The 72,089-nt window shown below is 44.8% G+C and overlaps 1 protein-coding gene across 1 annotated transcript; it reads right to left on the reverse strand.

Moving 5' to 3' along the window:
- Positions 1 to 1,383: 1,383 nt before the first annotated feature.
- On the reverse strand, positions 1,384 to 36,679 carry JAG1 (jagged canonical Notch ligand 1). The gene is made up of 26 exons (XM_019734916.2): positions 36,123 to 36,679; positions 35,409 to 35,714; positions 26,861 to 26,912; positions 21,486 to 21,740; positions 19,599 to 19,659; positions 15,709 to 15,839; positions 15,150 to 15,269; positions 14,602 to 14,715; positions 13,281 to 13,394; positions 12,566 to 12,679; positions 12,128 to 12,174; positions 11,510 to 11,683; positions 10,872 to 11,022; positions 9,880 to 10,044; positions 9,313 to 9,426; positions 8,690 to 8,803; positions 8,475 to 8,588; positions 8,245 to 8,361; positions 7,726 to 7,753; positions 7,175 to 7,260; positions 5,899 to 6,012; positions 5,162 to 5,271; positions 4,835 to 5,068; positions 4,502 to 4,633; positions 4,160 to 4,310; positions 1,384 to 3,358 (listed from the first exon to the last, which is right to left on the reverse strand). Exons 1-26 carry the CDS (start codon positions 36,201 to 36,203, stop codon positions 2,901 to 2,903), a joined length of 3,657 nt encoding a protein of 1,218 aa, XP_019590475.1. The 5' UTR covers positions 36,204 to 36,679; the 3' UTR covers positions 1,384 to 2,900.
- Between the last annotated feature and the right edge of the window lie 35,410 nt (positions 36,680 to 72,089).

Raw genomic sequence — 72,089 nt, forward strand, 5'->3', positions numbered from 1 at the left:
TGGCAACTACCCAAGAAATTCTGGGGTCCTGCATAATCCAAGTTTACAAATCACCAGAGTAAGGTATTGCTTCAGGATGGTTTGAATTCAGCACTGTTAAACCAGACCTTGTTTCCAGCTCCTTGGGTCTGTACCAGCGCACATCTGTCTCTCTTATGCCACTTTGCAGAAACCAGCTGTTCAGCAGATTAGTGACAAAGTATTGCTACATTAGGGCAGGCAGATGTCATGGGAATCCCGACTCACCATCCTTTGGGCGGCCTCCCCAACAAGCTAAAACGCAGTCATGGACTCTGACTCCCTTGATGGCTTTTTCATGCACAAGGCCAGGGATACTTACAGCCCATCATCCACTCTTAAATAAGATGCTCATCAGAGAACACAATTCTTAGCCTGGCAGAACAAGAAAAGAGTTTCCCAAGAATGAAAAACATCCCCCATCAGCTTTTCCTCCAAAGTTTGTTGCTCCAGTTGGAGTTATGCTATGGAAATTGGAGGTGGGTGGTGGGTGGCCTGAACGTTGCAGCACTAGGGGACAGCTCTGAGGAGGGTAAGCTTTGGCTTATTAACCAGAAGCAGGGAACTCCTGTCAACTCCAAGCAGCTGCTGGAAGCTGTCCATGGGCATGTCCCCTCCGCTCATCCCTCACTGCAGAGGTGCCAGAGGCAAAGCTTCTCCAACCCCACCTCATGATGTGGGGGCAGGGCCCAGCAGCCCTGAGTGAGAGAACCACAGTCCTCCTGCCCTTAACAGGTGGGAACTTCCGTAAGGTTCCAGATACCTGGCACCCCAAGGCTGCATGTCGAGGCCAACAGAACATTCACTTCCTGGGAACGTGATAAGTAGATAGATGGGCCCAGCATCTCGTAACTACTACCTGCTATGCGGTGAGGAAAACCAGCCTGGGGGTGTAAGTGTGCACAAAAACCATGAGAATGTGTTCTATAATGATGTAAGGACATTAATATTAATCCAAGTAACCAGGAAAAGAGAAAAAGCATTCAATCTCCCTCTTCATCCCTCAGCAGCAATTCCAAGCTATTTAAAGCCCTTTTAGTGCAGTGGGCATTTCCCGTGAGTGCTCACAAACAATTCACCTCCACACTGCAGGCCATTGATCCAGTGGTGTTTATTCAAGCAATATTCACACTTGCTGTTGAATGACAGGGGAATCAAGGCCCCAAAGATGGGGCGCTCACAGCTCCAGCTTCACAGCAGCTGATGAATTTGGTGGTTGAAAAGGTTCAGTTCTTGGTCTGTGCCCCTGTCAAGTAGGGCCTATTTATCAGACCCCGATTACCAGAACAGACCCGGCCAAGTGGCAGAGGCACATGGCAGAGCCGAGGAGAACTACAGAAGCTCAGAAGAGGCCACACTGTTCCATGTTTTTATACAAAAAAATTTAATAAATATTACTTTTCAAAATTTATTGCCAGGAACAACACATCGAAGATGCATTTTTATGTTCATATAACACTAATAGGACAATACAAAGTATCTGCACGGTCTCAACAGTGAACCAATGAAATTACTGTTTTTATAAGCCTTTTGGATCTTAAACTTCGAAATAGCGTTTTGATTTCCTCGCTTAAGGCAGGCAGTGTACTCTATGGCAAATCTAAACAGTGATCTTACTGGGCATTTTACGGTTCAAGTATTCAACTAGCTTATTAGAATACTCCCTAAATGCAGTAGATAACAACAAAAATCAAACCTACAAGTGGTTCAGTATTACATACGCATGGTGAAAAGAAATCAGAATTTACAAAATAAGATTGGTGTGCTTCCCACTTCACACAATTAATTTGATATTTTTAATGATATTCAACCACTCACATTTTGGCTACGTTAAAAGTCATAGCTCAACTTGTTCCCTTAAACTGCTGTGTAGCAGATCACCTGCCTGTCTCTTTTCAAGTCTAAAGCAGAAAAAAAAGGAAACTGTTCTAGACTAATTCTGAAACTGCCTCAGTCAGTCCTTAAAACGTGTTTTAAAGTGATGCTATTGAAGGTGTTTTAAACATCTGACATCGTACAAAAAAGAACTCCACTAGTACTCCAGGCACAGAAGCCCATCCTATTGTCTTAAAAATAAACCATTTTCAAACACCTTAATTTTGGCTTATAGGCAACACGTAGTAAGAAAATACGTTCAAAAAAATAAAGCCATACGCTTACAATGCTATCAAAAACCTTCAGTTCTAAACACATACATATAAATAAAAAGGAATGATGTTTTAAGGCTCTTGATTATTAAGTTAATAAATCAAATATACACAGTGATTAATAAAAAAGAATTATTTACATAACTATACAAAATTCTACTTTTGACACATTTTTCCTCTTTAAATTCTTCATTTTACCAGCAACTGCTGACATCAAAGTCCCCCCGCCCCCAACAACAAAATACAATAAAAAAAATAAATAATAAACTCATTTGTGATAGTTGCTGTGGTTCTGAGCTGCAAAGGCACTTTTCAAATACAGAACTACTTGTACGTCATCATAAAACCAATATACAAAAACAACTCAAGAGTCAATAAATATAAATAAAACTATGATCCTAAGACTGCATCACCATCGGGACATCTGGCAGAAGTGGAAGCTCGAGGCCTAGGGGCCGGGCCGGCTCCGGGGAGCCTGACCCGGGACGTGTCGGCGGCAGGGACCGTGCACCAGGGCACTCGGGACTGGTTTTTGCATAGCTGTGAGATGCAGCCCTTGATTTCCCAGCCAACCACAGAAACTACCATTGCCAGTGTAAGCCCGCTTGTCAAAACTTAAATTAACACAGGGATTCTAAGTCAACAACAGCCTCGGACTGGACTAGGACAGTTACAGAACTACAGCCCCGCGTGCCCTCAGACCCTACCTAGCGGCGGAGGTGGCACCGCCGTCTGCTATACGATGTACTCCATGCGGTTTAAGCTTTGGGCGCTCTCCAGGTCTCTGTTGTCCTGTTTGTTTGTCCAGTGTGGGTGTTTGGCGGGCGTGCCGTGGGGGGGCTTCTCCTCTCTGTCTACCAGCGTGTAGGCCGGCTGCTTGGCGAAGCGGGCTTTCTGCTGGTGCTTATCCATGTCGTCCTCCTCCACCTCCGAGTTGTGTGTCCTTATTTTCGACATTTTGGAGTTTTTGTTTTCGTAATCCTTGATGGGGACCGTGTTGGCCCCGTGCTTCTCGATGGGGTTTTTGATCTGGTTCAGCTGCTCCCGCACGTTGTTGGTGGTGTTGTCCTCGGAGGCCGTGCGGGCGTGGCTGCTGGGCTTCCGCCGCTTCCGCACGCACCAGTAGAAAGCCGTCACCAAGCAACAGATCCACGCCACGGTGAGGACCGAGCTGAGCAGCGGGACCAGGAAATCTGCAAGGCAGGCCCCACACCAATGAACCCTCCGAACAAAGGAACACCAACAGTGGCTCTCCTGTCCTTAGTCCCTAAAAGGGACACCATGGGGACAAGTGCCTTTTCACAACTGCACGATGTCAACTCAGTTGGATCAGCAGTGCTCGGACCAGGGCCCTCGGAGACCCTGACCCTACTGTCCCCAGAGAGACTGGGCAGAGCAGCAGCTTCTACAGGCTCCCCATCTTTGTGTGGGGAGAGTGGCGTCCGGCTCCGTCAGGGGGAGTCTGGCTACTTAGGCAGCTCATTATAGGGTCTGGTTTTCAGAATTATCAGAATCCCATACTGAGCACAGAGAGCTCCAAAGCCCTATCTGGTTAGGAACCCAACTTCTCGCCTCTCTAGAACAATGATGCTCGAGATCATGTAAAGGGGAATCTGGACATGCTGCAGGGCCATCAACACACTTATCAAACCAGTGTCTCACAGTGCTTAGGACAACGGAACACCAAGGCAGGGTTTGCACACCCAGTACACAGGGGACAGCAGTGCCTGCCTGCACAGGGCTTTGTGCGGGATCTAGACAGGGCATGTTCCATAGGGGTGCCTGCCTGCAAGAACACAGCTTGCTGGCAGGGAAAAGGCTGCCTATCGCCATAGGACCTTGCTTGCTATTGTCAGCTGTCCTCAGTTTTCTCACCAATTAAATGGGGCAGCCGGGTTCTGAGGGGGACCTCCCCACATGGTGGTTTACTGGACGGTGTGATGAGATTCATTTGGCAGTCATCACAAAAAGGGACCATTCCCACCAATGCCTACCTGTTCTGTTCTTCAGAGGACGCCTCTGAACTCTCACTTCTGCAACGGCAGCGATGAGAGAGCTGTTCCCATCACGCTTACTAACAAGGTCTATAATTTTGTCAGTGATTTCCTTGATAGGGTTTCCATCATCCCGTATGTCTTCAGCAGACTGGAAAAAGAAGAACTGTCAAACTGGAGGGTCAGGGAACACCCACCAGTAGCTTTCATTCAAAATTACTTGACAATACAGGTCCATCAAGCACTCTTTCAATGTATTTGCTCCGTTCTGATACTGGCTAACTGAAGTTTGCTAGCTACTCTGCAATCAAATAATTAAGTGTGAATAGATCTTATACTTACAATGGCCACATGTATTTCATTGTTCGCAGAAGGGGAAGGCTCACAAGCTATGTAGATTGAATATTCGGCAGAAACATTCTTCAAAATATTCAAATTCCTCAATTCACTGCAAACATGCTCCGTGGTAAGACCCTAGAACGATATTTAAAAGTCCACACATGTGTAAGATACTGGAAGGAAAAAAAGGCTGATGTTCCTTGGAAGTTAGGTTACACTGAAGTCACTCTTTGCTGTAAGATAGGAACTAGGCTCCAAAGAACTAGCTTGAGATGCTCCTGCCTTAGCAAAAGCAGCCACACACCATTCCAAATTGAAAAAGAAGTTGTTCCGTACCGGGGACATCATCTCTTTGTTGAAGGTGAACGTGATGTTTGCACAGTTATCCTGGTAATAGGGGTCAGAAGCACATTTGGTCTTCACCGGCTGGAGACTAGAAGAGCGACACTCGCCCACACCAGTGCAGGGGCGGACGAAACACTGGTCATCCAAGATGGGGATGCAGCTCTGTCCGCTGGGGCATTCACTGTGCCCTTTGTGGAGCAGGCAAGGTCGAGGACCACACCAGACCTAGAGAGAGAGAGACCCGAGTGGGCAGCTCAGGAACAACTCCCATCAGCGATTCCAGAACTCGGGTGACGTGCAGCAGCCCTCACATCCTACCTTTGAGCAGGCAATCCTTCCGTTTAGGCACTGGCAGGTATTGCAGTCATCGTCCCACTTGGCCCCATCTGGTATCACACCCCCCATGGTGATGCAAGGTCTCCCTGAAACTGAAAGGCGGGAAATGTGTGAGTGGAAGGACTTTCCTTTTCTCTTGATTTTTCACTCCCTTCCTGTTAGGAAATGATTACACCCGTGCCCTTTGCCACATGACAACAGTTCCTTTCACGAGAGACTAGTGTACTTCCCTGCCCTGCTGACGTTGCACATGGCCATGTGACCTGCTTTGGCCAAAGCAAAGCTAGGAGATATGATGTAAGCAGTCTCACAGTTGAACTTAGCCTCTTGCAAGCCTGCCATTGGCCAGGAAAAGAACACACCCCAGGTGCAGCTAGTCCAGGGAGAGTGAGGAATGACAGAGAACAGACCTGCGCCCAACCCACAGCACTTCCCACTCTGCCCGCTTTGCATGCCGGTGAGTACAAATCAATGCCTGTTGTAAGCCACCAAGTTTTGGGATTGTTTGTTACACAACATAATTGCGGCAAAGCTAACTAAACACAACGGCCTGTTTTGAGGGGACCTCTCAGTTTCCCCTTCCCTGTGGTCCCCACTATGTCCCCTCCGTGTTTTCTCCCTGCGCACAATGCCTAGTCATGGTCAAAATGGTGACTGTAGTGACGAGAGTACCCACTCACCCCAAGGCCACATGGACAGATGGGGCCGAGCCCACATACCTTCCTGGCATTTGGCACCGCTGTGCCCCGGGGGACAGACACACCGGTAGCCATTGATCTCATCCACACAGGTTGCCCCAAAGGCACAAGGTGAAGACTGGCATTCATTGATGTCTAGGAGAAATGGAGTTCAAGTTTAGGCTCTGAGACGAGGCAGAAATGATTTTCCTAAGTTTTTATTGGCATCACATACAAATAGAAAAGCACACGAGATATAAGCATAAGCTGGATGAATTTTTATCATGTAACCAGCACCCAAATAAACAACAGCTCATCAGCACTCCAAAAGTCTCCACCAGTCACTGCCCCCTGAAATCACTACGAGCTTGACTTTTCAAAGCTGAGAATCATTTCAGGAGGCAGCAATTTTAAATTAAGTTCGTTTTTCTCTGATAGTACAACTGACAGGGAGGGCCAGCAAAGTTCTTTAAAAGGGTGAGATATGAAGAATTTTAGGCTTTGCAGGCCATGTGTCTCTGCAATAACTACTTAACTCTGTTCTCATAGCTTGAAAGTAGCCCTACACAGTATGTAAATGAATGAGCATGGCTATGTGTCAATAAAACTTTATTTACAAAACCAGGCAGTGGGCAAGATTTGGCTCCCAGGCTGACCTACGTCAACACCTGATTTAGAAACAGGAAATAAAAACAATGCTTTCCCATCTAGTGCTGAAGTCCAGTCAGTCCCAGTCTAGGGAATCTCAAGCACCAGTAAAATTTCAAATAATTTGGGGACAAGAACAAAAATCCATAACTATTCTATCACTTTTATAAAAGAAAAGGCATAGAAAAGAGTAGGGAAAAGGCTCAAAATAAAGAATAAACTTTTAATTTCCTGAAAAACTGCATCGCTTGCCCCCATTTTGTTTTAATCATTGCACCAGGGCCTGATTAAGCCTTGGGAAACCACGGTCCAAAGTCCCTTCCATTGGTGTTAACTCTGCTCCACCAGCGTAGCTGTGGTTAACGTCCACTTGACCCTAATTTCATGTTAGTCACGGGGAAAGGCACAGTCTCTCCTTAAGGCCTGAGAGTAGCTTAAGCTTCACATTCTGTGGCTGGCGCCCTCTCCCCTAGAACAAGGAGAATCCAGGGAAGGGCCAGCAGGTACCTGGAAGGATCCAGCCAGCTGGAGGTTTAAGAGATCACAGAGCCCTGACAGGCAAGTAAAGGGGACCGTGGCCTTAATTGTTTTAAAGATGAAAAGTCTCAGCCTGAGAGGTGGCCTGGGGGGAATAAGGCCACTGAGAAAACCAGCTAGGGGCAGTACTTACTTATTCTGCAGTCAGGACCAGCAAAACCAGGGGCGCACTCACACCGGTACCAATTGTCTCCGTCCACGCACGTGCCACTGTTGTAACTAAGAAGAGAGCAAAGACCACCATGGTTACCAACCTCCCTCCCGATCCGCGGCTCCACCGCCAGTCAATCACAGGGAGCCACGCCAGTTGCCATCAGCAGCTCACACCCCTGGCCACACTCACCACTGCCTGGGGAGCTTTGAAAATACTGACAGGTCCCACCCCTCAGAGTCATTTGACAGTTCTGGGCTGCAGCCCAGGCACTGGGACTTATAAAAGCTCCCAGGTGATTCTCATGGGCAGCCAAGATGGAGAATTACTGCTCTAAATCAAGACACAACCTGGCTAATTAAAGTGGTCCACGGACCCGCAGCATCAGCATCACCTGGAATTTATTAGCAAGGCAGGGTCTGCAGCCCCACCCAACCTCCTGAATCAGAACCTGCATTTTAAACCAGATCCCCAGGTGAGGCCCCTGCACAGCACAGCCAACAAGTGCTGGCTTGAAAGGTGGTCATACTTACCAGGGATGAGGGCTGCAGTCATTGGTATCTGCAAAGGAAAAACAGAACTCAACAGGGAGGCCTTCAACAGGCAACGAGGTCTTAGCCCTCAGAAAAAACACGACTGATTTCCAGGGTACTCAAATGATAAAGGCGTCGTTAACACCAGCAAAAGGCACTTCAGACCTCTGCTCAATTGGAACCAGGCCTGCACCACACTTTGTTTCATTCAGTGTGGGACACATGTACACAGGAAGAGGCCCGGGTAAGGGTGGAAAAGGGGTGTGAGAATGGAAGGAGACAGGCTACTGCTCAGACCAGAGCTGGGAACGAGACGCCATCTGTCTCCACTTATCTCTTTGGCGACTTTCTCATGCCCAGGTCAGGGCTGCATCCCATCAAGTCATTAGAACAGGCCCAGGTGATGCAGAAGCAGACATCAAACAGCTCTGCTTCTGCTTTTCACTGTAGGTCCCTGAGGGTGTCAGGATGTGCTCCCACAGCCCTTGGAGAAGTTCCAGGGGAATGGGGGACACTCACTCTGAGTACAGATGGGCCCCTCCCAGCCTTCTTTGCAGACACACGTGAAGGACTCGCCGTTGACCACACAGGTGCCCCCATTATTGCAGGGGTTGGGTAGGCAGCTGCTATTTCGGGCTGTAAGATAAGAACAGACAAGACCACCCTCCCTGAGGATCAAGATAGTCTGAAGGGGCAACAGCCAGACCTAGGAAAACACTCACAGGTGATCACGTGGACCAGAAAGTTACCTATGTTGCAGGTTGTTCCTTCCCAGCCTCCAGGGCACATACATTTGAAAGCATCCCCTTCGTCATAGCAGGTGCCACCATTGTTGCATGTGGCCTCGTCGCACTGGCTGTCACCTGGAGGAGGAAGATCTCAGTGTGAGCCCCTAGCCAGAGCCCTCACAGAAGACACAGAAGCAGGGGTCCTTGAGTCAGAATCCCAGCCGGCTACCACTTACGCGAGTGGCACGTCTTTCCTTTCCACCCATTTTTACAGTCACAGTAGAAGTCATTGACCAGGTCGCGACACGAACCCCCATTGTGGCAGGGGTTCTGGCTGCAGTCGTTAATGTCTAGAACCAAAAAGGAGACACTCAGCTGAAAACAGGACACTTCACAATCCACGAGAACCACGCCTTTCCTACGGCCACCTCCATCCCTGCTCTCCACCCAGGACTTAAACACCATCACCCTTTTCTAGGAGTAAAAGAGCCCCCAACTGGGTTACTTTTAATGCCACAAGTTAGGCATGTCAGGGGCAGGCCTCTGTCACTCCCATAAAATTAAAATCAAGATGGGCAGAAATTAGCACCAAAACAGAGATGACTCCTTTCTTTGCAAGTGGGATATTCATCATCCTAACTACACAGTCTGATCCCATAGCTCCTCAGCAGAAGTGCCTTCCCACTGGCTGTCACCGCATTAAGAAACGCAAACAGGACCAGGCAATGCTGTCCCATTATAGGAACAGTTGGGGTCTTACTTTCAGAGATTCCCATTAAAATGCAAGTCTTTTCATGTTGATTCACTCCCCCACCCACAATCCCAGAGTTGTCTGTCCCCCAAAAGACCACAGACTCACTGGTTTCACAGTAGGCCCCCTCCCAGCCATCACTACAGATACACTTGTAGGAGTTGACACCATCGATGCAAGTGCCACCATTTTTACAGGGGTTGCTCTCACAGTCATTAATATCTGTGAAAGGAAGAAAAAGAAAAAAACAGGTAAATAAAGGACGAGTAATGCCATAGCCAGGCACTGTTCTATAGGCCACCTCCTGAGAAAATGCACTTGGCACCTCAAAATTCTCAACTCCATCAGGACAGTTTCTCGAATTCAATAGGCAGCTCCCCAAGCAGGGGAGGCATTTCCAAAAAATGCCTCATACATTTTATTTAACACCCTCACATGCTAAGCTGCTCGGTGGGCATGGGAAAGACACTCCTACAGAAAGGAGGACCTCCCAAACTATTAAGATTCCAGAACATTTTAAAATAAATGTGAAGGCTCAGAGGCGTCAGTGATCTCATAAATTAAACACACCTCAGTCTTAGATCCTAGACGCAATGGGAAACCTGCACTAGTCTCGACTGAAACAATGCAGACTCCTCTCCCTGAGCCGGGCAGGGGCAGGGTGAGGGGTCTTACTTTCATGGCAGTATGTTCCAGTGAAGCCTTTGTTACAGTCACAGGTGAATTTGCCTCCCGACTGACTCTTGCACTTTCCGTGGGGACCACAAACGTTCGAGGAAATATACCGCACCCCTTCAGGTGTGTCGTTGGAAGCCATCGCCACTGTGCAGCTGTCAATCACTAGAAGACAGACTCAGAATCAGATCACAGCCACTGACCCATCAGACATGACTTTCCTAAGCCAAGGACATACGCCAAGCCTGCTTTCCTAGAGACAGGCACCTTTGGCTAATTAGGGTAAGAAATCAAGAGGCATCTCCAGGGCTAAGACTCTGGCAACATGCCATTTTACGCTGTGACAACACTGAGATTCCAGGTGGAGAGAAGTTTTATGTTTTTTAAAGGCATTTTCTCCCTAAATGACTAAAAAGTCTACATGTCTGCGGGCCCCTTTCAGTCTACCTTTGACATCTACCCAATTCGGCAGAAGTTTGCTAAAGGAAGGACCTACCTCATCGTACTTAAGCAAGGCTGAAGGACACTTAACCTGCAAATACAGCAGCCACACGTGGCTAAATTTCAATGATTTGAAATTCAGTCAAATAAGCGTTTCTCATTGCACTAGTTACATTCTAAGTGCTCCACTGGCCACACACAGCCTATGAGTACCACACGTGAAAGCACAGGTACCTGACAGCACAGATACCGGACATTTCAAATCCTGACAGTGCTGCTCTGAGGAATTTGTCTCAGCATTGCAAGTCAGCCCACCCCAGACTAGGAATGCAGTATGAATTTCACATTCTCTCCCCTGGGCTACTTAGAGACATGGTTCTCGCACTGGTGGGCCTGAACAGATTGCTTCCATGTGTCCTGACTTCCCTCAGCAGTCAGGTTAGAGGGTTTGGATCTCTTCACCTACACTGCTTCTCAGTATCAAGGCAGTGGTAAGTGGGGAAAGAGGAGCAGCCTTGGAGATAAGCCAGAAGCCCGGGGGAGGGAGGTACCTTCACAGGGGGTCGTTCGGCAGTGGTCTTTCAGGTGGGAGCAATTCTTGCCTTCGTAGTCTTCAGTGCACTTGCAGAAATAGTCACTGGCACGGTTGTAACACTGGGCACCGTTCTGGCAAGGATTGGGCTCACAATAATCTATGTCCAGCTGCAAGGACCAGGAGCGGGGTGGGGGAAGAGGAAACAAAGTAAAACAAAGGTGTGATTATAATGTCTCTGGGGCAGCAGACTCTGGAATCTGACCCCTTTATCTGCTTCTGTTAGGAGAACACCCTGCATAATACAGTTATGTCCTAGAGACTGTCCAGGTATGCGCTGGAAAAAACAGGGCAGAGTGAGAGAGAGCTGAGTGGCGGGGGCGGGAGGGGGGGGAGGGACAGGGCAATGAAATGGACAGGCTACTGATACAACCAAGAAAATCACTCATCAATCTCTTTCCACCAGCATTTGTCTAGCAGAGATCCCTAGTCAATGGGAGGTTAACAGATTTCACAGATACTCCAGCCACAGCATTAAGAGTGGAAGAGGGAGGGGGCGGGGGAAGTACGGATGAGGGAGGGAAGGGAGGGGGAAGGAGTGGGGGGAGGAGCAGGAGGAGACTCCTGTTGTAGAACTTGGCCAGAGGTTCTGCTCACCTGACAGAGGTTTCCAGAGAAACCAGTGGGACACAGACACTGGAATCTGTTGATTTCATTCTGACAGTGACCCCCATTCAAACAGGGGTTGCTGGCACATTCATCGATGTCTCTCTCACAGTGATCACCTGCATAGCCAGGTGGACAGATACAGCGATAACCATTAACCAAATCCTGGAAGAGGAGAAGGGGGGAGAAACACATGCTTTTTTCCTATGTATTCACAAACACAGGGCTTCAGTGGTTTATCATGACTGTTGTGGTTCAGCTGATTCACTGAAATAGCCAAATGCCAAATCTCTCGAATGTGTGGAATTCCTACTGTTTCCCCAAAAATAAGACCTAGCCAGACAATTAGCTCTAATGCGTCTTTTGGAGCAAAAATTAATATAAGACCCGGCCTTATATTACATTATATAAGAACGGGTCTTATATTAATGCCTTCAAGATGAATCCGGGGGGGGTGGGGTGGTTAACATGAGTCCAAGTGGAACTCCCAGAGACTCACTTTTCACCTGCATTTTTAAATCTCACAGGGACAGAGCTGTCCCAGAGCCACACAAATCTTAAATTTGTTGTCCATCATTAAGGTTTGGATTTAAGCAAAGATCTACATACCCGACAGGCGGCGTCATTCTGACATTGGCCAAGGCAGTCATTAATATCTAAAAAATAAACAAGTTATCATATTAAAGAGGCAATTTACATTGAAATTGGGCTTAATTGAAAAGCCTTCTCAGCTCAGGACAGATAAAGCCTTCAAATCAGATTTCCTGTGTGCTTCCGGTGAGATAAGGTTATTGCACTGGGTGGGAACCCTCCCTAATTCTTACAGACTGAGCTTGTGAAACTTCACATCATTGTTTTAGCCACCTTATCAGAACGTGGCCCTTTTACTGGCTAATGAGCCCGATAAAGTGTATGTTTTCATTTCTGCACTGATCACTCCAAAAACATTCCCTCTGTAAGATTTTCCTTTTACCATTCTAGTCTTCTACAGATTGGCAAATACCTTCAACAACCAAATTTCATGAAAATCAAAACAAAGTCACTCACTTATTTCACAATTCTGACCCATCCAGCCGGGGAGGCAATCACAGTAGTAGCTGGCAATTAGATTCTTACAGGACTTGGCATTGACACAAGGTTTGGCCTCGCATTCATTTGCATCTGAAAGAAAATGAGGATGAGCAGTGAGGAAGGGGAGTTTTAACCCCCCATTTCCCCTCGCTCCCCCCAAAACACTGTACCAATAGTTTGTCTGAAATAGAGGACATTTTAATAAGCTAGCTAAATAACAGACACTTGGTTCCCTCTATTTTGAACATCTGATCTCTCCGTAGACATCATCCAATAAGGAATGCTAATTGATAACTTTCTGTCTGCTGGTTAACAACGGCCCCCATCAGAACAGCAAAGCCACCAGGCATTTCTGTGCAAAACCCGACACAGCCTAGTTGCTGGGATTTAAATGTAGCAAAAAGAATGCAGACAGCTCATTCCTCATGAGATCATCCCGGTTTGGAGCCCAGCTGAACAGTCCTTGGACAGACGATTGACATGGTTCAAGGAGTTCCACGACTTTCCCACAGGGCCTAAAAGAGCTAGTCCATTTGCATTCCAGTGACTTCTCCCAAGCCCGCTGGCTGGACTATTGATCATAAATTACTTCTTAGTATGATGGCATGCAAACTCACACAGCTGGCTACAAGTTCGTCTTCCTTAACAGCTCTGATTATCAAAGTCAACCTTGGGGCAGGAACTCTCTTACCTAACTGGCACGTTTTGCCAGTCCACTGGGGCGGGCACACGCACTTAAATCCATTAACCAAGTCCTGGCAGGTGCCCCCATGGGAACAGTTATTTGGAGAACAGTCATCAATGTCTGTTTGACAAAAATGAAAGAGGGTTGGCAATTTAATCTCAATCTGTTTGACAATTAGATAATTTAATACCACCCCTCACATGAGGGGCCTTCACTGAAGAGCCAGACACCTGCTACAAGTGACTGCTCCAATGACAGTAAGGCCTGGTTTTAGCTTTAAATCCTCCACTGCCCCAGATCATTTAATCCCCCACCTAAGTAGGCAGGGAGAGTCAGTTGGATCCCCAGAGCACCAACCCTCTGGTCACATGGGACATCTACCTCTGCTACTCTTTATTTTGAAAGAAAAGTTTCATCATGGCTCAAAAGGTCGGTAAGAAAAGGAAAAATAACTTTTTTACTGGTGGAAAACCTTGTTCTTCCTATTTCTCAGAGTTGTCTCAAAATAACACACCTGGGGTCCCCAACTCCCCACTTCTGTACTGGAGTATAGCTGTCTCTTAAGAATTCATCTACTGTCCACTTAGTAGGTGCCAGGCTCTCTCTGTAAATTAATTCATTGAGTCTTCCCAACCCTTGGAGATGGGAATTGCCACTATCCCATTTAAACAGAGCATGGGGAGAGTATGTGGCCAGAGTCTGACGGTGGTGTGTGGAAGCTATGGTGCCAGCCTAGGCCATCCGACCCAAAACCCCATCCTAAACCACGCTGAGCGCTGCTCTCAAGGATGCTGATGATGGTGGTTCTCAGACCTGGCTGCACCTCAAACCCAGGAACTTGTTAAAGAATATAGACTCTCCAGTTCCAAAGGGAAACTGTGTGGAACCCAGAGAACTGTACTGTCAAGCACCCAGGCGGTTCTGATGGGCAGCCAAGTCTGGTAGCCATGGTGACTCTACAACCACCTGCCCCCATGACAAAATTCAGTAGTGACAACCCCCCCTGTAGACAGACTCTCCATGATTCAATTTGGAGGAGGCAGAGCTTCAGGAGCACATGCAAAGTTAGGAGCTATGCCGTGACGAAGTTCTTCCAGTAGCAGCCACATATCTGCTAACTTAGCAGATAGTATGGGGGTCCTTCCAAGTGCAAAGGGCAGAACCTCATGCCAGACTCCCCAACAGACTGACTGCATTCACCCCCTCCCATCAAGAAAGATACATCACCCAGACCTCACACTGGACCATGTGCCCAGGTATCTGCCCCAACCCCGTAGCTCAACACAATGACCCTCTAGAAAGGACACAGGCCAAGGCCCAGACTTACTTGTGGAGCAGGTGGGGCCAGTCCAGCCCGGAGAACATTCACACTCAAAGCCCAGGGAAGTCTCCTTGCAGCTGCCTCTGTTGTGGCAGGGATCAGAGAGGCAGGCGTGCTCCGCTGCAAAACCCAGATGGCAGTCAGCAAGGGACGCTGCTTTTTGCTACTCACACCCTCTCCCCACAACCAGATCCCACACCTGGGCCACCAGCTTAAGCTTGTTTCAAAAAATAACAGCAAGCGTATGATATCACCCTGCTGTGTCTACGGAAGAAAGGAAGTCCTCTTTCTCGCTAAGCTGTCTCCAGCCACCTTTCAAGGTATCTCGGAGCCAGGGTCATCGCATCACAAACACACTGCCTCCCATGCTAGTCAGCATTACCCAAAACACTGGAGTGACTTAAAAGCAGTCGCAAAGACCCACAGCACTGCTGGATCACAAGTCTTAACTTTAAAGGATATGTTCCTGTTTCTATGAATCCTTAAGTATATTTTGAAAGCCTAGTGTGCAAAAAAATTCAACACAGAGATCTCATTCCTCCTGGACCACTTACCAATTTCACAGTTGGGTCCTGAATACCCGTCAGGGCAGGAACACTGATATTTGTCAGGACCCGTGTTACTACACGTCCCCCGATTGAGACACGGCTGGTGAGTCCCGCAGTAATTGAGATCTGCCAAGAAGACCCCGAAGAAGTCAGTCGCTCAAAGATGCAAACACTGCTAACCTGCTGTGTTTCTACCCCGTTCCTCTTTTAAAAGCCACAAGTTATTAAATAAGTCATAGGTATGAGGAGTATAGTTAATAATATTGTATTAACTCGGTAAGGTGACAGATGGTAACCAGTCATTGTGGTGACCACTTTGCAACGTAAATAAATGTCAAATCATGTTCTACTCTTAAAACTAATATACTGCATGTCAATTATACTTCAATGAAAAGAAAAAAAATCCAAACCATAACATTAAAAGCAAATTTAAACAGATTTATAATAAAAGCCTCTGCAAATAAAAATAAAGAAATTAAAAAACCAAATTGCCATCCCACCCCTAAGACCTCGGGCTCCTCCTGAGGTCCCCGTCCCACCCGGATCCCATCCCTGAGGGCCATACCTTTGTCGCAGAGCTGACCGCCCCAGTTGGTCTCACAGAGGCACTGCCAGGGCTCGTTACAGGTGCCATGGACGCACCCCGGGTGCGGGATACATTTGTCACAGTACAGGCCCTGCCAGCCGTACTGGCACCTGGAAACAGACAGTACACCCTACTTTAGTCTCTAGAACATTCAGGAAGATCTGTGCCATTAAGACAAGGCTGCCAAGTCCAGGGTTTTTCTGTTTTGTTTCATTTTGGGTAACAGGATGGTAGCCTCTCAAAGGTTTGTCTAGGGGCTCCTTCTAAACAAACATTTTCATAGTTGGGCCAAGGTCTCCTCCCAGGCGACACATGACAAAGGGAGGGCTGTTTGGGGAGAGGCCGGTGTGGGGCTGCCCTTCACAAAGCCACTCTTCTCAGGCTTACAGGAATGAGCCGAGGGTGGAATAAATCAATCCCCAGGCAGACTATAGAGGGAAAGGAAGGACTCTCGAGTGACAACAATAGCCATGTGAAAGTCTCCGCAAATGCGGCACTTCGGGCAATTTTTACACAGCAGCTTGGCTCAGCTCTTTGTCTAAACAGCAAGTCACGACCCCAGTGCACAAAAATGCAACAAGACACCAAGTGCGGCAGGAAACTGCTTTAGGATGAAGTTTTATGAAATCAAACAAGGAGGGAAAGGGGGCACCTTCTTTGGCAAAGACGAGGGTAGGAACCCTGAACCCATTTCTGCAGGGAGGGTGAGGGAAGCAACAGCTCTCAGAACCAATTCCATAGATGATTTATGACCCACTACTGTGGCTGCTTATGCTTATTTTATAGTTATTTCTCACTTTGGGCGGGGGGGGGGGGGAAGGTCAACTCAGTTTATCTAGTATTGGGGAAGGGAGTCGAGTTTCCTTTATAAGTGCCTCATTAATCGGACTCTTTCGAGGCCAAATGGTGCCTTTGATCCCCAAACAAAAACACAAACATAAACCTTCACCTGGGGTGGGAGAGAGGGCAGGATCTCAACCACTCACCCCTCAAGTTTCAAGCCCTCTGAAACTTTAACTGCCTTCTCAAAAATCAAGCTTTCACAAATAGGAGGGGGGGTTGGGGGAAGGCCTGATGGTGGAAAGAAGGTGGTGTGAGTGAGGAACAGGGAGAGGCAAATATTTCCATAATGGGACCTGGGAAAAGCCATGGTCAGAACCAACGCCCCCTTTAGCCTCTCTGCTGTAACTGAAAAACAAGCAACCCCCAAGAAGGAAAGGCTTTCGGTTTCCAGAGATCTGGAGGCAGGCGAACAAATCCTTGTCATGGGAAAATTATGGGGATCCAGCTAATAGCTAATCACTCTCAGCTGAGAACCAGCTCAACCCCTGAGAATACGGATTGTTTCCTAACTTCTATCAACAAGCTATCCACACCCCAATACAGAGAACCACCAGAATGTGTGGTTTAAAATTAATCTGACAGAATTCTGCTTCATGTAAAACAGAACATGAGTCTAAATGACAAGTGACTATTTAAAGGAGCGAAATAAGAAAATAAATCTAGTAGAAATTTTTAAAAACTGGACACTCAAGTCATTGGGAGGTGGGGGGGCAATTCAATTAAAGATTGCTACTCATATTCTTAGCTTGAAAGATAGGAAGAAGAAACTGATTTGGAAACAGCAATATGTTTTATCATATTCTCTTATTCCCTTCAAAATTAAGGATCCCTACACCTCTTCAATTTGTCTAATAAAAAAAAAGGCAGCTGACGACCCAACCTCACCTCCTAATTAATGAGAGAAGGATTGCCAAGCATAAAAAAGGAACCATAAGAAGCCACAGATGACTTCAAAAGAAAACAAAAATACTGACCCTAAAAGAGGTATCACAAAGTTATCCCCAGGTTTAATAGCATATGATTAAGGTTCTCATGAGAAATTGAAGTGACTTTCCTCATATGATGACTCATAATTAAGTTTGATATTATTGGCCCGTTTGCAATAAAGCAAGCATGTGTGCCCAGAAAAAGGACTCTAAGTCTACTTGGGAACAACAAAACCAGGAAAGTTTTCTCAAGTGGGGGGAAAAAAAAAAAAAAACACCTCTGTAATACATAATCCAAAAGACAACTGACAGGTAACTTGCCATTCAACTATTTCTGGAGCAGGACAGAACCTGAACTTCCTCAGCAGGAAGGTTCTGTTTTGATTTTCTTTCAAGGGAGGGAGAAGAAGGGTTGAGAGACTATGCAAATGACGTGTGGGAAAGTCGCACCTTAAGTAAATAAGGGCACTGGTGCGAGTCTGGGCAGGGAGTGGGAGGTGAGACTTCGAAAGAGAAAGGGCTAAATTCTGGAAACAAAGCCTGTTGTTCTGGCTGGGAGGGCGCAGCAGTGAGTTTATTCTGATGACAGTAGCAGAAATCGTGGTTGGCCTCCGCTGATATTCATCTGAGAGCAGAGCAGCACCGGAGTGGCTAATAGCACTGCTGATCTGACTTTCTCCAGAACACCCTTAATTACACAGTTAGAGGTGGACGCCTGCTCAACGTTTGACAGCAATGCTGTTAAATACTAGTCAGCCGCCACCGATGGGAGTTACTATGCAAACCCCCTCAGCCTTCCAGAAAATAATCTTATCTTTCTGAAGTTGAGGAAGAGACTATTTTCAGGTCAATTTGTTTTTTTATACATCCAACTGTCTTCATTCCCACTTCAGCTTCAAGCCTCAGAGCCCAGTGCTCCCGCTGCATGGGAGGGGAACAGATGCGGTGGGGGGGGTGCTAAAAGCCACAGACGGTCCTGTCAAATGTGACTGGCTTGTCAGAATGCAGATTTCCGGGCCAAACCCAGAAACTGAGATTCATGGGTGTGGGGTGGTGCCGAGGAATCTGCATTGACAGTTCCCTAGTAATTTGGGGAACTAACTTGGGAGTACCAAAGTCTGGGGACAGTGATTCCCAAAGTATGGCCCCATCTGCAACTGCACCATTGCTCAGGAGCTTGTTAGAAATGCAGAGACTCAGACCTACAGACTCAGCATCTGCACTGTGACAAGTGCCCTATGTAACATTAGCTTCAGATGCACTGGTTTAAACTGTGTTATAAGCTTTCCTTGGCTTAAACCAGGGTAGCTTTGGGGGCAAACATGGCAGGCCCCAAAGGACCCAGTTAGCGTCACATTAAATCTAATCCGTAATATATGAGAGGAAGAAGAGTAAATTGTGAGATTGTGTCAAAATGCCACAGCACGAACAGTATTTCCTGAAGCAAGCCTTTCCCAAATTGGTATCATGTACATTTCAAGAAGTTCCCAAAACTGTAATCAGGAAGCAGTCGGGGTAGGTCTCATTTGGCTTCTGCATTGTCTGGGATCATAAAAGAACAGACTTCAAAGGCCAGCAGCAAAGTCTACATCCATCAGGCTCAACTGACAAGATTCCAGCGCAACCATTAACCTCTCAGCACAGGCCTGTCTCCCGCCTGCAAAGGGGCCAGGAGATTGTACTAATCCCATTCTAAAGAATGCTCCACTTTCCCCTATTGATGGGAAAAGTGGGGGAGGGCTGGGAGATGGAAACCGGGGCAGGGGCGGAGACAGACGCAAAGAAACATGCCCACATCCCTCCATCTAGTCCATTAGCACGTTATGGGGAAGATTACAAAAACGTGTTATCAATTTACAGAACAGTTACTACATGAAGTCACTGACTATGCCCATAAGAGTTTCCTTTTTTCCTACGAGAGAAGTGTGTGCATTCCACTGGACAGCTGGTATAATTTAATAAGCTTTGGATGTGCCTATTTGAATTTTTTTTTAAAGCTTTCTTTTCTTCCAAAGAAACGTATTCACAATAAAGTCAGTCCTCAGTTTGCATTCAGAAAAAAAGTATTAAAACGAAAAACAAGACAATTTAGTCATTTACCTGCAGTCACCTGGGAGTTTGCAAGACCCGTGCTTGGGACTACAGCCCTGTCGGCAAATAGCTGTAAAAAACAGAAGGATGCATCAGCACACGGCCCGTTTCTTGTACCGCCAGTGCCATGAAAATGGCCTACTGCATTAAGCCTACAAAATCCACAATTTTAAGAGATCTTGTATCAAGTCCATTGTGAGGAGAGGAAGATGGGAAGTGCCCAAATAACAAATCCAGCTTTAAACTTCAAGGTCATGCTAGCAGATCCTCAAAACATGATACTATTTAGGGACAAAAAATGTAGGCAAGTTGATGGGGGGAGGGGGTCTTCATCCAGTCTCTCCAAACAATAGCTACTCTGCTCCCTTGTCAATTCCCACCTCACCAAAGGGAAAAGGAGGTAAAATTCTCCCTCAGCTCACCCACTCTGCCCCATCCGGGCACATTCAGATGACCCCCCCTCCCCCAGCCTCCTTAACCTCCCTCCCACCCCCAAATGCCTGGGTCTCAAAAATCCCATGGGACTGACAAAGCCAATATTACATTATATAAAACCCAGTCTTATAGTAAAATAAGTAATATATGGTCTTATATTAATTTTTGCTCCAAAAGACGCATTAGAGCTGATGGTCCGGCTAGGTTTTATTTTCAGGGAAACACGATATTACTGATGTTTAGAATACCAACTACTTAAAATATATTTATCAATTCTTTCACATGGAGCCCGGAAACATCATCCTTTTAAAACTCTTGTCTCCAATTCTTTAAGAAAGCAGTATTACCCAGTATTACTGCAAATTCCTCTCCACCCTGCCCTTCAGTCACAGTTCAAAAATGTTTTTAATTCATGTTTATCTTGAAAGAATTTATCAAATTATGTGAAATAGGCAGAGTACATTAATGTTCGTGAGGGCCTATTATACTTTACTAGAACTACCCATCAATTTGCTAAGACTCAAGAGCTTTGTAAAAGTAAAGAACACAGACAATTCTGTGAATATCTGTGAATGTGATAATTCACTGAATTCTAGAAAGGGCTGGGACAGTCGATAGCACATCTGAAAGCTCATACAGGCATATCTCATTCTATTGTGCTTCTCTTTATTGTGCTTCACCGATTTTTTTTTGTTTTAATTGAAGGCAAGACCCTCCATCAACAAAGATTACGACAACTGGAATTATTGCAATACCCGCTTTACTGTGCTGGGCTGGAACCGAACCACAGCTCTGAGGGATGCCTGTGCCACTGCGGATGGGTTCAATTCTACACCAGTATGAAAGCTCAGGCTCACCACTTGCCACGGCCCCAAAAGATGCCCAGTGAAACCTTGCCCTAAGGCCACCTCGAGCTCAGGGGCTGTCATTTCCTACAGGATTATCTGTTCAGACATTGACTAGGCTGACACAGTCCCACTTGGCATGTTTTAGGTCAGGTCGCGTAGAAGCAGAGCCTGAGAAGGGGATTCGGGTACAGGAGAAAGAGGTGGAAGGTACCAGATAGGGCAGAGGTAGGAGCTGGGCAAGGACGTGGTCTCAGTGGGAGTCTGGCTTCATCCTGATCCCAGGGGAAGCTCTGGAGTGTGAACCGTCGCACAGTTAAGGCAAAGGGGGCTGGCCTTTGTACCCCAGGTGATTCACAGACTGTGCGATGGATGGATGGGACATGCAGTGACTCCGCTGTGACCAAGGACAGTGCTCCCTCAGAGCCGCTGGTGGATGGGGCACCAATAGCCCGCCGCCTTCTAAGCTCAACATCTGCGTGCTTCAGGCATAGAAAAAAGCCAAAGTCTCACCCCACCTGAGACAGCCACCTAAATGCAGGGAGAGGGTAAGAACTGACACCAGAAGCGACAGACACACAGAGCTGGTTGACCCACTCGGCACACGCCCACATACCTTTGTTACATTCGGGGCCCATCCAGCCTTCCATACAAGTTTTGTTGCCATTCTGGTCACAGGCATAGTGTCCAAAGAAGTCGTCTCTGGGTCGGCAGAACTTATTGCAGCCGAAGCCATAGTAATAGTCATCGCAGGTCACGCGAATCTGATACTCAAAGTGGGCAACCCCTGTGTTCTGCTTTAGTGTCTGCCACTGACGGCTGGGGTTTATCATGCCCGAGTGAGAAGCCTTTTCAATAATGCTGTCAGGTTCTAGAGGCAAAGGGGAAAACAAAGATGAACTGCATTAACATTCACATCAGAGCCTTCTTCCCTGACCATTTTGGCTATTTTTAATAATAAATGCACATGGTACAAAATTCAAACAGTACAAAAGGGCAGAAAATGCAAAGTTCATCCCTGTGCCCAGAGGCAACCACCCTTACCAGTTATTTACCCTTTTCCTGGGTGCATAGTATTTCACTGTCTGGAAGTACAAGGAAATAATTTACCTAGTTCCAGTTTAGGTTGTTCTGGCCTTTGGCTATTAAGGAAAGCTACAACAAACATTCTTGAACATATGTGCCCATGCCTCTGAGAGAAAGAAATAACCTAGAAATGGAAGTGCTGACTCAAAGAGGACATGCACAACCAATCCCCGTCTGTCCACAGACAACCCCAAACTACCTCGAATGAAGGCCTGTCATTTGTCCTCTCACCAGCACAGGAAACTGTTTCCCAACAAGGTACTATCAAACTTTCTGATCTTTGCCTGATAGATAAAGAAGTATCTCTTGTTGTAATTAGCATTTAATTAAGTGATGGTGTGCACCCTTTCACACGTTTACAAAACCATTTGTAGTATTTGTTCCTGTGAACTGTCACGTGCTTCTTCCCTTTATCAAGTTTTCTACTGCACTGGTGGTGACTGATTTGCAAAAACTCTACATATTGTAGAAAGTAGCCTGTTGTGGAATGTAGAGAAATTTCATCATTTCAGGTCAAGGTTAGCAATCTTTCTCTTCTGGTTTTAGAGTTTTGTATCTTGCTTTAGAAAGACTTTCAAACTCTTCACTGGAAGCCAAGGAGTTATGTTTTTAAAAATTACAAATTTCACCACCTTTTAAGCTGGTGAAATTTATAATAGCAATTTTAAATAGCAATTTAAATAGCAATTACTACAAGCTTGATGCATTTCATCTTTCACATTTGCCCAGAAGACAGATGTGAAAGGAATTCACCCCAGTTTAGAGAACGGTAGATTGAGGGGCTTTTTGACCCACCTCACGCTCCTTAAAGGGTGCCTCCTGAGGAAAATAAACACACCCAGAGCTCAAGCAGCTCTCAGGAAGAAGTGGTCCCTGCCCTGAGGCCACTTATAATCTAATCTGAGAAAAGACAGGTATTAAAATAGCTCCAAACACCAGGTGCCAAGAGTTCAGGGGAGGGATGTGAAAAGAAAGCACGGCAGTAAGTCAGCACCCAGCCTGGTCTTGTGTTTGTTTTCTTAAACCTGCCAGCACCAACCCTTCACCACCTTGTCAAATTCAAGGCCACCTTGGAGAGACCGTGTTAGTACCTACTTGCAATGTCTTTGTGATTCTTACCCACCCACACTCGTTTTTCTAGGCCCGGGGCCTGTGCTCATTTATAAGGCTATGCAAACCCTACAGGTGACCAGGAGAGAAGGAACACCTAAGCTGCTTCATCCACACTCCACTTCCAGCATGGCCCTGATGTTCACCCTCTGGATTTCTTCAACTGTCTTGCGGGCAAGACAAGCCTTGAACAAGCCCACATACCTGCAGACTTACACCCCAGCACACACAGAACCACTTGCAGAAAACACTTTACTATCTTAAGTTTTGCAAATAAACACAGGCAAAAGAATGACAAAAATGTCCCTCCATTAACTGTGTGTTTGCTCTGCTGGTTCAATTAAAAAGTATACTGAGCTATCACCATGTGACTATGAGATCTTAATAAAGGAATTACTTAAACACACTTGCCATGGCCCAAAGGCTTTTAGCTTCTCTCCAGCAGGTATCAACAACAAACAATTCGTACCAGAGTCCAGGCCAGTCCTACACGCACAGGCCGACACTGTCATTTTCAATAGCTTAGTATGCTCCCTACTCATTTCCAGGAAGAAATGCTGCGAAGTGATCCTTTCAGAACCCTCGATGGGGCTAACAGATATGTATAACTAACTTCACACCTGCCTGACAGACTTTTCTTAACAGCCAAGCGGCAGAGAGTCCAGTGCGTCTGTCTGTGACACGGTTTCTGGCATTTGGGTTAGAGAGAGCAAGTTTGCTGCCTGTTTCTAAGCTGCTCCCTCCTGAATCACACCTCCTATCAGCTTGGGGCATCATAAGTGCATCTGGAGTAGTTCACTTGGTAGGTCAGCTTTGTGACTGGAAAAGGAAGTTACCAGGCCTTCCCACAATCTTCACTGCATGAAGGTGGAGCACCGAGGGCCCACAACAGCCTTGCAGGCCAAGGAGCAGGTAATGAGAGGCAAGTCTGAGCATAACCCCAGGACCTCAGCAACCCACAAACAGGCAGGGCCCTTAGCCAAGAAGGCTAAGCTACAAGGAAAACCTGGTCTTGAGAATGCCTGTTTGTGTTTACCTATATCTACTGAGAAGCCTAATAAACTGAAGCCATTGCTCTGGGACAGAAAGATAAATCTATATCCTATATACTGCAGTTGTAAAATATAATAGAAATGGCCTTAGAGGACTGATGACAGGAGGGCCAGCCTTAGACAATACTTTCTAACACATGCACAGCACCTGGGCTTTCCTTGGGCCAGGCACTACTTGTGAGGGTTCACTGGACAGCTGATGTGAGATTCTCTGTTCCAAAACTCAGGTCTCTGCCTCTAATCTGAAGCCAGGATGTCTGCAACTTGTTTGGGCCCCAAAAAGCAACTCCATTTATGTTGCTATACATACTCAGTCTGCCCTCATGGAGTCCAGTCCCTTGGAAGGGGCAGAGGGTGAAGAAAGTGAAAAACAAAACACTCCAGAGTGAACAGCATGTGCAAAGGCCCAGAGGTGGAAGAGAATGTGAGGCATCTGAGGACAGAAAGGTGACTGGTAGGGTATGACTAGAATACGAATATGATGGATGACAATGTGAAATATAAGATAGAGCTGGCAGGGAAACAAAGTGGGGCTGTGCAAGGCCTTGAGGGCCACACAAAGATTTGTTGCAAGAGCAGCAGGAAGCTCTTACCAAAAGTGACCATTAAACATTATGCTCTGAAAAGGCCAGAATGGCAGGAGAATGGAGAAAGCACTGTAGGCAGACAGACCACAGTAGACAGGGGTTGACTAATCAAGCCGCTATTGTTAAGAGTTAGGGGGTGAGCAGATGGTGCCTTGGACCAGTGCAATGGCAGGGGAGGCGGCAGGACACTGGTAATGTGTTAGAGATAAGACTGTCAGAGGTGGATTAGATTCGGAGATAAGGTTTTGGAGGTGGATTAGATATGGATGCTGAGAGAGAGGTACAAAAGGGTTGTGGTCCAGATTTCTGGCTTGCAGTACTGGGTGTTCAAATGCTAATGCTAGGCATCCATAAACGGAACTAGGCCGGATCTGCTTTTGGAGAGGGAAGACGTCAAATTTTGCTTTGAATGTACTTGGAAGCATCAAAAGAGAGGCTGAAAAAGTGTGGCAACCCCTCTCCAAGACTGGAAGTCAGAAAGCCCTTTATCCCTGCCCAAGTCCTCCTTGCGCCCTGCCAAGGATTTGGTTATATCCCCAGCAAGAGATGAGAGGCCCCAGATCTCCGAAACGGGGCTACCCCAAAATGCAGACAACCATGGGCAGATCTTTACGGGCACTGGATTCCCAGGGGCACTGGATTCCCAGGGGCACAGCTAACTTGACCTTTGGGACAGTGGAAGACCCTCAAGTCCCTTGTATGCCCTAACAAGTATCTGACCCAGCTCTCTTCTCTCCACCATTGTTTTAACATCTAAAATGGAGGGGGAGGAGAACAGCACGTCTGCACCAGAATATCTGAAAAAACGATTTCTCCCCCTCCCCAACCTTTCCAATGCTTAGTTACCATTGTAAGCAGGTCACAGTGACATAATGTGCACACAATCCCTGTGGCAAGGGAGGAAGACAGAGAACAAAGAGGTGTCTATGACCCTGACGGGCATCAGCCACAACCAAGGCTGGTCACACACGCCCTCCCACCACACCTCAGTGCGACAGCGGTGCCCCTCAGGGAGGAAGTCCACCAATCTGGACTTCAGATATCAAAGCAAGAGGAGTGGTCCAAGTGACCTGGAGCCTCTGACACACGAGGGCTCAGCAATGACCGTGTGGCCCCAAGTGACCCAATGAGCCAGACAGCCCGTAAGGGACCCAACCTAGCATATACCAAGCCCTCACTGGGCTCACGCTGGGCATTCTCCATTCTCAGAGGCAGGAAAAATAAAAAGAAAGCAAGGCGAGAAAAAGGGGCAGGAGAAATGTCATTAGCAGCCAAAACAGAAAGGAAGGGTCAGTGAGATAGAGGAAAAAAGGGATGAGACACTCAAAAAGTTTGATCCAGCCTTCCTCCTATGCAGACTGAAATTTCAGCGTGAATCAAGTTTTCCAATGACAACCACCCAGATTCTGCAGACAAAAAGGGAACTCGCAATTTTGACAACTGAGGGAAAACATACGTTTAAGTTACAATAAAGAGCAAAGACTACCCTGTAAGCCAGACTGCTGCCATTTCTATAGACACCCTCTATGGCTTCCCCACCAAAACCCAGCTATATAGCTATTCTGGAAAGCAACCTGCATTGAAAACAGTCATCTTTCAAAAGGGAACAAGGCAAGTGTAATGGCTGGGAGGCTCTGGAATTCCGCTTCAATGAAAGGTTTGTCGTGTGCAGTGTGGGAAACCCTGACCGGCTGGAAGCTCACCTGCCCACCAAGTGAAATTCAAGGTCGGTCTTTAGAGCCCAGCACCACCTTTGCCAGCTTTATCTTTCTGATGAGAGATTAAACGCTCACTTAAAGTTTAAATGGACTTTTAAAAAGTCACTACTTTGATCCTTTAGCAGTCTACAAGGTTTTAAAGTTGTAAAACCATTAAGATCTCTATCCCAAAGATAATCTAGTGCCATATTCAGGGACTGAATTAACTGGGAATCTGTCCTGGCCACTTAATATTCTAAGCAAAAAGGCTAGGGGAAGTTATGGAAGACTCCACTGAGAGTTTCGCCCGAGGGGGCAGAGGACAGATGGCAGGGGTAGTAGAAGTTCCCTGAAGCACCCAGGAGACACATCCAGCTCTGACAACTACTATATGCCATGCCAAGCACTGCAATTCCAGAAACGCACGCTCAGAGACAAGTCCTTCGCTGTGATACTTACGGACAGTGTCGTTACTGGAATCCCACGCCTCCACAAGTAAAGTGTAGGACCTCTGCAAACAGATAAACAACACAGTATTCAGAAATAGGGGTCAGCTCTCAATACTCTCTTGGCCTCCCCGCACACTCCACCAAATAAAACCATAAAGCCAAAATGAAAATTGTTTGCTGTCGAGCTGAGGTCACCCAACTCCCCTCCCCACTCCAGCAGCCACCCCCAGTTGACTCCTTTTGCCTGGTGGGGGTGCATGATGCAGGCAGCTCAAAGTCATCGTCAGGAAATGCTATCTCTCTATAGCTGAACACTTAGCATACAGTTTTCCAACTTTCCAGATCCTAATTCTAGTGCATGAGAAAAACACACAAAGAATTTATTCTAAGCTAACCTAACCAGGTATTTGCACCAGGGGAGGGGGACCCATCCAGAGAGGACTGGGTATTGCTAAGGTTACACTTTGGGCCTGGTGGGGCGGTCCCCAGGGAGGCCCCCTTTTCCTTTTCAGAACCCCTTTGAAAGGCCTGTGTGAGACCATCTAGGCTCCCACAAGTATCAGGTGGCTCTAGGAAGCGGCGGGGGGGTGGGGGGGGTGGGGGGGGGAGCTGGTAGGTGCAGAGACTCCCAAGACAAAGGCAGAAACCTAAATTGGGGTACATGGGGGGCAGACTCTGGGGAGGAAAGCACAAAAGGGAGAAATAACCACACATCCAAGGGTTGGTTATATTTATTGATGAACTTATCTGTCAATAAGATCTAACATTCCAAGAATAATCAGAGTTCACTAACTAAACGAATTCCCTGGACACTGGCGGGGTGCCAGCTATTATACTGAAGGCACCTTTTATCTTCCAGGCTTATCTCAGAATTCCACCTCCCCCCAAAATCCAAGCCATTAGCAAATTCCCACTTTTACTCAAATCTTCATTTGTAATTTAGAATGAGGTCAGTCTCACAAAACACCAGGGTTTAAATCAACTTTCTGCTATCTTGGTGCTGGAGAAATATATCACAGGGGGTGGGGAGAAAGGCGCATGAACCCTTTTGTTGTACCCCTGTGCTGTCACTAACTGTCAGATACCAATACATCGGAAACTGTAGCGTGTATTGATCAAACAATGCCATGCCAACAAACACACTCACCAAGGAAAGGAACCTACAAAGTGAAGGCAAAAACGGACAGGACTAGAAAAGGAGCTTCATTCATAACTCCAGGCAAGCTTACTGCTCACACAGCGATACAGCAGGCCGCCTCTGAATATAAAAATATCTTGTGATAGACCCTGCCTTGGAACACAGCCGAAATATGTTTCATACTCAAAGCAGAGTAGGATTCCATTTCGTTCACTGATAACTGTGGGAAAATGCTCAGAAAAGCAAGCAAAACCGGGCAAGCTGGGGCACATACCCAGCCCTCTCCTGTCAATGGCCATCGGTCCAAACCCATTGTTGTCATCGTTAATATTTTATTAGTGAAAGTTACACCTTATCTACAGCCTCTAAGTTTTCTAGGACTTCCTACAAATTACAAGACTCTTCCCTGAGAGTAGAAAGAAATTATATTTCTCTACTGATTTGACGTGAGCCAAGTCAAAATGAGGCCAGATGTGGGGCTGATTTTGTATAATTAATCCCTTCATTTGCTGATCATGAGACCAACGTTCTTCACTTCCACACATTGTTGTAATTAATCTTCTGATTAGATGCATTGATACCCAGTTTCGACAGACTTGCCCAAGCTCTAAACACATAATACCCGCAAACACCATGGAACGGGAAGGCGTCCCGGGACTGAGCTGGTGTGACACTATTAACTCTGCTTCCTGCTCAAGGAAGAAGGCATCCTTGGTCTTGCACAAGAACTTGGAAGACCAAGCTGTCTACCAGGCTCATCCTCCCCAGAACTGGAAAGACGTCGGAAGCTGCTCACCAACCCTGTCCCACCAGGAGGGAATAGAATGGCACAAAGCTCTCGATGCTGTTTCATGATTTTCCATAAACTGCCTTCTCAGAGGTAGATATGAGGTGAGGGCTGGGGACTGCACGGTTGACAACAAAGCCTTGCCAAAAAAAAAAAAAAAAAGAGCCCTGAACCTTCTCTTCCCTTGTTTCGGAGGAGGGTTTATGGCTCTAGGACTCACCTCCTGGGCCAGAAGGATTCCTCCTGCCCAGCCTTCAGAAAAAAGGGTTCCCGTCACAGCCCCTGTTAGGAGGCACTCTTACTGCCCACTCCATCCCCACACTACAGATGGACAATCAAGATAATTTAACAATGATTATTAGTTGCTAGGGAATTTTAATTTTTCCCAGGCCCACACCTGACCTCTGTACAGCCCAGAACATACACCCAAACTCCAAACCACTCACACCTTATGCCATCAAAGCAAGGTACCAGGCCCAAATCAGCAATCCACTATGATCATGTCACATCCAATTCACCATTGCAAACCTGACCCCCAGCAGAGTTCCACAGGCCTTCCCACGGGCTGGGAAAGGAGCGCCAGGCAAGAAGATGGCTGAGTATTCAAACTTAACGAGTTCATACCAAAAAACCCACATACAAAACAGCAAATACCTGAATTTTTTTTTTGGTTTCCAACTATAAAAATAAAACTCTTGTAATGCATCACTCAGCTTCCATCCCCCCCACCCCTTTAAATTTGCCCAGAAAAATGGCCTGGGGGCAAAGCAGGAGGGATGGGTACTAACAGACCTTCAGTCTGGGTTTGCAGAGTGAATCATTTCTGCACCTTCCCAGCTCCAGGCCCAAGGAAATACGGCAACATAGCGGCAGGTTCTCATTCTCACGCAGCAGGAAGGACGAATGGTAAGCTTTCAGAATGACCTTTGGGGAGGACTTCCATGGGGTTTTACTTAGAAAGGGTCCTGGCATCTAAGCCCCAAGGAATCCCAGGGCCACCGGGTGCCCCAAGCACCTCCTTCCCGCCTCAGCACTGGGGCTGTGGGAGGGCTATGTGCTGTGCTCCATCCCATCCATGGTGGTTGCCTTGGCACCAGGCAGAGTGGTAAGCACTTAATTGCCACATTAAGAAGGGGGATGTAAGAAACAAAGGTAATTGTGTTGGCAGCTGGGAGCTTCCTTTTCCTGGCAATAGTGGCAGCCAAACCAAGCCCTGAGAAGCGGCTGCCTCCACTCCTGCCAAGCTGACGGACACAAACAAACCGCCATCCAAACGGCACGCGTGCAGTGTCCAAAACCTCAGGCTGCTATGACAGGCAGGCCCGAAGAACTCACACCCTGGGAATACCCCATGTGCCCACGGGGCCATTGTACAGAGGCACTCAGCCCTGGGTTTGTCTGGGGCCCTGTACTCTGCTGACTCAACTGTCACTTCCTGTTGCTGGCCTTGTATTAGCATTATTTTTGGAGAGGCCACATTATTCTCTGTAATCCTCATTCAGTCAGTTCGGCCACAGTATTGTCCTGCCTGCGTCTGGGCGGCCAGAGGATAAAATATTCAGGTCACAGACATTAAATAAAAGTGTCCAAGATTCCATGCATGGGCACACGCATACTGGCACAAACAATTCCCGTATCACGGGGTTTTGGCCAGGTGAGGCATGGACAACTAACCCACAGCATCCAAACTAAGAAGACTTTAGTCGTAGAAACCCATTTAGTCTACAGGGCTTGACATTTCAATAGAGTCCGATCTGGTTACAAAGGGTGATTTTCTCATGAAAGCTCACCTCAAAGACCCACCAAGTGGGCCCCAGAGCTCATATCCAGATTTGAGACTCAATGAGATGCCCCCACCCCCTTTCCCATCATTACCCTTACCTGTTTGAAAAGCATCCCACTGATAATTAAATGCACCAGTTACAAAAGGGTGGCGAGGTTAATAGATAGAATACCGAGAAGCCAGCCAAGCACAACCGTTGGTTCACACCGAGCAAGCCTGAACAAGAAGCCTTTCTACTTATTTACCAAAAGTGCACAAAAACTGGGCTGAGCTGGTAGAGGGCTCTGAATGTTTCACTATTTACGTACCACTTTTAACCATTGGGAGCCATGTTGTGGAATTTCTTCCCCGCACATGCACGGCACCAGTGACAAGTGTCACTAGCACCATAAAAATAAGGGCCACGGGGTAAGGCAGTCCACAGTGTTCAGAAACCAGCAAGGGAGTCACAATAGGGACACCTGGCCCCAAGAGTCAAGATAAAGACAGGACATTTCTGAACCCAGAATCCTACCCCTCTTCTGCTACCATTCTAGAAAACGCAAGAATCATGACTTCCCATGCATCCTAATACATCTTCCTAAAGTTCAAAAAACAGTTTAAGTTTCGTTCTATTTTATTAAATGTCTGTAAAAGCTGGAGCCAAGTGTCACCCTTCTCAGCAGCTCAGAACCTAACCTATGGGTTGTTGCTGGGGGTAGGAACGTGCCTCTGGAAGTTCACTAAGGCGGAATTCTCAAAAACATTTGCCTTTATGGATTACGATGCTAATTGTATGCACATCCAGAGATGATGCACTCTTGCACTGGAACTAATCCTGAAAAGCTGGCATCGGAACCAAGTTCTAGCTCTACAATGGGCCAGTGGCTGCTCCGCATCCAGCCAAGGCCTGTTTGCAGTCCTGTTTTCAGATCAGGACCATGAAGACTCCTTGTTGCCTTGGCTTTGCTTTTTCATGCATAACGTGTTTCCTCCATGCAATACCTTCCACTTATCCTCTATCCAAAGGGTCCCCTATCATTCTTGGCGGTAAAGATTTTAGGCAGTATTCAGGTCACTGGTTTTCTAGGAGGCTAAACACCTCTAAGTGGTTGCTGCCTCCCCTCCTTACCTATCCAACTTTCCCAACAGTCTTGATGCCAAAAGCTTCATTCACACCATTCTCTAAAAATGTTTGCAGTCTCTGTAGAATTATGGGTGGGGAGTTGGTGGGTTCCAAACTCATGTAAGTAACTGGAAGTTTGAATAAGTTGCTAAGAAACAAGACAACAAGGAGGTTACACCTGGAAGAGGAAAAAACTATTAAAAGCCAAGTACCTTGAATAAGGATTCCATTTGGGAAGCAGCCATGCTGCAGAGACACTTGGTGCAAAGTGAGCACAGCTCGGCCTTTCCCCCAAGCCTGGCTTTGCAATGCAGACATGTCATTTCATTGTTTTCCTCTGAGGTAGGTGTCTTAGTGCAAAGGGTGTTTTCAAAGTGGTTTCTCCACGTGCATTAACTCAATTGCTCTGAGCACGTAAACACACGTGTGGTATCGGTCTGCATGCATACTGACCACATGGGTTGCACATACTGGCTGCAGAAATGAGCCGTCTCAAATGAGGACCCCATCCCTCTGCCCTCCACGTGTCCATGCCACATCTGTGAAGGCTTAGGGACTGGGAAATACGAAGGCACAACGTCAAGGACTTGTCAATTGTACTGTGATTAACCTTGCCGGCATCTAGTTCACCCAAACCCCTGGCAGTTGCTCATTCTGGCCTTAAAAGTGTGAAGAAGGCCAAAGCTGACATCCCTCTGGTATGCAGCAATCACACTTCATTGGATTTTCCTAGAAAAATTAAGTTGAGCTCAGCAAGCCGTTTATCAGTGCCAATGGCATTCAAGTAGGAGGCTGTGAGACTAGATACCGCAATTGCTTCCCCCAAAGTTTTTCTGGATTCATTTCACCCTAGGGCCAGCAATGCATCACTATAGCTAACCAGGGTTCTGAGTTCCTGAAAAGCTTTTGGGAATGGGCAGTGGTAATTACACTAAGGTATTTTTAATAAACAGGCACTACTGGGATTTAGCACTAAGTTTGGGAGGGGAAACATAACCATTTCAGTGATTTATAAATGGTTATTCCCAAATTAGTTCCCATTCAGCCCAATTACCCTCTCACCACGTATGTTCTTATCACTGGGTCCCCAGATTGGAGGATCATAAATCAGGCTAGCTGCTTCAAGTGAAGCCCCTTGGGAGCAGCACTGGTATGGTGATTAGAAGCCACCAATGAAAACTACCACAAGACTGGAGCTGGGGCAGTGGACACCAAGTGGGACATAACATGGTACTATCCAGCGGGCAGCCCCACCTCTACAGAGCTACCCACATGGACACTGGGAGGGGGATTATATTTCATGTCTAACCAAATATTTTCCTCCTCTTCCTCTCCAGAACATGAACAGTTGTTTGACTGGGGTTGTAATTCCAAACAAGACATGAATTATACAACTTTCTCAACTTAACTTCTACCATGCTCTCTGAACCACAGAACATTTGGGAGGACCCTGCTAACAGAAATTGTGGCTGCCTAAACCATATATCCTGTGAACCTTGAATTCTGAACCAAGTTCAGTTATTAGCTATTCAAGGAAATCAGTTTTAAATAGACACGCTTATTAATATTTAGTTGCCAAAGCGAGTGAAGCTGTGCTTATTCACTTCCATACTTATTTGTCTACCTGAGTGCTTTCACGTTAGTTAACACTCACCCTGGAATCATTCTTGAAAGGTACAGACTGGTGTTTCTCCAACTGCACTCAGGAAAATAAACTAAAACAATACACCTAAACTCCGGTTTCTCTTTGGAAGTAAAGCTTATATTTCACAGCAGGCCTTTTTGGTGTAGCAGGGTGGAGACTTGTTTATGAGTGATACATGCATTTGGCCCAGCTTCAAAAGAACCACACTCTCAGTGTAGCCCCAGCAGTCACCCCCATTCTAGAAAGTCTATTTCATGGTTGGTGACCCGTGGGCCTGAAACCACAGAACAGCACCAGGAAATCAATCATCTCTCTGCCCTCACACGCTGCTTCCACTCCTTCCCCATCCAGGCCTCTCTGCCAAGTGTCAAAAGGGGAAAGACACACCTTCTAGGTCACTTTCCCCAGCCAGCCTGGGGAGCAAGCAAGACTCCCTGTTTTCATCCATGCCTCCCTCTGACCCTCTTCTCCAAAATGAAGCTCAGCCAGGCCTGCAGCTTTTCCATATCACTAATAGGATTCCTTTTATGGTCTTGAGGAAAGTGAGGGGGCTCAGACTGATCCTTCAGAGGGTGGAACCACCTGCAGGCCCCTTCCCCCTAAACTCCAAATAGGTTACGTTCAAGGGCAAACAGTATTCACAGTCAGATTAAAAATGTGGCGAACCTCTTTAGCTTCAAGTTTTCCCTAATAGGGGATTAACAGACAAGATAAACACGCTTGGCAAAAATGAAACCCCACAACAGAAGCAGCAGCCCCTATTGACAGAGAACTCCCCATACCACAAGTTTTTATAAGCCCCTTTTAATGGCATGTTTCTGATAACTGTCTTATCTCCCCCACAGCAGAGAGCACTTTACAACACCAGTTTCTGTAAACGTGGGCCTTGAGGGGCCACCCCAAGCTTCACACACAAGACAGACACTCTCCCCTGTTCTCACTGAGTTGGGAATCACAGCCCCAGGCTGCGGATAGGAGGCAGCCTAGTGCACCCCATTAGAGCACGTGGCAGCGAGTACTCCCCGCGGCACTGAGCTTCCCCCTCCCCTCACCACCCACCCTCTCAGCACAGGCTGAGCCAAGCCCCAATCCTATCAATGAGTCACGCCTCCTGGACAGGAGGAGCAGGGCAGAGGGCACCAACATTTTTCCCTTTCCTCCCCTTCTGCAATCGCGCCCATCTTCCTTCCACCCATTTCGGGATGTTGCAAGGGCCTTGCTGCACGTTCAGCCAGTGCGGTCCCGGGCCTCGAGCAGCAATCCGGCGCGGGTCCACGTACAGGCACCCTCAGGGACTGCCTCCAGCGGGCCGCCCCTTCCAGGCCCTGGCACGCCCCCGAAAGCTTGAGGGGGCCGTGCGCCCGCCGGACTAAGGGGCACCCCCGCCCTTCCCCGGGAAGTTTGCAAACACAGCTGTTCCAGAGCCCGGGAACCGCTGGAAATAAGGCCACAAGGATACACCGCGCGGGGGCGAGGGCAGGAAGGGGCCGGCAGGGGGCGGAGGCTCCCCGGGCGGCAGCTAGGAGAAGGCCCGAAGAACCACCCCCACCTCCGGGGGCCGCCCCCGCGCCCTTGCGCCTAGCCCGAAGCGCGCCCCCGCACGCACCAAAATCTCCTGGGGAGCAGCGGGAAACGGGTTCCCTCCACACCCTCCAGGAAGGACACACCCGCCCTCCGGGCCGTTCACGGGAAAGGGGAGGGTGCCAATTTGGACCGCGTTCGAAGGCCAGAATTGAGCCGAGTCGCCTTCAACGGCGCATCAGGTTTAATCGATTAAGCAAAGATCATCTATAATGACTCCTGGCTCGTGGGGTGGGGGTGGGGGTGTTATTCTGGGGCCTTCAAGTTGCAAGTTAAAACTGCTTTCCGGGGAGCTTTGCCCCACAATTTCTGGAGTCCCCACTTTAGTGCGCTTAGCAAAAAGCGGCGGGGATGGGGCCTGCCGAATGTTGCTGCATAACTCCCCACCTTAAAAATCTTCCCGAGTTAGCGCCGCGTTTCAAGCCAAGGCCCTTATATCCCTCTCCCAACAGAAAACAGCGCTCCGCAGGCGCGGGTGCGAACCTTGCTCCGGCCTCCCACCCAGCGTCCGTCACTCACCGGCCAGGCGAAACTGAAAGGCAGAACGATGCGGTTGCGTTCATTGCCGCGACTGGCCTTGAGATTGAAGGTGTTGCCCCCGATGACAGGAGTGGACCCGGAGCCGAAGCTGCACGGCCCCCCGGCCGTGACGCGGGACTGGTACTCCTTGAGGCACACTTTGAAGTATGTGTCACACTCGTCGCGGGCGCACTTGCGGTCCCCCGGATTTCGGGCGCCACCGCAGCAGTTCCCGTTCTGCAGCTCCCCATTCACATTCTGCATGGACAGGATCTCTAACTCGAACTGGCCGGAGGCTCCGCATACCTGCCGGCAAGGGAGGGAGGTCAGCACGGGGGAAAGCTTCCTTCGAGGAGACCCCCCCTCCCCGCCCGCCCCGACAAGAACTCGGTGCCAAGTGAAAATAATTTTGCAAAACTGGGAGCAGGACTCAACGCGATTCCCAAGCAGAGAATGCACGAGTACGAGAAAAATCCGACGACTGCCCCGGAGGACTGAGAGCGGAGAGAACGCGCTCTGCCCGGGCTGGACGATACATTTAGGAGGCCGGGGGCTCCTCCAGCTCAGGTGCAGCCTCGCGGGAGCAGGAGCACGGTCGGGAAGCCAGGCGACCGAGGGCTCCTGACCCCGCTCGCGGCGCTCAACCGCAGGCGTCCAGGGCGCCGCTAAGGAAAAGAGAGGGCGGGCTGGGAGGGAGGCCCGACGGGCTCCTACCTTAGCTCGCAGGGCACAGAGCAGAGCGAGCAGGAGGCTCAGGGGGCGCCCGGGCCGGCCGCGCGTCCGTGGGGACCGCATCGCTGCTCTGCGCGCCGCGGGCACTCGGGACGCCGCTGCCGCCGCTGCTGTTCGCGCTGGTGTTCCCGCCGGTGCTGCCGTCGCCGCTGCCCCTGCGGCCGCCGCGTCCCGGCTCTAATATACTCCGCCGATTGGAGCATGCACGACTGGAAAACAACACCACTTTTCAAAAGCCTTTTCACGAGCGGCCCGTTCCAGAAGGCAAAGAGCCCGGCCTCCTTTTATTATTCTGATCGCTTCTTTGAGGCGCTCCCCCTCCTCTTCCACCTCCCGGCTTTCTTTCCTTCTCTCGCGTTCCCCTTCTTTTATTATTATGATTATGCGCAGCCTTTTATTCCCTTTCAGATCAGCTGCACAGAAAGGAGGGAGGGAGGGGAGAAAAAAAAAAAACCCTAGCCCAGCTCGCTGGCCGGCCGCAGGTAACACAATGACGCGTGCCCGCCCGGCTCTCGGAGAGGGACTCGGAGAGCCCGTCTGGGAGCCGAGGCCGAGACTAGCCACCTTTACCCAGCGCGCCCGGCAGGCGCATGCGCGCTTGTTAATATTCATGAGGGGCGTGTCCTGAACGGACACGCCCCTTCCCCTCCGGGTTGATGGGTAGGGGGAGTACTGGGAGGAACTTGGAAGGGGTTGGGGGCTCAGGGATTCGCAGCACCTCTTCGACGTCCGGGGGCCCAGTGCAGACCCCCGCCCTCGGGCTCTGTGGGCCAGGCGGGAAGGAGGGGAGGGTGCGGCGAAGAACTTAGAAGTGTCTGTTGCTCAGGGACGCCCTGGCCCCACCCGCGCGGACCTTCCCCCTCGGGCGCCTCAAGCCGGGCGCCTCTGCCCGACCGTCGGGGCCCCAGGTGTAGGCGCCGCGACGCTGCCCGAGCGGTCGGACCGGGGCAGCTTCCGCCTTCCGAGCCGCCTGCGTCAGCTGCGGCTTTCGCCCCAGGAGGGCCTGCCCGCGGGGAGCCCGGCCCGCTTCCCGCGAGCGAGCTAGCCGCCCAGAGCGCGCTGCTGGCGAGAGTAGCGGCAGAGGTGGCGGCGGTGGTGAGGCTGGCGCTCTTGCCGCCGTCTCCTCGCCCGGCGGAGGCGACCTGGGCAGGCGCTGCTGGGAACTTTGAAAAACTTTCCCGGAGCCAGGCTTGCCACAGATTCGAGGGGAAGCCTTGGCCGCGCCCAACCCCCTCCCAAATCCGAGCTGCGGAGCCCTCTCAGCTTCCTTTCCAAGCCGCACAAGAGCAGAGGCGAGGGGAAACCGGGGGAGGGCGGCAGGCACGCAGGGGCCAGGCTCGGGCTTTGGGAGGGGTAGGCCGAGATAGTGGTAGGCTTGGGCTCACACCCTCCCAGCAACGCTGCCCAGGCCGCGCAGTGCCGGGATTGCACCTGTAGGCGGCCTCCGAGCAGCTTTCTGGGTGGCAAGAGATGAGCCTGAAAGGGACCGTCTCGCCACCATCGCCCGGCAGCAGAACTTGGCTTCTCTGGGATGACAGTGTAAACTAATGCTCTTTTCCACCTTGAGGCGAGCCTCCCAATTAACAGCGACACTCCGGGTCATAACCAAGGTCAAAGGAAACCTGTGGGCTGGCCGAATCCTCTCCCAAACCCTCTCCTAGGGGACCTGCTGCTGCGTTTGAGGGGACCTCTTTAGGGAAAAGAATGATTTCCACTAAAAAGTGGGCTGGACAGTCTTGGTCCTTGTATTGGGTATGTACTACGGAAAAGCGTGACTATTTAGGATGGTTTAGGAATCTTGGAATTTCAACAGTCCAAAAAGTGTACCTAAGAAACGTACCTTCTTAATGGTAATGGGGCCCGTCTAATGCTCATTGGTGAGAGAATTAAAAAACCATGTTTTCAAAAGGGCATATCCAAGAGCAGAACAAGTTTGCAGCTGGCATAGGCAGTAGCAACCTGCGCATTTTGTTTTAATGTGCCCCAGTTCTCATTTTCTCCAATTGTCCTAAATGCAAGGCATCTAGTTGTCAACTGTATTTCTATATAGACGTTTCTTACCAGTTTCCATTAACCAATCTTCCCTACCTCCACACTGCCCCCTTCTCACTTCCATTAACAAATTTCCCCTAATTAGGGTGCTAAGTAATGGTTTAAATGCAAAATGCTGGTGCTGGTAAAAGCATAATTCATGTAGGCTGGTGAGGTCTTAAAATGCAAATCCCTTGGAGTTCCCCATGCCTGAACCTGTTTTAATTCTGTGTCCCCAGGCCTGTCCTCCACACATCCCTCAGGAAGGAGGCTGTGGAGTCAGGCCTTTAGTTGATGAGTTTAGATCCAGCCACCTGACTTAACCCAAGAGGGTACCTGAGAGTGCAGGTACCTCCAGGTATCTATCCATCTGGGCTGCACGCAAAGCTGGGTCGGCTCCAAGCTACAGGTGAGTTTAGCCCCTTGACTAATAAGAATTGAACATAGATTTCCCAAGGGTCGAAACTATCTGATTAAGCCTAACAAGTGTCAAATCACTAACAAACACAAAATTCTCATGCCAGATAGCACAGTATCCCTCACCCTCCCTGAGCTTGGGAAGCCACTTTTAGAGAAGACAGTTGTGGGCTTGATGGGATTCTCTGAAAATTTTCAGTTGGGACTCTTCCAACTAATTGGTACTCCCCCAAAAAGCCAGTCACATTTATCGCAACAGACACAAGTGGAAGCTTATCCTCCACTTCCTAGCAGCCAGTTCTCAGCCTCCGTGGCGAATGGGGAACTACTGCAGAAAGAACTCAAATATGCAGATTCTCCCTTGGCCAGGTCACATCCTGCCTTTGGGTAGAGCCAAAGTAAGTGAACATTCCAGAAAAAAAAAATTCCTGTGAAAAATGCTGCATTTAGCCATCACATCTACACCTGTGAAGAGGCAAAGCTGCAGTCAGTTACTGTCTGGCCTGTATCATGTGCTCCAACCGTAACTATCTGTGAGTATCTTCTTTAATTTTAAAAAGATGATACCTCATTTTTCTTTTTCCACAAAATTTACCCTACTTTTATTGAGTCATCAACAAACAGCAGTGCTGAACCACCCCCCCCTCCGCCGCCAAAAGCATAATAAAAGATGTTCAAGCTCTTATGATTGTATTTAAATACAATTAGTCAATGTAAAGCCCTGGTTAATCAACACTGATAAAAAGCAAATCAATATTCATTGAGAACTAGGTTACATGCACAAACGTGAATGATCTCAAAAATATGCTGAGTGATAAGCTAAGCAAAAGAAGACTACATACTGTATGAATCCATTTATATGGAGTTCTAGAACTCATATCTTCTTACATCGATTAGGCAAAACTAATCGATGGTAAAAAATAAAGAGTGACTGCTTGGAGAGATAGGAGGGTGGAGACAACTGGGATGGGCTGAGGCCTCTTGTGGGGCAGGGGTAATGTTCTGTATCTTGAGGGTTTGGGTTACACAGATGTACAAATGTGTGTGTCAAAATTCAATAGTACACTTAAGATTGGTGTGTTTCACATGTTCAAAAGAAAACAGTTTGTAATATTCAAATTGACTTAATTATATGAGTGCTGAAGTATTCAGAGGGAACGGAAAAGATTTGCAACTTGGAAATGCCTTGGAATTAGATTGATGGATGCGTAGAGGATGGCTGACGAGAGATGCTGAAGCAAAATAAATGCTAATGATTGGATCCACGTGGTGGTCATGCCAGTAGCTAAATTTTTTCAAATGTCTCGTTTGAAAATTTTCACTATAAAATGTTGAGGAAAATAGTTATTGATGGACCAGATATTGTGTAGGATGCAAAGAATATAGTGGACAACACAAAATATTGCACTACAGAGTGGAGGGCATGCTTGTAAGGGACGATAGTGCAGATTACAGTAAAGAACAAAAGGAACTTGGTTCTTTTCCTGCATGCCTTTCTCCTAATTCCTTTCTTTTTCCAATAAATAAGAGAGGAAGGTCAAATATAAAGGGGCATGTAAAATGTCCTTTAATATCTTCCCTTTTCTTTGTTTGAATATTGTAGAGACATTCAGGCAAGTTCACAAGCCCTATTCCATGGAAAAGCAGATGTGACATCTTTCTGTCCCTTTCCAGCAAAACCAAAGGATACTGATGTGTCTGTCCCATGAGTTCTTTTCTTGTTCCACCACATTATCATCGCAGAAAATGCCAGTCCCCATAACTCTGCCCAGCCAGTTCCCCACGGAAGCACAGCCACCTGTGTGGATTACTCTCCTTCCACATCGCAAGACATGCTCAAGAAGAAGAGGGGTGGAAAACGATCTATGGGCAACAAACTAGACAAAATTAGATATTAAAAAATCAGGATTAAGTTGTAGCTCTCACAGTAACCATAACCAGGCCACAAGTTTATATATTCAAGCATAAATTGAGTAAATCCAACCATTTTTTTTCAGTTTCATTTTGCATACACAAGAGATTTGAATTAATTTTCTTTGGAAACCAGAACTACAAATTTTTTGTACTATCAACAGTAATTTTGTATGAGCTTTGTTTTAAACATTGTTTTGGTTTTGCCTTGAGCTCAGGTATTTAGAATTTTGTCTGTCCTGCCCCCACTCTGTCTCACGGTCATTACATGGAAACCTATCAGGAAAAATAAGTATGTGTCCACATTGCCTTTAACAAGCCAATCACAGACAGTCACAAAAAAATCCCAAGATGTAAAATCCAGGAACCGTAGGACTAATTTCCTCATTTTACTCCTTGAATTAAAACTAAAGTTTCTTTATGATTTCTCATAGTTTTTTGGAGCTAGGAAGAAAAAGTTCCACTTAGAAAATGTACTTTTTTTTTTACAGTTGAGTCTTTGTGGGGACAGACCCCCAGAAAGTAGTTTCCAGGCTCTCGGCCTCACATAGACAGGTGCTGGCTCAGGTAGTAAATGGCTATCAACTGTGATTGCATGGCCATCAGCTGTAACCAGTGAGCCAATGGCCACTAATATAACTGCTGTGGCTAGGTTAGCAGAGAAGAAGAATGGGAGCTAGCAAGAAAATGGTGGCTGGCAAGCGCGGATTGCAGTTAGCATGATGGAGTGCGGGTTGTGGATTGCAGAGTAGTGGATGGCAGGCTGGGGCCAACCCAGCCACCAGTGAGAATATAGTGGTATGACTCCTCTACCTATGGCTCCATGGATGTTCCTTTTTGGCCTCACCATATCTTGCATTCTTATGTGGGGAGCAGGACCAGAGACCCCGCATGACTCCCTGTGTGACAGTCTTCTTTAAAAATTAAAAAAATCCTGGGCACTGTTAAATTGGCAATCTCAACACAACTGTAAATGATTCAGTCACCCTCCGTCTTGTGGTGATGACTTAGAGTTATCTGTTCTGTGAATGACGCCTAGATGATTTGACCCATAGATATTCTGGGATAGCATTTTTTAAAAAACCAAATCGGTCCATTTGTATAGTTGATTGATCTAAATGTAATTAACAGTTGTCTATAATTTCGAAGTGTGACTGAGCTCTCACAATCCTTTTCATCCCCTAAAAGGCTTTGGAGATTATACTTCCAGAAGCAGGTAGCATTGGGAAATGTAGGGGTCAGAGTGTGTGTCACTGGACTGTGCTACCCAAGAATGCAGATTATTTTGAATTGAAATAAATTAAAGCCCAACAAACTTACTTCCCCTTTTCCTTAAAGAGATTCAGATTTAAAACAAAAACAAAAAAAGCACACCTGCTTCAGGAAGGGAACCTTGGCATAATCAGTTTAAGCATTTCCACCCTAGCATTAGTCAGGAAGACTCCAAACATATTTACTAGATTACCCCCTGCGTCTCATTGTTTCTGAGTTGCCTAGCAAAAATTTACCTGCCCGGTGTTGACTGCTCTTCCTCAATTAGCTGTGAGTCCCTCATTCTCACATCTGAAATCTAAGACCCCGTTCCCCCCTTTTCTCCATTGTCCAAAATGTCATGTTTACCCAATGTTGCCTCACTGGCTTTGGAATTTTCATGCTTATGTTAATTCCCCCATGCGCATGTATTAAACATTTGATTTTCTCCTGTTAATCTGTCTCAATTTGATTAGCTCAGCTAGAAGAACTTAGAGTGAGAGGAAAAGTATTTTTGTTTTTAACCCTCATGGAAACTACCACAATACACTTCAGTCTATGAGCACCTTTTCATCTCTTTTGCATTCAGCTTTCCAAACATGAACAAACGCAAATCTGTCTCCAGATCTTTAAAAAAAATTTTAAATCAAAGTAATTGTTGGAACTTGCAAAAAGGAGAGCTAAATATATTCAGTTATCTGAGAAAATTTCAAAACATACATAAATGCAAGAGTCAAAGAAAGGTGATTACACCTGCCAGCAAAACAAGAGCCACAGGGTTTCGAATCCCTGTATTTCATGTTTGGGTTAATGGTTCTCAATAAATTACAAGACTGTGTCTGTGTTTGACACTTTTGTTCTCAAGCCAATGGTTTCTTTACTGATGGCTTTCTCTAAATTAGAAGTTATTAAGAACATAAAAAGTGGATGATTGCAAAGCTTAAGTTTAAATTTTCATTTGGAAGGTAAGTAGTTGTTTTTATTATTGTTTTTATGCCAAGAGCACTCAAGGATGCTAAAGAAACACTAGCTTGAGCAGAGAAATATTGGCACAAGTGCTACCTATAAATTTCTAGATCCTTAGTAGTCATAGCTACAGGTTTACCGATACACAGATTTTCATAAGCATTCAGAAATGGTTTCTAAAGATTCTATTTTCTTTTGGAAATAAAACTAAGAGACACAAAACTTAGAATGACTATACAGGAGAAAATTTAATTTCTAAAAGATGGCTTACATCCATGGAAGTGATATTTTTTCAAAGGCAAGTGAAAACTAGAGACGTCAATTACATTATTTTAGGGTAGTTTGGCAGTAATTCATGTAAAGTGGAGCTAGGGATTTTAATAGGCCACACGTGTAAGATGCCTTAATAGTATAATGCAGCTACTAAGAAGAGTAAGAGCACAGTCTGAGGCTGTGTGGCGAGAAATGTAAGGGGTTAGCAATCAAGGAAAAATCATAGCCCTAGCATATTCCGTGCTAGCCTCTACACAACTGAAGGGTTTGACTAGCTCTGGGCATGATTTTTTTAAATTTGTGGTAAAATACACATAACAAAATTTGTCATCAACTGTTTTTACAGTTCAGTAGTATTAAACACATACATGTTGTGAAACCAATCTCCAGAATTTTTTCAGCTTCCCAAACTGAAACTCTGTACCCATTAAACCACTCCCCATTCCTCACCTCCCCCAGCTCCTGGCAAACATCATTCCGTCTTCTGTCTATGAATTTGACTACTCTTGGTACCTCATGTAAATGGAATGATGCATCATTTGTCTATTTGTGACTGTCATTTCATTTAGCATGTCTTCAAGGTGTATCCATGTTGTAGCATGTGTCAGAATGTCCTGCTTTTGTAAGGCTGAGTAATATTCTATTGTATGTATTTGCTACATTTTGTTTATTCATTCATCTGTTGATGGACAGTTGGGTTGTTTCCGCCTCTTTTCTACAATGCTGCTATAAACATGGTTTACAAATATCTCTTTGAGATCCTGATTTCAAATATTTTGGTTATATACTGGGCACCATTTTAAAGAGACATATTGACCAAGTGGCCATGTCCAGAAGAAGGTAATAAAAGGTCTAAAAATGCAGAGCTTTAAGGAGAGCAACTGAAGGACTTAGGAGGGTCTAATTTGGAGATGAGGGGAAAGGAGGCATGTCTGCCTTATTGGAAAGGCTAACTTGAGTAAGAGGGAGCAGACTTGAGATGCTGCAAATGGCAGAGTAGGCTCAGTGGGTGGATGTTACAAGCAAGTAGATTTTTTTTATTAGTTTCAGGTGTACAAAACAATGTAGTAGTTAGATATTTATCATTTTTTATATCCCTCACAAAGTGATAACCCCCTCCCCCAATGTACTACCCCTCTGACATTGCATACAGGCCGCCTTGGATATACAAAGTCTGACAATTAAGTTCATATATATATATATATATATATATATATATATATATATATATATAATTATAGCTGACATTCACTGTTGTTCAGCTTCAGGTGTACAGTGCAATGATCAGGCATCTACATCACCCCTGAGGTGGTCTCCCTAATGAGACAAGTGTCCATCGGATACCCTACAAAATCTTTACAACATTATTGATTACATTCCCCAAATTAACTTTCATATCCCATGGCAGTCTTGTGGTTACCGATTGTGCTTTCTAACCCCCTCACCTTCACCCTTATCCCGACCCCTTTTCCCATCCAGCAACCCTGTTTTTCCTCTACGTCTCTGAGACTGTTTCTGATTAGTTCGTTCATTTATTCTTTTCTTTAGATTCCACATATAAGTGAGATCATATGGTATTTGTTTTTTTCCGTCTGACTTATTTCACTTAGCATAATGTTCTCTAGGTCCATCCGTATTGTTGCAAATGGTAAGATTTCATTCTTCTTTATGGCTGCATAATATTCCATTGTATAAATGTACCACAGTTTTTTACTCTAGTCGTCTACTGATGGGCATTTCAGTTGTTTCCATGTCTTGGCTATTGTGTATAGTGCTGCAATAAACATAGGGGTGCATGAATTCTTTTGAATTAGAGTTTTTGATTTCTCCAGATAGATACCTAGGAGTAGAATTTCTGGGTCGGAAGGTAATTCCCTTTTCATTTTTTTGAGATACCTCCATACTGTTTTCCATAGTGGCTGCACCAATCTACAATCCCACCAACAGTGCATGACGGTTCCCTTTTCTCCAATCCTTGCCAGCAATTGTTTGTTGATTTATTGATGATAGCTGTTTTGACTGGGGTGAGGTGGTATCTCATTGTGGTTTTTATTTGGATTTCTCTAATGATTAGTGAGGTTGAGCATTTTTTCATATGTTTGTTACAAGCAAGTTGATTTTTGACTCAGCAGAAAGAAACATTATTTTCAAAAGAGCTATTCCTTAATGTAACAGGCCGCCTTGGATATACAAAGTCTGACAATTAAGTTCATGAACTCATCCTAGAAAAAGTGCTACATACCTCATTGCTAAATATCACTACAGTCACCTTCAAAGTTCTCCCCTTGGGAAACTGTGCACCAATGCCAGCTCCTAATCCACCCTGCAAAGCAATTTTGGAACTCTTTTTCTGGAATGGCCATCAGAGTTGTTGTCGTATTACCCTTGATGTCCTGAATGTCATCAAAATATCTTCCTTTCAATATTTCCTTTGTCTTCGGGTAAAGAAAGAAGTCATTGGGGCCCAGATCAGGTGAGTAGGGAGGGTGTTTGTCATGCAGGGTCTCTGGTCCCGCTTCCCGCACAAGAACGCAGGATATTGTAAGGCCAAAAGGGAACACCACTGGAGCCATAGATAGGGGAGTCATACCTCTATATTCTCGCTGGCGGCTGGGTTGGAGACACAGGAAGCAGGAGCTGCAATCTGCCATCCGTTTCTCTGCCAAACAACCAACAACCCCCTAGCGTAGCCACGGCAATTATATTAGTGGCTAATGGCTAATTGGTTACAGCTGATGGCCAACTAGTCACAGCTGATAGCCATCTACTACCCGAGCCAGCACCTTTCCATGTGAGGTCGAGAGCCTGGAAACTGCTCTCTGGGACTCTGTGCCCACACTCTACCCCTCCAGGGTATCACCTCACAATCCACACGACAAGTGTCTTCAGCGAGAGGCCCTATGTCTGGAACCCAGCTCACGAGAAAGTTTCAGTCCAGTTCAAGTAATGTCCCAGGGGATGTCCCCCGATGTCCACCCACCCCCTGGGCCCAGCTAGTCTTTCTCAGGGCACTGCCAGTCTTTCTGGGCACAGCCAGACATCCTGGGCACAGCCAGGGTTCCTCAGGGTACCGTGCTGGAACAATAGTGGCTCACAGCCAAGGTGCCTACATATTCTCCACGGCAGCTTGTTGAGACACAGGAAGCAAACACTCACCTGTACCCCAACAAGGGGTCTTCCTGCACCACCGTCTTGCTGGCAGCCAGGGGAGAAACAGGAAACAAACATCCACCAGTTTCACTACATGGTGGTTCATTACCAAACAAAGAGTCAAGAGATCCATCAATCAGGGATGGAAGGCAATTCCCCATAGTCCATAGTCATTCGCCAGGGCTGTGTGCTGGCCTCACAATGTGGACCTTCTTTGCAGGGCTAGGGCTCCAAGTTCTCCCCAACCTGGGAATGAGGGATGACCTTGACCTCACCCTCATCTTCCACCGAGGACTCAGCAAGTGTTTCCTGGGACCTCAAGTCCTGCATCTGGGCCACCCCAGCAAGCACTTCCCAGCCCACATGGCTGCAACGACCTTCGCTTTCCCTGGCCTATGCTGGATGGAGAACCGTCCACATCTTCCCACCCCTCCACGGGGGTCCACCAGCTCTCCGGCAGCTGCACAGTTTTTTCTATGCTGGTCAGAGAACCGTCCACATCCTCTCCTGCTCCCAGCGCCACTCCTTAAGGGCTTCCTGAGACTGAGTGTTCATAGGCACAAACTGCTCCACCGCCCTTTGGAGAGCTTTGGCCGGCACCATACCCTGCTCACTGAGCAATGTGTCATACAGGGTCTCAGCTCCCGCTCCCCACACAAGAACACAGGACATGGTGAGGCCAAAAAGGAACACCACGGAGCCATAGATACAGGAGTCATGCCACTATATTCTCGCTGGCGGCTGGATTGGAGACAAAGGAAGCAGGAGCCACAATCTGCCGTCCGCGTCTCTGCCAACCAACCAACAACCCCCTAGCATAACCACAGCAGTTATATTAGTGGCTAACTGGTTACAGCTGATGGCCAACTAGTCATAGCTGATGGCCATCCACTACCCGAGCCAGCTACTTTCCACATAAGGTTGAGAGCCTGGAAACTGCTGTCTGGGACTCTGTCCCCACAGTGTTCCAATACAGTTATGTGTTTACTGGTTAAAAACTCCCTCACAGACAGTGCTATGTGAGCTGGTGCATTGCCATGATGCAAGAACCATGAATTGTTGGCGAAAAGTTGAGTTCGTTTTCTTCTTTTTCATGCAGCCTTTTCAGCACTTCTAAATAGTAAAAACTTGGTTAACTGTCCAGTTGGTACAAATTAATAATGAATGATCCCTCTTATATCAAAAAAGGTCGGCAACATCGTTGCAACAAGTTCGTGAATTTAATTGTCAGATCTTGTAGTCCCTGCCATTGAAGGCAATCACTCAGAGGTTGCTGAGACCACTTATCAGTGGCAGGAGAGAGGGAGATTCCCCATCCTGGATGGGAAGTTGAAAATATATAAGTAAACAAGTGATTTCGGAGGAAGCGCATCTCTATGAGGCCATGGCAAAATAAACGAGTGGGATGGGAATTCAGGTCTATTCCCACAAATAGAATCTACGAGCCAGTTTTTGACAAATGTGAAGTTGATGCCACTGATTGAGAACTAGCAGAGCCTCGTATGCAGGAGTGAGATGGCATGGACCTGTCTGCTTTCTAAACTGACTTCTCAAGGATCCATCACTCACATATTTACCAAATGGCTGCAGCAAATAAGTCAACTCTAAATGCTTCAAAGTTGGTCATCATAGTTTGGCTTGTTACATACTCTATCCCTTGCTATTCTGAATGTGGTCTAAAAAACCAGCAGCATTGGCACTACTTGGGAGCTTGATAGAAATTCGGACTCTCAGCCCCACTCCCCCTTTTGAATCAGAATCTGCAATTTCACAAGATCCCCAGGTGATTTATATGCACGTTAAGGTCTAACCCACGTTGAATACAAAAATCTACCGTTATGCAGACATTATCAAATGTTCTTTCCTCTCCATGTTGCCGTCCTGCATCACTGGTTAGAAATATTGGTTAGTTAAATCTGTATTTTGGTTGTCTCATCTTGAGCTCAGTATCATAACTGGAATTTCTCACAGTTACTTACCCAAGTATACATTTATATACCAGGATATTCTAAAAAGAAAAAAAAAATCAGGCAACTTCCAGGTGAAATATATAAGTAAACAAATATGACTGTGGGGACAGAGCCAGGAGTGCAGTTTCCAGGCTCTCGGCCTCATGTGGAAAGGTGCTGGCTCAGGTAGTAAATGGCCATCAACTGTGATTGGATGGCCATCAGCTGTGGCTAGTTGGCTGTCAGCTGTAACCAGTGAGCCATTGGCCACTAATATAACTGCTGTGGCTACACTAGCAGAATATGGGGGCTAGCAAGAAGATGGTGGCTGAGCTAGTAAGTGGCGGAGTGTGGATTGCGGATCATGTGGCTCCTGCTTCCTGTGTCTCCAACCCAGCCGCCAGTGAGAATATAGTGGTATGACTCCCCTATCTATGGCTCTGTGGGTGTTCCTTTTTGGCCTCACCATGGCCTGCATTCTTATGTGGGGAGCGGGACCAGAGACCCCGCATGACACCCTGCATGACAATGGCTGAGGAAACTAGAGCTAAAGGTAAAAGACCAAGATCAGGGAGAAAAAATAATAAATGGAGACAGGTGTTGATAGGTCAAGGATAACTACTTGAATTGAGAATTGGATGCTATGGGGACAGAGCCAGGAGTGTAGTTTCCAGGTTCTTGGTATCACATGGAAAGGTACTGGCTCAGGTAGTAAATGGCCATCAACTGTGATTGGATGACCATCAGCTGTGGTTAGTTGGCTGTCAGCTCTAACCAGTGAGCCATTGGCCACTAATAATAACTGCTGTGGCTACGCTAGCAGCAAATGGGGGCTAGCAAGAAGATGGTGGCTGAGCTAGTAAGTGCAGATTGCAGTTAGCAGGGCAGATTGCAGCTAGCAGGGGTTGGTTGGTTGGCAGAGAAGTGGACGGCGGGTTGCAGATAGTGTGGCTCCTGTTTCCTGTGTCTCCAACCCAGCTGCCAGCGAGAATATAGTGGTATCACTCCCCTATCTATGGCTTCGTGGATGTTTCTTTTTGGCCTCACCGTATCCTGCGTGCTTATGTGGGGAGTGGGACCAGAGACCCCGCATGACACTCTGCACGACAGGTGCTAAGTTCACAGATAGCCAGAGTGACCAAGACAACACAGTCAGCCTCAAGATTAACTTAACCCATGTAGAGCCAACAAGCTTGTCCCTCATCCAAGTAAGGCTTTCCCTGGTATTTTGTTATAAAAGATATCCGCATATGTGTGGGTATATAATTATAAACATTTGGCGGGGGGGCTTGGGTCCTATATTATAGAATGCTGAGAAATGCAACTGTTTCTTAGAATGGTATACATTGAAAATTGAAGGCAGGGCACCAAAGCGCTGCTCAAAGCTGGATGGGGGTGGGGACCAGAGTAGTAACAGGTAAGGGAGGAACGATAATATGGTCCCAAGTATACATCTTTCTGATAGTTTTGCTTAATCTAAAGATGATCCTTAACTATGTAGTTCAGTGGCTTTTTTGTTTGTTTTTTTAACAGCTGCTCAGCAACTATTTATTTAATCACTGAATAAATTCTCATGTGTGGGAAATAAATACAGATTAAATTCCTAACAATTTAATGGTTCTTGTTCAAAAGGCATTCACAAATCACCCTGTCCAAAGATTCACTCGATATGGACTCTAATAACACAGCTTTTCTGAGCTCACTAATCTTCCAGTTTCCATTGTTATGATTTCCCAGGTTAGTGACACAGTGGATTTCTTCTGTTCTTTTCTTTTTAAACTTGAGATCTCCGCTCACGTAAATGTGTAGATTTTTATGAAATTCAGTAAACTTTTTCTGGAAACTAAAACTAATGAACTATCGGCCCCTTTTTTTGGTGAGGTAGGATGCTTACAAAAAGTCTTTTATAAGCACATAAGTAGTGAAATAAGCCAGTTAGCTTTCTCAAAAAATGTAAATTCTACAAGAAGAAATGATGATATGGCCAATTTGATATCAAAAGATACCAGACTTCGTGTTTTTATAAATGTCTCGATTTCTTCCAGACCTCCATTCCGTGCATAGTAGTAATAAGGTTATAAACTTGGATTCAGGGAATTTAAATTTATTTCTTAAGCTTTCTTCATCTATTCTTTCCTGTTCTCATAATTATAAATTATGATTAATTGCAAAAACCATCCCTACTCTTTACCCTCAGCCCCATATGCACACTCCTTCGGGACGGAATTTTGTATTTTCTCCCACCAGGACGTGCAGCCTACTTCCCACCCCTTGAATCTGAGCTGGCCCCATGACCTGCTTTGGCTAGCAGAATGAAGCTGAGTGATGGTGTGCCAGCTCTGCGTTTACGCCTCCAGAGTTCTTGTGCACTTCTGTTCTCCCTCTTGCTTTAAGACTCTGCCATTGCCATAGGACAAGCTGGAAAATAAGGGATTGTGTGGAAGAGAACTGAGCGGTCCCAGATAAGATCTTCCTTAAGCAGTCAGCCTCCATCTGACCCAGCAGTTGACTGCAGACACACCCGGAAGCCCAACTGACATCAGCCTAATTGGCCCAGCCAACGCATAGACTTGTGAGAAATAACACCTGGTACTTTTAAGTCAGTAAGTTTGGAGCTGGTTTGTTATGCAGCACTACTGTGGCAATAAATAGCTAATACAGCCTGTATAGGTGAAATTTTAAAGAAAAACGGAACCACAAAAATTGCTTGCAAGCATGCAATGAGTAATAATTGCCATTAGTAAACTTCTGTGAGCTAAGCATAACCTGGGTGACCATCCTAATAGCCTCCACTTGAGAAAGCAAGCTGAAATGTGAGTTAGGGAGACATAATTATAGGAATAATCTTGAGTCTGCTCAAATTACCTTTAAAAATAAGTTACTTGCAGGCTCCCCTAATACAATCATGATAGAGACTCTTATAACTATCATTACTTAACCTAATCATTGGTTGACCTATGTCCTCCATCCCTTCTTTAATAAATCCTGACTGCTACGCACAGCATGAGAACTCTTGCAACTAATAGACCCAGTTCTGTTCCAAAGAGGGGTGGAATATTGCATTTTCTAATAGTCGGTTTGGGTGTGTTCCTAACCCTGTATATGCCCGTTGTACTTGTTATTGTAATTACATCATTTAACTCACTATTACATAAATGATGAAATATGAGTACTAAAAGAAAGCTGTCACTTCTATGCAAACTAAGTTGAATATAACTTGAGAATAAATGTCAGTCGCTAAAAATAAATTTTTTTTTAAAATAAATTTTATTGGGGAATATTAGGGATCAGTCTGTTTCTCCAGGGCCCATCAGCTCCAAGTTGTTGTCCTTCAATCTAGTTGTGGAGGGCGCAGTTCAGCTCCAAGTCCAGTTGCCGTTTTCAATCTTTAGTTGCAGGGGGCACAGCCCACCATCCATGCAGGAATTGAATCGGTAACCTTGTTGTTGAGAGCTCACACTCTAACCAACTGAGCCATCCAGCTGCCCCTCCGGAATCTCAGCGGCAGCTCATTGTTTTCAATCTAGTTGCGGAGAGAGCAATTCACCGGCCCTGGTGGGAATCGAAATGGCAGCCCTGTTGTTCAGACCTCGAGCTCTAAGCAACTGAGCCATCCGGCCGCCCCTAAAAATGAATTCTTATTTAATGAATGTAAGCCAGACAACTTTAAAAGAATGGGGGGGAAAATCTGAAAAATATAGAAGGATTATGCATTCAGATGGCTTCCAACTGTCTTAACTTTCATTCCAATTTAAGGAAAACAAAGTTAAAAATTATAAATAATGTGTTATGACCAATAAGATGCAACACTGGCAACTTAGAAAGTTTTTTTCTTAGAACAAAAGATGGGAGAATAAATATCCATTCATATGTTTTATGTTAAAGTAAAAGGTTTGTGTATGTCATATTTTATGACTCCATTTTTAACTAACATTTTGATTAACCAACCAATTACTGCTCATGATTGGATCACTTAAGGTTTCATTCTATTATACCCTGTTTCCCCGAAAATAAGACCTAGCTGGATGAGGACAATCAGCTCTAATGCATCTTTTGGAGCAAAAATTAATATAAGACCTGGTTATGTTATGTTATGTTATGTTATTATGTTATGTTATGTTATGTTATGTTATATAAGACCTGGTCTTATATTACAGTAAAATATGACTGGGTCTTATGTTAATTTTTGCTCCAAAAGACATTAGAGCTGATTGTCTGGCTAGGTCTTATTTTCGGGGAAACACGGTATTAGTGGAGCCTGGAGCAGTGTCTGACATGCAACAAGAACAATATAAGGAGTTGCTGAATAAATTAGTTGAACAATCAGTTGCAAATTACTGGCAATATACATCACAACAGAACTAGACATGTCTTCACACATGTGATTTTGTTTGTTTGTTTTCAAAGAGGGCACAGCTCATAGTGGCTCATGCAGGGATGGAACTGGCAACCTTGGTGTTATTAGCACCATGCTCTAACCAACTGAGCTAACCGGCCACCCTTCACACATGTATATTTTAATACTGAGTTTGAAAACCAGTAATCTAGAAGCTGAAGGAATAGCTTAGCTTTCCAGCAAATCTCTTTAAGTATCTCTTCTTTATACTAGGCCTTCAACAAAGGCAGAAATTGTAGGGTTTTTTTAGGAAGTTAATGAAGTTTCTTTTATTTGTCAATTATAGTTGACATACAATATTATATTAGTTTTAGGAGTACAACATAGTGATTAGACATTTATATAATTTATGATATGACCAACCTGATAAATCTAGTACCCATCTGACACCATACATAGTTATTACAATATTATTGACTATATTTTCTATGCTGTACTTTACATCTCCATGATTATTTTGTAACTATTAATTTGTTAATCACCTCACCTTTTCACCTACTCTCCCCAACCCCCCTCCCATCTGGCAACCATCATTTTGTTCTCTGTATCTGTGAATTTATTTCTGTTTTGTTTGTTTGTTTATTTTGTTTTTTTAGATTCCACATATACGTAAAACCATATGGTATTTGTCTTTCTTAGTATGACTTATTTCATTTAACATAATACCCTCCATCTGTGTTGTTGCAAATGGTAAGATTTCATTCTTTTTTATGCCCAGTAATATTCCATTGCATGTCCGTACCACATCTTCTTTATTTAATCATCTGTTGATGAACACCTAGGTTGCGTCTGTATCTTGGCTATTGTAATGCAATTGTAGGGTTTTGGTTTCACTTGATAATGTTCCACTAGCCTGTATCAAAATCACCTAGACATTAAACTACAGATTACTAAGTTCTAACACAGAGTTTCCATTTAGTAAGTCTGGGGTAGGACCCTAGAAGTTGTATTTCTGACAAGTTCCCAGGTGGTGCTATTTCAGGGACAAAACTGATAACCACCAATATAGCATACTCTGAAAATATATAGATAATTAGCAAAGTCATCTGCTTCTTCCCCTGCCCACCCACATTCCATTTAATTCCTTCAAATATCTTATCTGGCTTGAGATTTGACTTCAATGTTCTGGCAACAAATATCAAGTTGGCCAGGTAGGTTGAGGAGTAGGGTGGGGAAACTGAGGTACATAAACCTATGGTCTGTGCCAGGTCCAGTAACACTGCATTCCTATATTGCATAATTTAACACCCCCCCCCCGCCCAACAATACAATAAAATTGACATTAATAGTTCCATTTTACAGATGAGAAAACTGAGGTTCCAAAGGTTATATATTTTTATAATGACTCACTGAGATGAGGGGCATACAGCTAGTAAGCAGTAGAGCTAAGAATCAGTGTTAGCTGAGACCCAAGGCCCTCTTCTTCCCACAACAGCTAGTGGGGATCTAAATGATCATGTCATTGAACCTGAAGTAGGGTTTCTTGGTCTTTAATGTGCCTATGAATCCCTGAGCATCTTGTTACAAGGCAGATCCTTATTCTATAAGTCTAGGGCAGGCCTGATAGTCTGCATTTCTCATGAGCTCCCAGCTAATGCTGATTCTGCTGGTCCTGGAACACACTTGGAGAAGTGAGGTTCTCAACTCCACTGGCATCAGTGCAGAACCTGGACGTTCCTTGGTGGGATCAGAGGTCCTGAATGGTCCTTTAGTCATGTCATGCACAGCACAATTTGCCTTTCAATTTGTCGGTGAAGAATTTGAAGAGGAAACAAAAGGAGGATGTATATTAAAAGAATGAATCCAAGGAAAAATGCCAAGGTCACATACTCTACTTGAGAGAAGGGAGGAAAAGCTAAGGGGAGGAATTGGGACTGTCAGAGTAAGAAAACCCACTGCTTCTGCCCTACCATTATCTCCTCTGGGAAGCATGTGGTCACCTGTTCACCACCTGCAAGAAAATGTGCTGGGAATCTAGAACAATCCATTTTGCTTTCCTGGTTACCACTGACAGGAAAAGGCAGTGTGGAATTATGCTGAAAGCTGCTGCAAGGGCTGGGAGTTTTAAAACCTCTCTTCACACCTTTCATGACATAACTGTTACTAATTTATTTTCTTTATTTACATATAGTAAAATTCATTCTTTTGCTGCACAGTTCTACGCATTTTGACAAATGCATACAGTTGTGTAATCACCGCTTCAATCAAGATACAAATATTCTGTCACCCCCCACACACACATCTCCTCATGCTGCCCCTTTGCACTCAGCCCCTCCACCTATTCTCTACAGCTTTATGCTCTAACATTCTAGAATGTTATGTAGATGCAACCATATAGTATGCAGCCTTTTGAGTCTGGCCTCTTTCACTTAGCATAATGCATTTGGGATTCATCCATGTTGTTTGGTGTATCAACAGTTTGATCCTTTTTTATTGCTAAGTGATATTCCATGGCAGGGATTTACCACAGTGTGTTTATTTATCCCCAGCTGACAGATCTTTGGGTTGTTTCAGTTCTTGGCAATTATGAACAGACATGTTGTAAGCATTTTGTGTACAAGGTTTTGTATGAACATAGTTTTCGTTTCTCTTAGGTAAATACCTAGGAGTGGGATTGCTGGGTCACATGGTAAGTGTATGCTTATAAGAAACTGCCAAATTGCTTTGCAGAGCAGCTGCACCATTTTGCACTGCTCTAGCAATAGCTGATGATTTTTCTAAGCTGCATGCCACACACTGCCCCCAGCTCCCAAGCACACACAGTTCTCAAAGCCTTCACTTCAGGATCTCAGGGAGGTAGCTGCCAAGAGCACCAGCCACCTGGGAGAAGGCTGAGGTCAGAGGTTTTGGGAAAGTCAGGGAGGCTAGGCTTACCTCCCCCAGCCCCTCCCAGCTTCTAGGCCCATCTGTTGAGTCCCATATGCCTTCTTCTTGAGGGAAGCTTTGAGCCCACCTCTCTCCCCAGCAAGTGTGCAATCCCCCAAACACCACCCTCCTGGGTCAGGCTTTGTTGCCAGATAATGTGACTTTGAAAAGAAGCCCTTCTTCTCCCGCCAAAAGGAGGCTAAGAAAGGCTCTCAGATCAATCCTCAGCAGATACACCGAGTCACAAAGCTTCAGCAAATCCTTTATTCTCTCCTCGGAGCAGCTGCTGCAGCACCCCCTCCCCCCAGCTCTGCCCCCAGTGGAAACCTGAAAGCTATTCATATCATTTAATCCTGTTGAAAATCCTCTTCACTCTCTTTCACTGAGGTGTGGTTGGCTGAGGTAAACCTGGGCTTAATTCATATGTTGGACAGGAGATGAAAGGTGTCACATGATTTGACATCCTATCCAGGAAGCCGACTCTTCCCTAATCTAGAATCTTTTACTCATAACCTCTGACAGTGGTGAAAATAAGGTCTTCAAGGAAAAGTAACACTTGGATTTTCTTTTACTCTGCATTCACTTCAGAAAAGATAGCAAAATTGCTGGGGCAAAGTAGAGATGGTTTGAGAGCGTGTGAATAACCTTTCACCTATGGGTTATTCAGTGTAAGGATTTCCCCAAATTTTTACACTTTATCTTAGAAACGGTGAAAGAAAACACTAAGACTGTTTTACCCTATTGCCAATTATAGCCACATATCTTGGGGTCTCTCCCCTGTCACCAAGAAATATGTGATCTTATAGCCAAATTCCTTAATTTTAAGAAATTTCGTCATGAGATACTGATATATCCAGAATGAGCACCAAACCTACTCTTTTTATTCCAGAACTCATGCTCCCAGACCTTCTTAGGTCTTTCTAGGCTGGGAGAAGTCTCTTCATAAGAGTTCCACGGTTCATACAGTTACAGGGAAAGTGAAAGAACGTAGCCAATTTCATTCATACATCAAAGAATAAATTCCTTCTGGCTTATTTTGGGACCCAAGCAGGATTTGGAGAATAAATTATCTCAGGTGGCTAATTTAGGGTGACTTCCCCATGAGGAAAATTGTTATAAGACCCCCATGAAATCTCAGTTCCTTGGCAGGCAACATTTATTAAGCTTCCACTGGATGTAGGATGGTCCAGGAAGCATATCAGAGAAATGCAGATATGAGGGCCATCCTGGAGGGTTTTGTAATCGGTAAGAAACAAAAAAATACTAGAACGGTAGCAGAAACATTAAACATGCAGTCAGTGTAGACAGTGTTCACAATCTAGCTGCAGATTGGAATCACCTGGGGAACTTTCCAAAGTATTGATGTCAGGGCCCCACCCCCAGAGACCCTAGTTTAAATAGTCTAGGTTGGATCCTGGGCACTGAGACTGTTTAAATCTTCCAAGGTGTAGCCAAGGTTGAAATTTGGCTCTGGACAAACCATGTACTAAGCAGGTGAATCAATTAATGACATTACCAGAGCATCCTCCTCCACAGAAGGTCCATCAGGTGTGTGTCTCAAAGAGCGTTGAGCCAGAAAAGTAAGGTGAAAGAAAACTTTAGGACGCATAACAAAACGGGGATCAGCAGATGTGGTGAAAGAGAAACAGACACAAATACCACCTTGACACTTGTCAAGGGGGGAAATGGGACTGAATAATGGACAGATCAGAAAGAGTGGGAGAGTCCTTAGAAGAATGTGTTTCTTGTAGATAGATAATTTTAACACAGATCAAAATTACTTTTGCATGTATTTTCTCTTATGACTATGGTGACAATAAAGCATAAAGAATAGAAGACAGAATGGGGTTGGAATCCCTTCCTCATAGGGTTGTTGGGAAAATGAAAGGATGTATGTAAAATACTTAGCTCCATGGCTGTCACATGGTAAGCTCTCTGCGTAGTTTAATTGCAATTACCATTATCATCACCAGAATCATCATCGCACGGGGTGTGGGGTGGCAACCTAAGGTCAGCCTGAATCCAGAAGTAGAGGGGAGTGAGAAATGAGTGACGTTTTTTTCTGAATGAACAGAGTAGGAACTAAAACATGTAAAAAAAAATCCCAGAAACTAAGGCTAAATGAGCTCTTAAAAAAGACATCATGATTGGTACATCTGAGCTCTGAGACGATTCCTAGCTCTGAAGAGGTCTGTGTTTCTATGGCACTTTCAGAGGAAGAAAGGTCGACTGTAACCAACGAATGAGGCAGTAGGTTATACAATTGTTCAATTATGAACTTGTTGGGTTCATTTGAGTTGAAACTGAAGCATCTAGGATAGCAGTAACACCAAATTTTGGATGAAGTTTGACTACCTGAGAAAACAGCAGAGTGGATGGGGGGCCAGGCCATGATCAATGAGGAGGGTGAGTCCTGGGCTTGACTGAATGAACCTGGAAGAGAACCAGATGCGTGAGGAGAAAAAGGGTGCTGGTGTGTGCGTCTGAGAGGTTGTTGGTACGTCACAACAATAGAATTAAATGGGCAGCTGGGAGGTGAAGTCCAGATGGGCCCAAATTGAGGCATTGCCACAGGGAAAATGAGAAGGATGGCAGGAAGGGTCCTGTGTTCCACCAAATATCAAAGTTAATATATTCCTGTTGGTTTAATAGCTTCAGACTAAGGCGCAGCTGGTGATTACCCAGTTCCCTTTTCACTCCGAGGTCCTGGGCACCCACACTCTTCTACCTGCCCTCCTGCACTATCCTTCTGCATTTACAAAATCCTTCAGGGGCTGATGTCTCAGAAAGCTGCTAGACAGATACCTAAACTATCTCTGGCCTAGTGCTTCTCACAATTGAGTGCAAACAAGAACCACTTTGAAAATTTGGTAAACAGAGTTGCTCCCTCCCCAACCACAATTCTGATTCATTCAGTCTGGGGGGGGGGGGCAAGAATTTGCTTTTTGACAAGTTTCCAGATGCTGCTGCTGCTGGTCCAAGGTCCACAATTTTTGAATAGTCTGCCCTAGACCCGCTCAGGATTCTTGACCGTATGCCTCTGCTTATATCCTAGGGGAAGGATTAAACTTTAGTAAATTCTCTAGGGGCCATTAGTTGGGATTCTGGCCTCAGATGGGGCTTCTCAGTGGAAGTTTATTTATACAGGTCAAATGTTGGTCCTTTTGGAGGATGTTTTATGGAAACCAGAGTGTGTGATGTCAATGTTCCTCAAAGGAGAGCTACCATTTCTCACTGGGTCCCATCTGAGCACGTGAGACATGGAGGCATAAGATGAGAGTGAGCTGTGTTATAAAATTTTGCAAATTTAGAGTCTATATGCCAACAACCCTCATACTTTTTTCGCGCCTACGGGATTGTCGTGAAGGAAGGCCTTCTCCTTCTCCTCCTACCCATCTTTTTGACACTCTTGTCTACTCTGCTGAACTTCCTTTGTAGTTTGAATCCCAAACCCAAAACTTTCCACAAGGGATTTTTTTGTTTCTCCTTGATCTGCCAGGATGAAGTCTTCAATTTAGTTTGAGCCCACCTTACTCTCTTTCTGGACCTCATAAATAGCATATATAATGTGAATACATGTCTTTGTAGGAGCAAAGTCTAATCAAAATGTTCTGCCAAAACAAAGCGCTCTGTTTTAACAAATAGTCCTGGTTTCTTCAAACATGTGGACTTCTGAGGTTTGGTTACCAAAGGGGGGTGCAAAGATTCTGCTGGTTCTGGGAGACTCAAGGTCTTCTTCTGGACAGCCAAGCTGAGAGATCAGAACAGCCCAGAGTTTGGTGTAAACAAGTCCATCTCAATTGCTATTTGGTGTTTGTAACTGCTTGAATAACTGAGAAATCTCAGTGTGGAGTCATTTTACCCAACCAGTCTTATTTTGTAGACTTGCCACCTGTCCCAAGGTAGCATAAGTTGAGTGAGGCCCCGCATCCCTGCAAAAAGAGGTAGTTCATAGGCAACAACTGGAGTTTATTTTGATCTCTATCTTTTGAAGCCAGAAACTGTTCATGTGTAACTTTAAAGAAAACTGATTTTGTTTTTTTTCCTGGAGCAAAGCTGAAATTTGAAGGCAGGATTCTATTAAAAACAGACAAATAATTCCCATTCCTTCCTGGTCCTGCCTATTGTTTTCCTAAGTTTGTTTGGATTCCCAGATTGAATCCTGCTGGCTAACCCTCCAAAGAGAGGGTCCTGGCCACTGCCATCCCATGAGGTGACTGTCTCATAAGCTCTTTGGGGAACACATCCTGTTTCTCTGTCAAAGAGGCATTTGGAGGATGTAGGAGAATGTCTGCTCTTTTCCCCATTTAGAGAGCCTTTATTTCCTCCCTGTGTTTTGTCTATAGACTGCTTCAGTCTTCCTAAGAACTGTTCTTAGGAAGAAATGTTGGTTGAGAGCCAATATCACTTCTAGGTACTACGTAGTAAACTATGGGATTGGTTTAAGGAACGTATAACCCTGCCCCCAAAAGTAATCCCCACCCCTGTAACCCACCAGACATGCACATCAGAGATAACTATCTGATACACTGTACATTTAGGTGCATTTAGCACCTATGTGTGTCACATCCTTCCACGCCACGGCAGGCATCCCTAATCACGTGACCATGGCTCCCTTTTCCCACGGAGCCCTAATGTACCCAAGGTTCTTCATGCAGTCTGAGCTCATTAATCAGAACTGGGGTGTTAGTTGCAACCTAGTAACCATCCCTGAGTCAAGCACTGACTTTTAAAAGGAAAATATTCTGTAAACAGCGACATAGTGATAGTGTCACCTTTGTATGATTTTGACTTTCTTTTTTCCTAGGTCCACATGACCAGGCTTAGACAAGGAAAGCGATGCCACACTGCCCTAGATTTCCTTGCTCTGTGGAAGGTGCAGGTTCATACCAATAAATGCAGATGCCGTTGGTTATGTACACCAGTAAGCTCCTGCTTGCTGAGAAAATTCCTAATTGAGAATGACAGAGGAAACTCTTTTTTTCTCAGTCTAAACTTGAGAGATCCACTGCTGATTAAATATATCTGGTAAAGAATCACTTCTCTTAAGCTTTAAACTGAAACCTCCAAAACTTCTTTTCCAGAATATTCCAAATACAAATAGGCATGTTGTATTATTTCCAAGTTGCCTTCTCCTTAGGGAAAACAAGTGATGTCTGAGACTGGCAGACACGGAGCTCTGCGCATCCTGATAAAGATAGGGACTTTAGGCTAGCAAAAAATCCAAATAAACAGATTTTCAAACAAACCAGCTTTCCTTTTGGTAGCTGAAAAGGAAACCCCACATCCAGGAGGAATGCAGATCAAAGCAGAGTCTACAAATGATGCAGAAACACATAAAATAACAAACAAGCCTGGTGGGAAGAGGGAATGTTTTGTAAAAGAATAGGCCTCTTCATATTACACTGAAATTGAATGCAAGATTGCAAGCAAAGATACATGCGTTGGGAATACAAAGCTATAGTTTCTTTCCCCTTTTTGGGGGGCTGAGGGTATACCTTTAATAGGTCAGACTGGAAGCCACTAAAAGCAACAGACAAAAGATTGGCTCCTTGTTGGAAATCTTGCATAGTTTACCTTTTGCAGTTGCCTTTGCCTCTCTTTCTTCGTATAAAGTGGACAGAATAATTAATCCATTCTGGTTGTAAAGGTGGAACCTGAATTAACGTGGTCTTGAAGCATTCCATGTCAATAGCGGAGCCTTTTTCTCTCTTGCAAACCTGGTTCTATTTAAAAGTCTTCTCAGGTAAGATACAGATTTAAAATTGTGTACATGATGACATTTTCATTCAGGGCTGTCCTTTTCCCTGGTGTTAAAGTTTATTTGGGTTAAAGACTCAGATGGGTCACAGTGAGCAAGGTACAAAACCACTCTTAGCACCTTTTATCCTTGGGAATTAAGCTCCTTTAAATCATATCTGCGTTCTGATAGTGAGGTGCTAAGTGGCCATGAAGACTTGGAATACTATTGGATGCTATTACCCACTATTTAAAAATCAAGCTTACTGTCAGTGTTAAGTGTCCTCTACTTTTTGAGAACCATTGGAATGAATACTTGGTGGTGTTAGAGTCCTCTTTAAAGACCTTGAGGTGTTAAGGGCACATGTGGTTGAGCTTGTAGCTCATATGCTACCTCTGTTTGGAAAGGGGTGTTGACTGTCACTTTTAGGTAATTTTTAGTAACCTGACCTTCAAAGCAGCATTGGAATCACCTAGAAGCATTACCTGGGGTATATTTCTCAGAGTGGAATTTCGGGGGTCACTGCGTGTATTTATGTTGAAATATATTGGCTGCTGCCAAATTGCTCCCCCCAGTGGTTGCACCAATTTTCATTCCCACCACTGTGTCCTATTGTTTCATATTGTTAATACTATTATCATACTTAAAAACATTTTTTACCTATTTTTGATGGGTGGGAAATGGTATTTTATTCCAATTTCCACTTCCCAGATTATGTGTGAAATCGATTACCTTTACAGATGATCATTGGATGTTTGGATTTCCTCTTCAGTAAATCACATTTTTCACCTATTTTTTACCCCTTATGAGTCGTTTATCTTTTTCTTACAGATTTGCAGGAGTAAGTTATATATTCTGGATAGTAATTCTTTGTCATTACAAACATTGAATACCCTCTTTCAGTCTGTGGCTTGACTTTGCATTTTTTAACAGTGTCTTTTGCTATACAGAAACATTAACTTTTATTGTAGTTGAATTTATTTATCTCTGTGTTTGTGATCTGTGTTTTTTGATATGTTGGGTAAAAAATCTTCACTACCCTCAAATCACAAGCAGATTCTTCTATATTGTCCCTATTAGGCCTTTAGACCCCCTGGAATAGATTTTTGTGTATGGTGTAGAGTAGGGATAGAATTCCATATGTAATGAGCTGTCCCACCAGCATCATTAATACATAGTCAGTCCATTGTTTCCCCAATAATCTATAGTGCTTCTTCTGTTACATGTCACATTTTCGGGTATGAACGGGTCCATTTCAAGGGTCTCCATTCTGTTCTGTTGACCTCTGTTTATTCTTGTGCCAATACCACACTGCCTTCATCACTATCACCAGACATAAAAATATTAGATATTGGGTAAATGAGTTTCTTCATTCATCCTCAGTGCTCTTTTTCAAAATTGACTTAGCTATTCTTGAATCTTTGTTCTTCCATATAGATTTTATGATCTGATTGTTAAAATCCATGAAAAACTGTGGAATTACATTAAAATCATATTTTAATTTGCATATCCACAGTTTTTACAATTTTGTTTTCCCACTCACGAAAATGCTTCATTGCTTTGTCTATTAAAGCTATTTATTAATGACCTTTAAATGAAGAATTTGTCTGTAAAATACTTGTATATCTTTTGTTAGATTCTTAGATACCTTAAGTTTTTTGTTGCTGTCAGTTGTTGTTGTTTGCAACCAAGAACATTGACACATGCTTTTATATTTATGCTCCAAATTTAAAATATATTAGGAGCTCAGGGGGGCTGTATAAAACGTAGTTCTTGTCTTTGTATCTTACATTCTCACTCAGGAGCAAAGACAATTGAAGTGTCAGTCATCATCGGAGTTACTTGATGCTAAGTAGTGCAGATGAGGGAAGAGGCCGTAGGTGGACAGGTTTAGTTGGAGAAAGTCTCATAAAAGAGGTGGGCCTGGGAGGTTGGGTAGCATTTTGATAAAAGATAAAATGTATAAGTTGGTAGAAAGTCTATGAACATAAATTTGCACATGTTTAGGTGACAGAGGGTTGGAAAGAGTGAGAAAGAGAATTGTTAACAGACTCTGGATGACTTCAAATGCGAGGATAAAGAGTTTATAGATTTTATCTTCTACTCATAGACAGCCTTCCAAAACTGGACGATCTGTTAGACTGGTCTGACTATTCCCTATCTACAAAGAGGTAAGTTGGGCAGGAGAAGTCGGCTTACTTTGTGATAAATCTTTTAATTTATTTTGATTCAGAACTGTGAGTAAACTGAGAAAAAGCAGTCATTCTACATGAAATCAAATGCATTAAAGACAAGTTTAGGGTTGGGATCAATCGCAAACATTAAGAAAAGCTAGAGTCAGCTTCAGCTTCAGGTGTACAGTGCAGTGATCGGGCATCACTGAACGCTTGAAGCTGAAGCTGAATAATACTGAATGTCAACTACAATTATATATATATATATATATATATATATATATATATATATATATATATATATTTACAAGAAGCGGAGTACAGCATTAGAATAGAGACGGTGGAAATGTAATGGCTGTATGTGATGTCAGAGGGGTAATAGATGGGGGGAGGAGGGTTATCACTTTGTGAGGTATATAAATGATAAATGTCTAACTATTAAAAAAAAAGAAAAAGAAAAACGAAAAGCTAGAGTCCGAAGAACTGCCAAGGAAGGGTAACACAACATCCAGCGCCCAATGTATCCTCTTTTTACCCTCATTTGCTTTGTGTAAAAAGTGTTTATTACCAGGATTTTACAATGTATTTTTCTTGGGGTTTCCTGAGACATGATAGAGGTGTGGGCCTGAGCTGACTGAAAAACACGAAGGTATCTCTGAGAATCTGTGACCCTCATGAAAAAATCCTCTTTATTAATCACTTTTCAACAAGTGATTGATTTTTTACCCTCTCAAAATTTCCTTTCAGTTTCATTGAGAATTATGCACGTTCTTTTCTCCAGTAAGCGTCATGCGTTATGTTTCCTGAAAAGCCAGAGTGTGGAAGAAAGAGAGACATTTCTCAGTCTCGTTGGCAGTGCTGCCTAGAAAATAATGGGGGGGGGTGGTGATGGGGCCTGACACAGAGATGAACAACATTACCTGGCGGTGTTGCTGCCAGCTGTCAGCGGAGCTTTCACTATGTATGCTTTTCTCATTTTTAAAGCTCAGGAGACAGCTCTCTGAAACAGCCATGGAACACAATTGCCAAGCCCATCCCAATTCCATGGAAATCCAAGGAGTTATCATTCTTGGGAATGCTGGCATCCTAGAAAGACAGAAGCAGACAAATTGGCTGCATATTTTATTCTTAAAAGCAAAAAATGCGCTGAACACCCAGTAGATTTCAATTCTTGCCCCTCACACAGAATCTCTGCTCATTCAACTATCCCCTTTCATTCTTTCTTCTCTAGCTTTCATCCTCTGCAGTGGGAAAAAGAATCTCTGGTCGTATCACCATGAGAAGGGACCAAGAAAATTGCATCCTGAAGGATCCCCCACTCACACACGAGTGTGTCACTGTGGACCTCTCAATGTCCTGTGGATGCTGGATTTCTAGGCAAAGGGCAACTAACCCCAAAAGGGATATTTGTTTTGAGACCACATAGACTGCTTAGAAATAATAGTTCCAAATAATCCTCACAGTTATTAATCTATTGTCTCTGAATTCTAAACCCTCTCTGCTCCGTGACTTGGGTAGTAGTGAGGGGGGCAGACCAGACAAGGAAAGCAGAGGATCAGACTTATCATTAATCAATCGGGAAGTCACACGTTCAATGAGGGACAAGAAAATGGGAATGCCAATGCTCATTGAAGCGAGTTACTATGGCAGCACAACAAATTACCCACAGCCAAGTGGCTAAAACCAACAAACAGCAACAATATTCCTTCATTCATTCATGATGACATTTATTTTGATTATGGATTTGTAATTTGCACAGGGCTTCGTGGGGATAGCTTATCTCCGTCTGATTCAGGGTCATTTAGAAGAGCTTTGAGGTAGGGCCTGGAAGTCCTCTGATGCTGCCATCAGCTGAGGCCTTGGTGGGGTTGCCGGAGGGAATCCTGGAACCCTGACAACTGAACTTTCCAGGGAATATGTGATTCTTCATAGCTTAGTGGCTGTGTTCCCAAAGGTGAGGAGGTAGAAAGACAAACAGAAAGAAAGAAAAATAAGCACCTGGCAGAAACTGTGTCTTTTAAATGACCTAGCAGCCTTGGAAGTCTCATGGCACCACTTTTGCCATAGCCTATTGGCTACATCAGAGCAGTCAAAAGTCCCAGCCCAGATTCAAGAGGGCACATAGGCCCCACGTCTCAGAGTATGAAGTGACAAGATTCTGAGGCATATAGGAGGCCAGAAATATTGCTATGGACGTTTTTGGAAAAATTAGTCTTCCATGCCATTTAACTTAATCTGCACTCCTGCTCAAGCCTCTGATACCATCTTTATACAAGACAATCCTTTTCTCCTTGGTCTCAGATGACTGGACTGAAGGGAGACATCTGACATGGGAACTGAGTTGATTCTATTGTGTCCTGACCAAGATTTTAAGTAACCCAGGGAATGAGATATTTGTATTTCTAGATCTACTTTGAGTCAGAGTGGTTTGTGGACTCGGGCTGGCACAGGTGCTTTTGCTCCACAAGCATAGAGAAGCAGAGATCGAAGAGTATGTAGAGACAGAGAGGAAGAAAAAGGAAAAGAGGAGAACAAGTTTGTTCCTGACAGTTCTCCAGCTTCCTCATGATGCCCCACTAAATTCTGTAATCTTGAGTTATATGAGACACTCTTGATTCATAAACACACACACACACACACACACACACACACACACACACACACACACACACACTTTGCTTAAGCTAGTTTGTGTGGATTTCTACAGTATGGGTGGATTGTAGGGCAGGGAAGACAGTTCTCCAACAGAGGAATTCCTTTATACCAAGTAGGCTGGGTTGCTCGGTTTGCTCTAGGATGTCCCTGGGTCTCTTTTCCATGGTTCCTGCCCTTTGATTTTATGCTTTTTATCAAGGGTGGCCACACCCTCCCCACCTCTGATTTCTTAACTGATATTGTAGCCTCAAGCAAATATCTTACGGAAATAGGCCAGGGTAAGTAAGTGAACATTTATTCTGAACCAGTTGATTTTCAAGTTTTATTTATATGAAAAGCCACATAGGGAAAGGTTTAATGAGCACATTTTACACAAAATAATGAGAAAACTCTGTCATGGTTTCTGTCCAAGCTGTTCCCAATGTTCTCAGACTCCTTCCATGGGGTCAGGGTGCTCATGCCTCAGCTTCTGTGTGCTTTGATTTCAACAGTTCAATGGGAACTCCTGGCCTTCTTCAGAGAATGGCCCTTGGGCTACAGGTGCAGCTCTGCCAACACAACAAACAGAGATCCAGGAGTCCCTGGGAGTGTGTGTCCTCCTGGTGCAGCCTGTAGCCAATGACTGATGGGTGTGTGTATGAAAGCCTAGCTCCTTTGCCTCTGGGTGGGACAAGTCCTGTGGTATAATTTATGTGGTATAATTATGTGACTTGCAGGATCAGGCCGAAGGATTTAGGACTTTGCCTAAAATCGCCACCTCCCTTGGCTCCTTTTCCCCTGTCCTGGTTGCCCCATTCCTGTACTATTTCTCCTGAGAGTTCTTCGAGAATAAAGGAAGAGCTTAATAAACTTGTGCACATGAATCCTTGTCTCAGGTTGTGCTTCTGGAGAACCCAACCCAAGACACGGAGTAATGTTTCTTGGGAATGGAATATGATGTCATGGTAAGAGAATATGATGTCTTTCAAATGATTGAACTTGGATTTGAATCCCTGCTTATAGGATTGATTTGTTACATAGCTGTGAGCCTAGTTAACTTTTCCAGTTTTGTCTCCCTATCTAAAAAAATGGAGGTAATAATTACTATCTTGCAGCTTCAATCTTGTAACATATACAGATTTCATTTCTATAAATCTGCAATTATATTTCGAATTATATAACAAGGCTTACAATGTATAGACCAGCACTCTTCAATGGGACTTTCTGAGATGATAATCACGTGTTCTGCACTATTCAATACACTAGTCTCTCTATATATGTGACTGTTGAGCAGTTTAAATGTGGCTAGTGTGACTAAGGAACTAAATGTTTAATTTTAATTAGTTTACATTTAAATATATAGTCACATTTGGCTAATGGCTACTGTTTTAGACAGTACAAGATAGACTAGATAATACTATTGTAAAGTTAATTTCCTGATTTTTAATAATCATATGATGGCTACGTAAGCCTTGATTTTGGGAACATGCACTGAAATATTAGGCATAAAGAGATATCTTGTCTGTAACTTATTCTCAAATGATTTGGAAGAAATATATATTTATATGTAAAGCAGTTATGTTAAATGTTAATGGAATTAAAGTGAAAGGTATATGAATGTTTTTGTAGAAAGAAAAGGATAAAAAAGCTAAATTCTTCATTGCCATGATAATAAACCAGAAGATAATATTTAAAATTGAGTACTTAAGATGTAGCCATGTACACATGTTATGTAGAAATATGGAAGTAAATACTAGAAGAAAACAATTAAATTACCTGAAATATTAAAAATGTTCATAATTTTTCCAATTCCCTTCTGCCTCCCCTTGCAATATAATTTTGAACTTCTGCCCATCAATAAGTAGTCTTTTTCCCCATTTTTGCAACTAGGGTTAGCCATGTGGCTTGCTTTGACCAGTGGAATAGCAGCAAATATGACACAAGCAGAGAATTAAAAACTACGTGTGCTTTGGTACCTGATGCTCTTGGGGTCTTGGGAACTCTGCAACCACCACTATGGGAATAAGCCATGGCTAGCCTGCTAGAGGATGAGAGAACATGTGGAGAGAGGCCCTGCCATGTCAGTCATCCTGGCTCTCCCAGCTAAGGTCCCAGATATGAGAGTGGGGCCATTTAGCTCTTCTAGATACCAAGTATCTGGTCAGCTGACTTTTCACACATGAGTGAGTCCCGGCAAGGCCAGGAGAAGAACTGCCCTGCTGAGCCCAGCCCAAATTGCCACCCCTATAGTATCATGGCTTAAATAAGTGGTTGTTGCTTTAAGCCATCATATTTCAAGGTGGTTTGTTTCCCAGGAAAAGCTAACTAACACAAAAGTGCTTGCCTCTAGGAAGGAAGATAAAATTGTAATGGACAAGATGACATGATGTTCTGGAGCATGAGTTTTTGAGTTAGAGCCTACCCTCCATCTTCTAGATGAGTGATCATGAGGATTTTCATTAACCATTTTGTGTCTTGCTTTTCACATCTTAAAAAGGGAGATAATAATATAATTCATATATTTATTCTGAAATTAAAGTTTAAAAAAATGCATGTAAAAACCTTAGCATAGTACTTGGCACATAATAAATGCTCCATAAATTGCTAGTGATGTGTGTGGGTTGCAATAAGAGATGAAAAATAATATAAAGTGCTCTGCATTTAGCAGTAAAAAAGGAGAACTTGATTCTTCCCTCTATTATCTTCTAGATGTATGATTTTAGGCAAGTCATTTTGTTTTTAGACCTTGGTTATCTTGAAAAAAAATCTGATGAACAAGACTACCTTAATAATTTCTTCAACTCCCAAGAAGTGTGATTATACTTATTTTAATTCTATTGCTTATAAGTTTTCATTACTTTTCCAAGGAGAAGTTCATAGAGACCAGTGCCAGAATTTTCTAGGGTATAAGGTAAATATGTAGGTTAAGAACTATGCAAATTTAGACACAATCATAACTGCATAAATTAATGTTGTTAGACAAAGCTAATCGCTAGGGTGATCCGGGAAGTAAGTACATCTTTTGAAGTTCATGGTGGGTAGATTGCATGATCACTCAAATATGATAAACATAGTTTCATTTCTTGCAGGTAGCTCTCTCAACCTCAGATCCTTCTATGTAGTGGCTTTGCCATTTTCGATACATGGCTTGATTGCATCAAATGGAGGAGAAAAGAGCATGGATAATCACATGTGAGAGGTTTTATTGCACTCACCATAAAGTAAACACTTACATTCTATTGGCCAGAACAGTCACATGACTACACCTCACTGCAAGGGAAGATGGGAGATAGAGTCTTGTGTGTTCAAGAAGAGTAGGAATGTTGTTTTGTAAACTCCTATCCAGTTTCTGTCATGGCAGGTACATACCTGAGTACAAGGGTCTGGGTATACGACAGGAATTAGGGGGACAATGGAGAAGGTGAGTGTTGCTTCCATGTTTGAAAGGGCAGCCATTGCTTAGCTTCAGCTGATGGTGCCACGTAGGAATGCGGACCAGTGGTAACAAAACTTTCCAATTTATAAGGAAGTTAGACATTTTATTTAGTATATAAAATCTCTTGATTTAAAAATATTGATGATGAATTTTTTTAAACATATAAAAGTATAGAACATAAATTCATTTGCAGGCCCCATGTTGTCTGTATATTTTAGGTTGCCCATTTATACTATCTACGTTGTGCTAAATGGGAAAGGCCTAGAAAAGAGCTTATGGAACAGATAAGCTACAGGTGCCCGTTAGGCATGGGAATGCTCTAAGCATTAGAATAAAGGGTAGAAATCAGCTTGGGTTCCTGTTAGGCCTTCATCCTAGGGCCAAAGAGAAGCTATAAGAAATTTGGGAAAGATCTTTTGATCAGAGATTTCCAGAACCCTTTCCAAGAAGATACGTCTCGCCCTTGCCACACAGGGACACAGGGGCAGGTAAGAACAATGGTAAGGAAGGAGGGAAAAACAAAATGACTGTGGGTCAGAGGACATACATCTACCTGTTTTCAACCATGTCGTACCTGCCTATGTCACCCCAGAGCAGCTGGCAGAGGAGCCAGGGTGTGGTCTCAGAAAAGAAGTGATTTCACCGTTAGTCACAGATGCAGTGAGTATTTACCGCTCCAAGACAGAGGCCTCATCTGTGTAGACACACATTTCCTGTAACCCTGCAAGTGGCTGTCAGGTTTGTGGTTTATACAAAGCTGTGGCTATGTTCTAGTCATTCCTTAGGTGATTTAGAAAGTCTGTAAACATTGGAACTGAAAGCCTATTGTTTTCTTACTTTCCTAGTAAATTGATGATGACCTCAAAGGTAAACCATAGGTGCATATTAACATTGTATATAAGTACAACACATTCTGTCTGTCTAGTATTTTAACCTCCAGCCTAATCAGTGATATTATGGAATGCCAATCAGTGCAAGGCACTATGAAAAATAGGTAGATTATATACCACTCTTTCTTATTCTTGAGGTTTAATGATCTAGGAAAGGAGGGAAGAAATACCTCGTCCTGAAAAAGCAAAACAGTGTCCAATACAGGCAGGGCATGGTAAGTGAAAAATGCATGGTGGGAATGGAAGGAGCCTGAGGCATAGATGGGAGGGGAGAGGAAGGGCCCTGTGGACTAGCAGGGTGTGGAGGAGCTTCCTGTAGGCTGTAGGACCCACTACCTACCTCTGTGTAGGTCCTGCACAGAGACTGTTCTTGAAGATATGGCAAATAGTATTGCTCTTGATTGTCTCACATATATATTGATTGCAACTTCAGTGCCTTTTAGAAAATAAAAAGAAATAAAGGCATTTTAAGCAGGAATTTGGGATCTTTTATTGAATTTAAGGCCTTTTTTATTACAATAACTTCAGTTTTATCCGATGTGATGGTCACAGTTACAGTGTGGTCTGTAGGCTGTGTTGATGAGGGGACAATTGTGCCCCACCAAAAGAGTAACCTCCTGGGTTGAAAAATCCTCCTCAAAGAAATCAGCAAACCCCTCAGGAGCCTCTGCTTAGATTTGAGTAAAAATCCTTGTGTTGGTTTGCTCATGATTTATGTTCGAATAAAAAATATATTCTTTACCCACAATTAGAAATATTTCAATCTTTGTGATGGCTATAGTTTCAAGTTCTTGAGATTATGTTGGCAGTATAATCAATTCAGAAGGGAAAATCATGCCATTTTTGGACAACATATGATTGTGTATTTTCAGTTCTGATCCAAAGTCACAATTTGGATTGTGAAGCTTGTTCTAGCTCTTTGCCAAGTTGGTCAACAAATCTAGGCTGAAAGATACTCTTTAAAGACCTGGAGTGTTGGACTGGATGGCAAGACATTTGTATTCAGGCTTCTTTGGTGCCACCGTTTGAAAAAGCAAAGGCATCCTGGCTTTGCTATTTCTTTCCATTTTAATGTAGAAGGAATGATCCTTGAGGCCTGTTACAGAATGGTGTATAGCTAAATCAGAGCTTCATTTAAAAATATTTAGAATCCTCTCTCTAAGTTGGCACATCTAAAGTAATTGTTGTTTAATAATGCTATTTCTACTATTATTATTGCTGCTGGGTTATTACATTTTTGGCCATGGTTATTGTATCAACGTCTCTGTTTATTATCAAACGAGAGGCCATTCTCACTTGCTGACTGGTATTCTTTCCAGACAAACCAAAACTATCCCAGAGAAGTTAAAAGTGAAAATAATTCATGTCACACTGCTGAGAAAAAGAAATACCCAGTGGTCGAGAAACAAATATGTCAAAGCTTCTAGGAAAAATATTAACTGGGAATGTTACTTTAGAATCACTGAGTGTGGGCACTGCTTGTTGCTTTTCACTCTAGGATGGGCTTTAGATATTAATATTATGAATTATATTAACCCTTTTTACACCTACCTGAGGTTAATATTTTTATTTACATTATACTAATCGTGTTTAGATGTATCTGAATTCATACATAAATATATGATTTTGACATTGCAGTTATATTTCAGTGGACGATGGTACTTTTCCCAAGTCACAAATTTGGGGACAAATATGAGATAATTTTAGCACCAATGTCTTTTACACCAAACTCCTTGAACACTTTTATGCCATCAGTCTCTTTTGATAGAAAAATATTAAATTAAAAAAATGTCTAGGACACACGAATGAGCTGGGCTAGTTAAGAGTGTATCAACCAAGAAGTCATGTACAGTAAGGAGACTGCAG

This window comes from Rhinolophus sinicus, linkage group LG13 (genome assembly GCF_036562045.2).
Source record: "Rhinolophus sinicus isolate RSC01 linkage group LG13, ASM3656204v1, whole genome shotgun sequence".
Taxonomy (NCBI): Eukaryota; Metazoa; Chordata; class Mammalia; order Chiroptera; family Rhinolophidae; genus Rhinolophus; species Rhinolophus sinicus.

Coding starts and splice junctions, on each gene's coding strand:
- JAG1 (XM_019734916.2), bottom strand. CDS start 36,203: ATGCGGTCCCCACGGACGCGCGGCCGGCCCGGGCGCCCCCTGAGCCTC. Junction 19,660..21,485: donor GGGCCCCGAATGTAACAAAG/GTATGTGGGCGT, acceptor TGTTTTTTACAG/CTATTTGCCGACAGGGCTGT. Junction 15,270..15,708: donor CGGTCAGCTCTGCGACAAAG/GTATGGCCCTCA, acceptor TCTTCTTGGCAG/ATCTCAATTACTGCGGGACT.